Here is a 62597-nt window from a genome sequence, read left to right as displayed (position 1 = left end):
AATGGGAGAGGGAAGTGATCTTTACATGTTCTGGCATTAAGTTTGTGATAGTCAATGCAAATTCTCCATTTTAATGGAATGCGAGTGGAGATGCAGTCACCATTTTCATTTTGTACAACTTGAATGCCAGACTTTTTAGGAACAACGTGGACAGGACTAACCCAATCACTATCAGAGATAGGGTATATAATACCCGCATCAAGTAAACGTAAAAATTCCTCTCTCACCACCTCTTTCATGGCGGGGTTAAGGCGACGTTGCGGTTCTCGTGATGTCTTTGAGCCGTCATCGAGATGTATACGATGCGTGCATACGCTAGGGTCTATTCCCTTGATATCATCTAAGGACCAACCGATAGCAGAGCGATGTTCACGAATGACACAAATCAAACGTGCTTCTTCGTCGGGAGTTAAGTGAGCAGAAATTATTATAGGGTGACTACCATCGGGATCGAGATACACATACTTCAAATCAGAGGGTAGAGGCTTTAAATCCGGAGTTGGAGGATTTGGGATTAAGGATTCGTGAGCGACCGTCTCTTCAATGGAAAAGATCAAGTTCGGTTCTTCTGAATCAGTTGGCACTACAGTAGTAGGATCAAATAGTGGTACTGACTCTAATAATGTGTGGACATCCTTAATGTACAAGTCATTGTCAAACTCAGGATTATCAAAAGAAAGAAATTGGTGTACCTCGTCTTTGGGAAAAGAGTTTGTGAAATAATTATGTGCCAGACTATCAACCAAGCTAATCTCACCCTCCATTATAGGATCGGAAAATTGTTTCATTAATTTGAACACGTTGAGTTTGATAGAAAGATTCCCGAAAGACAATGTCATTGAACCGTCCCGACAATTTATGAGAGCGTTTGCAGTTGCAAGAAATGGACGTCCCAAAATAATAGGAAAGGAGTCACAGGCTACTTCGGTATCTAGAATGACAAAATCAACTGGGTAGTAAAAATCTTAGACCTTGACTATGACGTTTTCTACTCTCTTTGGGTACTTGATGGAGCGATCCGCGAGTTCCAGAGTCATATTGGTAGGTTTTTAATTCATAAAGACCTAACTGCTTAAATAAGTAGTAGGGAAGTAGGTTAACACTGGCTCCTAGGTCTAAAAGTGCAGTAGTGTTATACTTGTCGCCCAACGTGCATGGTCCAGTTGGTCGACCTGGGTCTTTGTATTTAACCACACTATTGGTAGTAGTAATTAAGGGAAACTGCTCAGTGAGGAACGCTTGTTGAGGAACATTCGTACGTCGTTTGGTGGTGCACATGTCCTTCAAAAACTTGGCATGCTAAGGCAAATACTTAAGCGCATCTAGAAAAGGTAAATTTATGGTTAAATTTTTGAAGGTTTCACAGATCTCATCGAAATGTTCGTCACATTTGTTCTTTGCCAAACGAGTAGGGAACGGAGCTTTTGGGCAGAATCGCGCATAAGGATCAGTGGCGTCTTTCCTTAGGGACGTGGCTGTAGATTTGGAAGGAGCAACTTCGTCCGTTTTAGGTTGCGAGGTAGGAGTTGGAAGGACGTCAGCCGTGGCTTTCGTCGATTCTTCGTCTGGCATACGTATGTTAATGTCAATGGTTCGGCCAGAACAAAGAGTGGTGATGGCATTTACCTCACCTTAGCTTGGATTACTAGATCCTGGTGCATTGTTGAGTTCAAAGGCAGTGTTCGTAGGCTTAAGGTTTGGAACTGCTTGGCCAGGGAACACACCCTTTTGACTTATATCTTGTGCTAACAGCTGAAGAGACTGTTGGATAGATTCTAAGATTTGATTTTGTTGATTCATGTAAGTCAAAAAAGTTTCAGCTGTTTTATCGGCAGTGGATTGTACCAGTGGAGCAGTAGGAACAAGTTCACGGTTATTGTTTACGGGTTGATTTTTGTAGTCATATCCTTGATTAGCGGGAACAAGGTTGCGGTTGTTTTGGTACCCTATATTTGCATTGTTGGGAAAATTACTTTGCCCTTGCTGGAATTGTGGAAGATTTCCTTGACGGTAGGAATTGTAGTTCGCGGGTGGTCGTACAAGAGCGTTGTTGACACCCAGAGGAGCTTGTTGTTGGGCAGGGGGTGCCCAAGCCAAATTTGGATGTTGTCGCCAAGGTGTATTAGGGATGTTGAAAGCACAAGCCTCTTCAGAAGATTGGGGAGGGCACTCGTATACCAACAGACAATAAGAATCGGCGTGCTCGGGACTTAAGCAAAGAGGACATGGGGAAGCGTTGGCAGCCATGACCTGTTTGGGTTCGATCATTTACTTGAACGAAAACAAAGATCGACCTTTTGTTTAGGGACTCGATCAGAGTTTTTAATTCCGGATCGGGTTTGACCTCAAACATTGACGTAACTTTGGTAGGAGTGTCTTTAGAAGATCTGGAACAATCAGTGTTTCCCCAATGAGTGCTTCGTGAAGCCTGTTTCTCAAGGAAAGTGTATGCTTCTGTAGCGTCTTTGTCCATGAAACAACCGCCGTTCATGATATCTAATGTTTCCTTTTGATGGTCAGAGAGACCATTAAAGAATGAACGGAGTAATACAGCGGTGTCAAGTTGATGATGGGGACATTCGAGAAGCAGATCAGTAAATCTGCTCCATGCTTCCGAAAAGGATTCCTGAGGATGTTGGCAAAAGAATTGAATCCTCTGAAATATTTCTATAGTTTTCTTCTAAGTATAGAACTTTATCATGAATGCTTGTACGAGTTTGGCACATGTGTCAATAGATTGCAGCGCTTGTCCTGCAAACCAAACTGAAGTTTTATCAGCTAAGGTGAAGGGGAACAACCTAAGCAAGACTTGTTCGTTGGTAACGGTCGGATGGCGAAAAGTGGTGACTATTTGTTGCATCTGACGAAGATGATTGTACGGTTTTTCATGGTCTAAACCATGGTAAACAGGTAACAAACCGAATATGTTTGACAGAATACGAAAATCACCTATAATCGAATCGAGTTTAATGCAGGAAGCAGGTCCTTCTTGTAAGGCAGTATAGAAATCCGAAAAGGGTTTCTCAACTGGGGGATTTTCCTGGGCCATAATTAAGGGAGATAATGGCAATGGAGATGTTTGACGAGGTTGGTTTACGGAGGAGGAACTATGTCTAGGAGATAACATAAGCAGTTGTTTATTGTATTTTCGACGACGATATGTAAGTTCTAATTCCTTATGTTTACCAGACCGTAATCTCATACAAATACAAATTTTAATTCAAGGCTCATAAGGAACGAATTATGACTGGAGGTTTTAGAATTAAGGAAGGAGGGAGGTGAAGCACGTCTTCCTGAGCTGTTGCTAACTTGAGTAAGTAAGCTAGGATAACGTGTGAATATTCCAGTAGTCAGGTCACCTGAGAGAATTGAGGGAGGTTGCTCGTGCTAACACGTTCCTTAATTAGGCAACCTCAATCTTTCGAGTTTCCTAGACACTGATGGAATAGGATAATGATTTATGATGGTATATTATGCGGGGTGTTATTAAGATGATTAAGATGAAATTTTAATTACTAGATTTTTTTCTTAATTTTTAATTATTATTATTTAATTTTTTATTTTTTAGTTTACGTAATTAATGTATTATGGAGACGTGATTACGGAACATGTAATTAAAAACGATAGATGCCAAAATAGAAACTAAACATACATGCTAGTTTTACACAGGAAGTATACACATGCAATTCTATATTACTTATGCGTGAATAGTATTATGTCCTACGCATGCAATAATCCATAACTACCGATACGTGCAACTATATGTAAGCTAGGGGAATGTCGAGAACGAACTCATGCAAATGAATACCGCGTACGTGAATTGATGTAACATACACATACAAAAATATTCTAAGCAGGTGGTTTGAAACTACGCATACATCCAAATATATTCAAATCATATTAATCGTGTTAACGTGAAGATGTAATGACGAACCACATTTACATGCAAAGAGTTCTCATGCCAACACACAACATGCAAGGTAAAACAGGTTATAGCAAACAACCAAATAATATCCTCGACAAAGTTTGAGGAGTTTAAGAATTTGAAACCTGGCGTCCCGCGATTCCTCGTACAACGATCGAACTAACTCCCGAGCTCGTGAACTTACTGGATAAATAGGACTAGAGAGTCCAAAAGAGTACTGAAAAGGAAAAGTGACTTGTACCTGAAAACCGGAGTGTTGATACTCCAGGTTAGTCTCACGCGCTACTAATATAGTCTCATCCGAGACTCTTTTGTCAGTTCAATGCTTCAAGTTCCTACGGAATACTTAGACTGTGCTAATAAAAATAAATAAGATTTGGTTCACAAGTATCTGTTAGTAGAAAAAGTTGGGGCAAATAGGTACGTAATACGTAGTATTGCAAAGGAAATGGAAATCAAAAAGATGAGGGGGTAGGGGAGGTGGTTTATATTTGATGTATTCCAGTTATTACGTTAAATGTCCAGAGTCCTTCGGCATGCAGCGGCGCCATTTGATAAAACGTTAAATCACGTTTCTTTGGTTTTTATTCTTTGACTTAAGTCTGAAGTCTACAGTCCGAAGTTCGAAGATCGACCAAAGTCCAAAGTCCGTATAGTCGTTCGTTTAGTCAAGTTACCTTGCTCACGTAGGTTTGGTAGGATAGGTTGAGTAAGGGATCGTCCAAACCTTAGGGCTCAACAAGGTTCACAATTGAAATTACAACTTTTAGTAAGTAGGATTTTAAGTTTTTTAGTTTGTTTAATTAATTTAACGGAAATGTAAATAATGTAAATTACTAACGGTTAATCATACTCATACAATAATCATTTTTTAACAGTTTATATTACCACATCACTACAGCTCTAATTCGTCTCGAGTTCATAAACAAACCCGAGACGACGTCGAGTATTGATCCCTAGCTTAAACGCCAAGCACATCTCTCGAAGTCGCGATCGCGACTAACATAAGAAGTTGAACTAATATTTCATCTCTCGGAATACCATTTCAGCTCGGCTCAATTCTACATCAATTTGGACAAATTGAGAGCCGTCGACACTGCAGAAGTCGTAGCGAGACATTTTGGGTATCTCATGAGGCTGTTTCGAGCATCAAGACTCAAATTTGTGCGATCTCGATCATTTTGGGACCGAATGTCTAATCTACACCTAATTCCTAAGCAATGATTTTAGAATATTAAAGAGTCAATCCGGATTCTCACACGAGCAGCATAACCCTCCCCCTGAGGGGAGGGGGATTAGGTCATGGTCATGAAAAGGACATAATATAAGTGCTGGAATGAAAACTAACTAGTGCATAAGCTAAAGCATGAAAATGCTGAAGGAGAATATATGAAGACCCCCCCCCCCCTCATATATATAGGCTGGAGAAGGATTTAATTGTGTTTTGGTCGTTTCTCAAATTGAGACTTTCAAAACTTTGATATTCAAAGTTTTGTCTCCAAGTGAATTAAATTGGTCCTTTGCCTTTTGTACCTTATGTTTTATTATTCTGTCCTTATGTCAATTTCATTTCAATCTTTGAACAGGTACGTGTCTTCTCACATTGCAAGGTGGCACAAATTTGTGACCATCTCTTGTCACCTGCCTATGCTGACTCGTCATCCCTTTTGGGCCCCTGAGTGGGTCCACTTAGTGTGTCTAGTGGCGGCGCTGATTTTGGCGTTTTTACAACTTTCTGTCTTTGTGTAGAGTTGGTCGCCCTGGTCGCTCTGGCAGTTCGCTAGCCAACGTCAGCATCTAGATTTATCAGATGTGAGCCGGAGGAAGTTTGTCGCTTTTTATGTGGACCCGCTCTCAAGATTTGGTTTTGTTCTTTTGGAAACTTCGACTCTAGTCAGGCTTTGTTGGGCTTCACTAGGGTTGAGTGGGAAACTTCAAATATTCCAGTATTCCCTTATTTCGATGCATGTTTTATCATTATATTCATGTTAACTGCGGAAACCTGCAAAAATACGAAATTATAATTATTACATGATTATTAAACGCATAATTGATCAAAATGTTATGTCTCTCGGCGTTTAATATTACAGTTTTGGGTGCTTATCAAAAAGCTTTCGATAGAATCAAATGGGAACCTCTTCTTAACATCCTCCGCACTCTTGGCTTCGATCAAAAGTGGATTTCATACATATCTCAATGCATCTCTACTGTTAACTACTCCATCCTCCTTAATGGCTCACCCTATGGTTATTTCAAAAGTACTAGGGGTCTACGCCAAGGTGACCCCATGTCTCCAATTCTCTTCATCCTCTGTATAGAAGTTCTTATGAGACTTTTACACCTTAAGAGAGAACAAGGGAAGCTTCATGGTATTCACGTATCAAGAAACAGCCCGGAAATCTCCCATCTCCATTTTGCTGATGACAGTTTCCTTTTATGTTGAGCAAACACGGAAGAGGCTATGGAGCTAATGGACACCATCAGCCAGTTCTCCGCTATGACGAGGGAAACTATTAACTTTGAAAAATCTAGAGTCCATTTTAGTGCAAATATGACTCATTCTGATAAACAATCCCTCCGTCGCATCCTGGGCATGACCATCATTTCTTCTTCCGACAAATACCCAGGGTGCCCTCTCTTCATGGGGAAAACAAAAATGTAGATGTTTGATTCACTTATCTCTAAAGTTGAACAACGCATTACAAGTTGGAAAAGTAAGCTTCTCTCTCAAGCAGGAAGAACTGTACTCATTAAATATGTCACCACAACTATCCCTACCTACCAAATGGCTTGCTTCAGTATCCTTAAAAAGATTTTGCATAAAATGGACTCTCTTCAACGAGACTTCTGGTGGGGAAAACATAATAAAAAGGAAGAAGATAATCACTCGCATGGTCTATACTTAAAAAATTGGAAATTCATTTGCAAACCCAAATGCCAAGGAGGGCTTGGTATCCGTGACTTAGAAAACTCAAACATTACCATACTTTCAAAGTTGGCTTAGAGATTAATCACTGAACCTTCATTCCTCCCTCTGGGTCCCTCTCCTCAAAGCTAAATATCATCCCAATAGTACTACCATAAATTCCAAACCAAAGCAAGGTTCTTCTTAGATTTGGCACAACAAAGGCATCAAGCAAATCAAAGTGCATGCCATATGGGATGACCATTGGATCCCAGGCAACCCCCAAGTCAGATGTCCGCAGAGTCATTTCATGCCCCTTCTAACAAAGGTCAAAGACCTAATCCTTGCCAATCCAATCGAGTGGAACATCTCTTCTTCAAAACCTTTTTTCTTCGAACACAATCATACAAATCCACACTATCTATTTGAGCAACACTCAAGCAACACATGACCATCTAAAGTAGAACCTCACAAAAAAAGGCATTTTCACAACTCAATCCTTGTATAAAAAACTCTCTCCCTATACTAATGATCCAAACCATCTAAACAAGAGTTTCCTCAAGATCTGGCATGTCAATGCCTCCCTAAGAGCAATTAACTTCGCGTGGAAATGCTACCACGATTTCGCTCCCACACGAGAAAAAATAGGGGCTCATGTACCCATACCCACTAATCAATGCCCACTCTGCGACCACCCAAATGAAACTCTCCACCATATGCTCCTCACATGCCCTTTCACTAGGGCACGTTGGTTCACTTCTCAATGGGCTTTCACTCTCCATTCCATTGCACACCTCTCCATGTGCCATTAGATCGACATCTGGCTATCCCCACCAAAGCTTTGAAAATTCAACCATGATAAATGGAGTACCTTCTGTATCAATATTACCTGGGCAATATGGAAAGTTCGTTGCAATGCGATGTTTAAAAAATTAGTACCAAACCAATTCCAAGAAAAAATGATAACTAATAATTTAGCCCATAAAAAAGATAAAGGAAAAGGCAGGATGAACAACCCCACAGATAACTCCATCCTTCAACTCCAAACCATCTCACCCACAAACCAACCACCGCACTAGAAACCCCCAACTGACCCACCTCAAAAGTTAAATGTTGATGTAGCCTACCTTTGTGACACACAGTGTTTTGGTATTGGTTTTATACTACGGAACTCACACAGTTCCTTCTTAGCAGCAGGAACCAGGACAGGATATGCAAACTCAGCAAAGGATGCAGAATGCAGAGGTATACTCATGGCCACTCAATGGGCCATAGCAAGACAGATTTCACATCTAGAGATAGAGACGGATGCCCAGACTATAGCTACATACTGGGAGAATCATACGTCTAATCTTGCATGGCAATCCGAGCTTATTATAAAGGATATCAGATCCTTGAGCTCACATTTTGTACATTTTACTATAATTTTTTGTAACCATGTGATAAACAGGCCTGCTGACATATTATCTCATAAAGCAATACTGCTAAAGGACTCCTATCAATGGGAGGGAGATCCTCCTCTATGGTTAGTGGATGCTATTAATATAGACAAAGGCACCATCCCCACATGTACAGGCTCACATCCTAATATATAATATATCGTTAGTTACCAAAAAAATACAAAAGTAAAATCATGCTCATCTTCTTCCCAGTATTGAGTTTATTCACACTGTTTTTCCCCCCATGCCATCAAACTCAAATGAGCATTCAATATGAAATGAATTTGTTTGATGGAACTAATAGATTTTATAATTTTCACAAATATTCCTATAATCAAAGCTTTTGGAAATGCAATATATGATTTTTGCAGTTATCGCACTTTGTTCATCTAGAAATCCCATATATGAGCGGAAAAAAATATATACATTATTTAGGATTGGGGTGTTAAATGTTGAACATTAAAGACAGTAATTTTACTGGTTATCCAACATTGCAAAATTCTCACGATTGATTTATGGGTGTTAGTTTGCTTAAATTTGTAACACGCATAAAGGTTGAGAGTTTTTTATGCCAAGGGGCTGAGAGTTGAGGAGATGAAGGCGAAGAAGACGAGGGCTGAAGTGTCATTTTATTTGTAATTTTTCATGAAATTTTGTTGGTTCTCTTGTCATAGCCAGCCACGTCACCGCCAAACAAAATGATAGTTGTGTTTTCGTTTTTAGATCCTATCTAATGGTTTACAATCATGTGCGCTCCTTGGTGAGGAGAGATCGATCTCTCCTTATCAGGACTCTAAGGCTAAGTCCAATGGTGCAACAAAACACCAAATAGGCAAATATCACGTAAATTGTGATCCAATGGTGCGTGAAATTGCTAACCTGCTAACGCTATCGGTATAAGTTTCGCTATGTATACAGTCAATTTTAACAATATATCGTATGCTCTGCACGCCACCAGAACGAGTGGCGGCCCTAGAAAAAATTTGAAATAAATCTACACGCCTCTGTGGGTAGCGGTTAGAATTCGATTTAATTTCGAAATAAATCTACACGCCTATCACTGTGGTGGTTAGAAGAGGGAGAGAGATGGGAGAAAGGGTAAAATAGAGAGGGCATGAAAAAACAAAGAGCCACACGCCAGTGTGTAGTGAATGGCGGTTACAATAGAAATTTTTTCTCTCCTACACGCCAGTGTGAGTGGCGGCTAGATGGGGTGACTGTTTTTGGGCTTTTGCTACACACCTATGCCAATGGCAGGTAAAAGAAAACCCATTGGGTCGAATAACATTATCCGCTAACCACATATACAATGCTATTTTGGTTTGCTGTTTTAGCGGTCCAAACCATTGGACTCAGCCTAAGAGAAATTATTCAATGTTCCACGCTATATGAATATGTGAGGACCACCATATCTTCTATTTAGTGTTAACTTTAACCCTAGTTGGCTTTACATGTTATTATTTCAAATTGGAAGAAATATAATATCAATGGATTCAATGCCACTTAAGAAATCAATTGACGTCTGTTAAAAATATATATATTGAAAGTAGAGGTCAAATTAAATGAAAAAAAAAGTTCAATCACCAAATCGGAAAAAGTTGGATCACTAAGTTGATAGTTAGTTCTTACCTATAACTTGGATTTTATACCATTTGGCCTAATAGTATAAAAGAATCTGTGAACCAGTATATGAGTGTCGCTAGAAATGTGCAAAAAAAAAAAAAAAAGACATCAGTTAGCGTGCTTTTATCTAAAAATATAGAATGGCTGAACATGGCATAAAGTAGAACGATTGAAAAGGATTAGAGGTTAAGGGAGACAAAGCTCGGCAGAAAAGAAAAAACATCAAAGTACCTACGAATAGCACCAGAGAAAAAGTCAACATCAAAGAGGAATTTTCTGTCTCCTGGTTTGTAGAGAACCAGATGATGGCTTACTGGATCAAAAATCTATTATCTATATACTAAAGCAGAGACCTTTAAAGGAGGATTTTCTCTCTCCTATGTGGCACTCTAATATGAGAGTTAGCTTTTTCTCTATCCTATGTGGCACTTTAGTATGAAAGATAATATTTTCTAATAGCCTATAATCCCACGTATATTGAACCTCTTTAGACAGTTTGAGTGTATTTCTAATTCTTGTATTTAGAAAGTTTGAGTGTATTTCCAATTCTTATATATTTGATCAAATAAAAAAAAAATTGCTAAAAAAATAGGTGATGTGTAGAAAGTAATTTCCTATTACGAATCAAACACTTTTAGTGTTCCAATTATTATATATTTGATCAAATAAAAAAAAATGCAAAAAAATAGGTGATTTATAAAAACTAATTCCCTATTACAAATCATATAATTTTAGGGTCTATGATAAAACACCGACTTATTTCAAATATATCCTTAACATGGCTCAAAACATAGTTAAAAACAATTATACAAAAAATAACATCACAAAATATATAATAGAAAATGAAAAAAAAAATAACGGCAAAACAATAATGACAAATATTTTAAAATATATATAATATTGATTGAAACTAATGTAAAAAAAAAAAAATAATAATAATAATAATAATAATAATAATGGGGAACTGAAAACTGGATGCAAATGCATCGAACTAACCTCAACGTAACTAATATTTAACGGGAAATCGGAAACTGGATGCAAATGCAAGCATTAAACTAATCTTAAAAAGTAAATAATAACAAATCTGAATATGGATAGAACCGCATTAAACTAACCTCAAAGAATAATTAACGGAAAATTAAAACTTAGATGCAAATATATCAAACTAGCATCAAAAAATAATTGTCAGAAAATCGGAAATTGGATGCATATGCATTGAGCTAACCCTCAAAGATTAAATTAATAGAGAATCAGAAACTAGCTAAATACAGCTGCATTGAACTAAATTCAAAAAAAAATTAATTATAAATTGGAAACATAATGCAAATGCGTGGAACTAATCTTAAAAAATAATTAACGGGAAATCAAAAACCGGATGCAACTGCACTGAACTAATCTAAAAAAATAAATTGGATGCAAAACCTCCATAAATAATTAAATGAAAATCGAAAACTGAATGCAAACTCATTGAACTAACCTCAAACAATAATTAACGGGAAATCGGAAACTAGATGAAAATGCAACTTTATTAAATAATAAATGAGAAATTGAAAAATGGATGCAAATGCATTAAACTAATCTTACAAAATAATTAACGGGAAATCAGAAACTAGATGCAAATGCATTGACTTGACCTCAAATAATATAACAATTAACAACAAAAAATTGGAAATTGGATGCAAATGTATTGAACTAACCGAAAAGAATAATTAATAAGAAATCAGAAACTAGATGCAACTGTATTGAACTGATCTCAAAAAATAAATAACGGGAATTGGTAATTGGATACAACTGCATTGAACTAACCTCAAAATATAAATAACAGAAAATCAGAAACTGAATGCAAATGCATTGAACTAACCTCAAAACATAGTTGGGTTATATGTTGTGGGAATGTCTCGATAAGTATAATTTTGCATTTAAAATGGTATTTATCTTATCTCTTTCCGTATGATTGTGAACTCCTTGTTATTCAAGTAGCTTCAATATATATGAACTTCGCCTTATTAGGCAATCTCACAAAACTTCAATCAAACTTCTATTATTAAACAATTAAATAAAGTTGAAGGATTTTATCAAAGGTGAGTTTTTTTTTTTAATGGAGAGTGAGGTTTTCACGTTATAAAAAATTTGGGTGAGTAATTAATATAATATTAATATATAATAGTTATGCATATTTGCAAATATTTTTCAGAATAATTAATATAACAACACCCGTTCGTAGATAATCTTTGAAGATTCCACGTAGTGAGTCATGCATAATTTCAATAATAATTAACGAGAAATCGGGAACTGGATAATCTTCGATGATCCTATGCACATAGTAAATTAAGCATAATTTATTTTTTATGTCATGTTTGCAACGACACTACATATGGATCATTAGAAGTTGGTATTATACACCACATTAGATAATTATAAGGAAATCGGAAACTGGATTCAAATACATAACTGAGCTCAAAGAGTAATTAATGGGAAATTAGAAATTTTATGCAAATTGCATTAAACTAACGACAAAGAGTAACTAACAGGAAATTAGAAATTTGATGCAAATCCTTGAAAAATATCTAATGGAAAATCGGAAACGATATGCAAATACATCAAAGAAACCTCAAATAATAATTAATGGAAAACTGGAAACTAGATGCAAATGCATTGAATTTAACTCAAAAAATAATTAACAAAAATTCAAAAATCGAATGCAACTGCATTGAACTAACCTCATAGAATAATTGGTGGGAAATCGGAAACTAAATGCAAATGCATTGAAATAACCTCAAAGAATAATTAACGGGAAATCAGAAACCGGATATAATTGTATCGAACTAACCTAAAAGCATAAATAATCAAAAACTAAATGCAGATGTATTGAACTAACCTTAAAGAGTTATTAATGGAAAATCGAAAACTGGATCCAAATGCAATAAACTAATCTCATAGACTAATTAACGAAACATTAAAAAATGGATGAAACTGTACTGAACTAACCTAAATGAATAATTAACGGGAAATTATAAATTTGATGCAACTGCATTGAACTAATCTCAAAAAATAATTAACGGAAAATCGGAAACTTGATGCAAATGCATTGAACTAACCTCAAAGAACAATTAACATAAAATCGAAAATTGGATGCAACTGCATTGAACTAACCTCAAAGAATAATTAACGGAAAACTAAAAATTGGATGCAACTGCATTAAACTAAAATCAGAAATTAACTAACGGGAAATCCAAAATTGGATGCAAATGCATTGAAATAACCTCAAAAAATAGTTAACTAGAAATCGAAAGTCGGATATAACTGCATCGCACTGACCTCAAAGCATAAATGTTCACTTTTTTAGCCTCCTCACATGAGTAATTACGAGTAATTAGGAACCCAAAACAAGAGTGAGTTTATAAAAATAGACTTTTACATATATGCAAACTGTATAGAAATTGTAAACTATCGAACTAACCTAGAAAAACAATTAACGGGAAATCAGAAACTGGATGCAGATGTATTGAACTAACCTCAAAGAGTAATTAACGGGAGATTGGAACCTGGATGCAAATGCAATGAACTAATATCAAACACTAATTAATGAAACATCGAAAACTAGATGCAACTATACTGAATTAACCTTTTAATGAATAACTAACGGGAAATCATAAAGTGGATGCAATTGCACTGAACTAACCTCAAATGATAATTAACAGAAAATCGGAAACTTGATGAAACTGCATTGAACTAACCTCATAGAATAATTAATGAAAAATTGAAAACTGGATGCAACGTAATACATTAAACTAACCTCAAAGAATAATTAATGAAAAATCAGAAACTTGATGCAAATGCATTGAACTAATAACCCTAAAACATATTTGTATTATACATAGGGGGAATAAATGTTTTGACAAATATAGTTTTGCATTTCAAGTAGTGTTTATTATAATTCTTTTATTGTGATTGGGAATGTCTTGCTATTCAAGTAGCTTCAATATTATCTTCGCCACATTGGGCATTTTCACAAAACTTCAATCAAACTTCAATTATTAAACCTAACAATAAAAAGAAGTTGGTGAGTTTTATCAAGGTTTGATGCTTCATTTTTATAGAGAGTGGTGCAAGAAATTTAAATGAATAATTAATATAATTTTCATATCTCATAGCTATGCATAGTTGCTAATATTTTTTAGAATAATTTAATATAACAACACCCATTCGTAGGACACGTTCATGTGATAAATCTTTTTAAGTGGGAGTAGTGTATTCTTTGAGGATATGGAAACAATCAATATGTTTTAGTGATTTATACACATTAGTATGTAAGCCGAACGGTGATGATTTACCGCTAAATCACCATAAATCTAATAAAACTATTATACAAGTTAGATTGAGTTTAAGATAATTTCATTTGAAAATTACGGATTAATATTCTAAACCACAAAGTGAAGAGACTATCTCAATTTGATCATTTAGTTTCCAAGTACTTACGCATTCATAATCGCTTTCATTAGCGTATTTTTGGTTTATTTTCAATAAAAATATATTCTGATTCGAAAATTTGCTGCTAAATCACCATAAATCTAATAAAACTATTGTACAAGCTAGATCGAGTTGAAGATAATTTTATTTGAAAATTACGGCAGCAAATTTTTTAATCATAATATATTTTTATTGAAAATAAACCGAAATACGTTAATGAGAAGCGATTATGGTGCATAAACACTTGGAAAGTGAATAGGCTATCTCAATTTGATCCCTTAGTTTCCAAGTACTTATGCACCATAATCGCTAGTCATTAACGTATTTCGGTTTATTTTCAATAAAAATATATTCTTATTTGACAATTTGTGTGAGATATTTTGTAAAGCATTTTCAGCACACAAAATATTTAATAGATTCCTGGCGTATGCCCGGATCCAAAATCTAGTAATAGGTCTAAAACACCTACTTTTTAGACCTACTATTGCAACTCACTATTTGGATAATATTCGTTTGCATTGCAATATACATGAACACGTATCTCTATGTAAATATGATTATGAATAAATAAGTGGGTCGGTCTAGCATCACAGTAAAAAAGCTCCAAGAGTTAAGCATCATCCCCAACCAAGCCTTCGACTCTGCAGTCAAACCTGCTGTCCCCCTTATAAACTTTTCTACAACTGTCTCCTAAGAACGAAACCATGTCATGCGTCGACTGATGAATCCAAGTTCCGTTCTTACAATCCACCAAGAGCCAAATTTCCATCTGTGGGTCTTGAGGATTATATATACAATTAAGGCGAGAGACTTCCCAAAGTTGACTAGATAGTATTTTAGATCATCAAGACCATCTTCTGTCAAAGAACCATACATTGAATTTAATTTCTTCAAACTTCTCGGTTGAAATGTCCATAACAAGGATGTGATTGACGGATGCCGAGTCATTTTCTTTCTTAATAACCCAATGGAATGAGCCATTGTAGAAAACCGAGTTCCTTCTTCCACGCATATAGTCCACAAAGTCAAATTCACAAGGAAGATTAAGTTTTTTCCAGGAACTTTCACCAACGCTAATGATACACCCCTCCATACCATTCTCTTCGGTGCGGAAATATTACAACAGCCTTATACTTATTACTTATGACATATTGCATCGGAAAAAAAAAATTTACTTATGACATCAAACCCAAAAGAAATACTTCTTCCAGTTCAGAATTATCCCAATGGCCATATATATAAGGAAACTTTTTACGGAATGCAGGCAAGGTCTTGTTCTCTTGAGTAATTGGGTTGTATATGTTGATTGTAGGACTGTCTTTATACTGCTCATATAAGCAAAGTAATCCATTACAAGAACCAACAATAGCAATCTTACCTCTCATTTGCAAATTATCTGCAACTGGAAGCCATGTGGTCTTCCATCCCTGTGGCATTTCCCCCATGTCTTCCCTTGTGCAGTTGTGCACTAAATATAAGCTGCTTTTACCAGGATTTTCTGGAAGTATAAAGCTAGGTGGTTGACGTAAATCACTATTTAGTTGGAATTTTATGAAATGAGGATCTTGGGATAATCGATAAAAACTCTTTGAAACACACTCAAAGTGCATAACATATTGTATAGGAACTCTGGAAAGCATTTTACGGATTATACCCCAGTGGAGTTGTTGTTTTGTTCTAGCATGCCTACGACGAGGCCTAATCACATACACCAGTTCTAAGTTGAGATCATGAGACCTGAAACCAGGAACTCTGTTTCCAAAATGAGCATACCCGATTGTATATTGTGATTCCAATGGTTCCCTGAAATTGAATTAATATATGAGAAAGTTGGCTCTTCAAAGAATCTTGAAGACAATTGAAAATTTTAGAAATAGCATTGCGGAATATATCAATTAGACCCTCAAAGCATGTCTCAAAATCTATGGACAGAATTTACTTCAGTCATATAAAAAAATATCACAATAAGAATTTTCTCGGGGCTTCACCAATTGCTAGGTACAACAGGCATTCATAAACAAAATAAACCTTGATTCTGTATACTGAATATAATTTTAAAATAAGCAACAGAAGACGATGAAGATTTTGACGAAATATTCATTTGAAACAAGCAAGAGAAGACAATGACGATGTCCACGAACATAGACACAATAAATGAAGTAAGTCTAGATAGCAAATTACCATTGATCGTCAAATTCTGTTTTGTTAACCTTTGCAAGTTGCAACTTTAGTGTAGACATCTGCAAAAGTAACAATGCAGTAGCTAAAATTTCATACTAGTCACATATTCAATCTTCGCCAAAAAACAAAAATAAAAATAAAAGCATACCATACCCTCAGTTTTTCCTGTTGCTGAAGAATACGAAAGATTCTTCCCAGTTTGCACAAGGAAGATTTGTTAAATGTAATGGTGTGTGAGAGAAGTTTTGGGATTCGGTGGTGTTGGGGATGAGTGGAAATGGATTTCCCAAGGATTTTGAGAAAGAGAGAGGTTGGCTTCATTTCAAAGCAAGGGCTTATCCACTTCATGTCTACTTGATAGTAGTCATACCGTGTAAAACCCTTATTTTTTTTTGGAACTGGCAGCTTTTTGCTAAAATATATGTATCTCGACTCTTCCTATATTAGTAAAACTCTTCTTTTATAGGGGTTGCTTGACAAGATTTCAAAAACAGGCTCCTTCTATAACTTGAGATCCCCTGCATTTTCACTTGTTGGATGAGCTTTCTTCTGTACATTATGCATTCTAATTCTAATTTTTGTAAGATATGTAGGTTGTGGCTTCGTTTTCATTGTTATTTTCAGAAAGGCATTACACTTAGCCAGCTGCTTACATCCATCCACAACTACATACAGATATGCACATACTAACTAAGCTATGTGAATTATAATTAATTAACTTAAACGAATCACAATATAGTACATTAAGCACTAACAAGTCAAATTCATGCTTCGCATATCAGGGGTTCGGGCCTTCCTTGAAGACATGAGTTCTAAACTAGGCTACAGAAACGATATTCCTTATATATGCTTTGTCTCGCTCCTTATCATCTTAAGCCATCCTTCATCCTTTACAGTTTACACCACACTAGCTGCAGTTTGCAGACTTCAAGAACTCTTGCCCTGCAACATCAGTCTGAAATTCAAAGGGATACGCAGATAGTCACTAGCAAAATAAAATGATAAGAAAAAACAAAAACTGATAACAGAGAAAATGAGATCGTTTAAACTTACTTAGCTTTGTAAATTGACTTGTATACTCACTCATCTTTTAGGCCCACAATGGATGTAAAGATGTTGAAATCTCTGTTCAGTTCTAGCAAACATGAGGTTATAGGCAAGTCCAACACATGGACACCCTTACTGGTCACACTGGAGATTTTTATAAAATATGTCACAAATCGTGATGAGATCCAAATAAATTGGCTGAACAAAAACAAATCAGATTGAATTTATTCCTTAAAACTTGAAAAGGTTTAAAGGTTAGGTGAGACAAAGCTCGGCACAAAAGAAAGCACATCAAAATTTCTAGGTATATCACCAGATAAAAATTTTAAATCAAATAAGAATTTTCTGTTTGCTAGTACGATGAACTCAATTTCTTCAAACTTCTCATTGCAAATGTTATATTCCACAAAGTCAAATTGACAAGGAAGTTCAAGTTTTCTCCATGAACTTCCACCAAGAGTACGTGATGATACAACCCTCCATACCATGCTCTCAGTGCGAGGAAATATTACGGCAACCTTATACTTATTGCTTATGGCTTCGAAACCAAAATTAATACTTCCTCCGTAATAAGGGAACTCTTTTTCCAGTGCAGGCAAAGTCTTGCTCTCTTGGGTAATTGGATTATATATGATGATTTGGAGACTGTCTGCACGTATCGTTGATAATAAGCAAAGTAATCCATTACAAGAACCAACTATTTTCAGTTCCCCATGCAATTGCACTTCATCAGCAACTGGAATCCACGTAGTCTTCCACCCCTTGTGGCCTTTCCACTATGATGTTTTCCCTTGTGTACTAAATATAAGCTTCCTGTGGTCTTAGGATCATTAAATCGAGTTGTACTTGCAAGTATAAAGATAGATGATTGGCGAAGAGCACTATTAAGTTGCAAGTTGATGAACTGAGGATCTTGGGTTAACGGACAGACTCTATTCGAAACATACTCAAACTGCATAAGAGATTGTAAAGGAATTCTGGAAAACATGTTTTGGATTATGTTCCAAGGGAGTTGTTGCTTGTTTCTTTCTATGAGGCCTAAGCACGAAAACAGACTCCAATATGGGATAGTGAAGCATATAATCATTTTCCATTTCTTCTTCATATTCATAGTAAGGTGAATTGAGTTGTGCATCTTCCATACCTTCTGTTTTGCTTGTTGCTTCCATTGATTCCCTGAAGCGGAATTAGTTTAGTACATAAGAAAATGATGAATACAAACTTTGAAAAGAAAAAAGAAATAATAATAATGCCAAATATACTAGACACCTCACATAGTCCCTAATTACATGGACAAATTTTACTAGTTTAAGTTTTATTTGGTGTGATTACAAGTTAATGGCTTGTTGTTTTGGGCCTGAAAAAGCCCAAGGGGAGCACACCCTCCCCTCTGAAAAGAAGATAAATTTTTTGCGACTATCTGTCAGCTTGCAAATTTACTGGAAGTTGGGTGCGGGTTCGCGCTCAGACATGCCTGGCAAGGGCGCGGGCGCACTCTGGGCTCCACACACATGCGTCCGATTTTTCCTTTCACAGCAAACCAAGATTGAGATTTCACACTGAAATCTTGGACTAGTATAAAACATAAGTTAGGGTTTCGACCTAACCAACTTTTTCTTTGTGAGAGAGTTGAGAACAATTTCTTTGTGAGATTGTTGAGAGAACTTTTTCTAGTGTTTCTAAGAGTGAGAAAAAGAGAAAACTTGTTGAGAGCATTCTTTGTGAGTGATTGAAAGTTGATTGTTGTGTACAATCAAAACAATTCCTCTTGTAACTTTCTTCTTCATCTAGTGGAACCATCGATTTTGCAGTGTGGACGAGGCACATTGCAGAACCACGATAAATCATCGTCTTGTGTATGTTTGTTCATTACATAGTCTTGTTATGCTTGTTTATGTTGATATTGTTAATTGAATTGGGTTGTTGCTTGGAGAGTTGTTGAATACTACTTTGTTAGGGCATCTCCAATGGGGGGTGTAAAATTACACCTCCACCTAGGTGCCATTAGGATTTTACACCTCTAATTGTATAGTATTGTATAGCTTATAAATATCCACACTCTATACTCTCCAATGGAAGAGTGTAAAAAAAATAGATTTTAAACTCGGACGTCACTTGGAGTGACGTCCCTCTTTAATTTAAACTGGGACGTCACTTGGAGTGACGTCCGAGTTAAAAAATTACTTTAGAATTAGAAAGGGACGTTACTCCAAGTGACGTCCGAAAATTATTTCACTCAGACGTCAGTTCGAGTGTCGCCCGGGTTTTTTATTAACTAATAGCGAGAGGGAGAATTCCCCACCCTCTCTATTAGCTAATACACTATTACCTACGGTATAGCACCCCCATTGGAGAGAGTTTTTTTATATTTGGAGTGTAAAATTTCCACTCTATACGGTTTACACCCCCCATTGGAGATGCCCTTAGTAGTTTGTTGTGATATCTTTCGCGTTAGACGTAACATGGCTGTTCAATAGAGATGGAAGTTTGAGAATTAGTATGCAATTAAAATGAACAAAAAGTTGCTTACAAGTCACCAACTGATCGATTAGTGAAATAGGGTTCTTGCAAGAAAATGAAGGAAAAACCATGCATTGATATCTAATATAACAAGGGAGGGAAGTTTTATGACCTACGGCTGGGATTCAATATGAGCGGGTATAAATCGAGGGCCACCGTTCCGCCACGTGTTGGAGTTTGATGGCAATTAAGACTTCCCATTAATTTACCAAATCAAATAATAGTAATTAAGACTTCTATTTATTAAATCAATAAATAATGATAGTTAAAATTTGTTATTAATTAAGCAAATCAATAAATAATGGTTTAATTGGTAATTAAAACTTTTCATTAATTGATTAAATCAATAAATAATGATAGTTAAATTTTTTTTATTAATTTTGCAAATCAATAAATAATGGTTTAATTAGGTAATTAAAAAATAATTTTCCAATAATATCAAATTAATTAATGTTTTTAGCAATATTTCAAAAATTAAAATAAAGAACTCAGTTCAATCAAAATTTTCAATTTTTTTTTTTTATTATCAAAGTTGATATTTAAGGAATCAAAAATCCTACACATCGATTGTTCCCACATAGTCACCACAGTGTGAGATTTTTTGACACCGACAACAAGTTTTCAGGAGGCCACCCATCCTATGACTACTCCTACATGAGCAAACTTCAATACATAGTTTCCATGAATCCATAAATCCGGGAAAAAAAATCTCTATGTTTTTTGGCGGATGAATTACTTATGTCTCAGATCTCAAAAGTTTTATGACCTACGGCTGGGATTCAATATGAGCGGGTATAAATCGAGGGCCACCGTTCCGCCACGTGTTGGAGTTTGATGGCAATTAAGACTTCCCATTAATTTACCAAATCAAATAATAGTAATTAAGACTTCTATTTATTAAATCAATAAATAATGATAGTTAAAATTTGTTATTAATTAAGCAAATCAATAAATAATGGTTTAATTGGTAATTAAAACTTTTCATTAATTGATTAAATCAATAAATAATGATAGTTAAATTTTTTTTTATTAATTTTGCAAATCAATAAATAATGGTTTAATTAGGTAATTAAAAAATAATTTTCCAATAATATCAAATTAATTAATGCTTTTAGCAATATTTCAAAAATTAAAATAAAGAACTCAGTTCAATCAAAATTTTCAATTTTTTTTTTTATTTTTTATTATCAAAGTTGATATTTAAGGAATCAAAAATCCTACACATCGATTGTTCCCACATAGTCACCACAGTGTGAGGTTTTTTGACACCGACAACAAGTTTTCAGGAGGCCACCCATCCTATGACTCCTACATGAGCAAACTTCACTACATAGTTTCCATGAATCCATAAATCCGGGAAAAAAAATCTCTATGTTTTTTGGCGGATGAATTACTTATGTCTCAGATCTCAAACAACTTCATAGATGCTAGAATTCATACATGAGGCGACCCTTGCCCCACGGGCTAGACACCTTTCCAAGTACCTGTTTCAACCTCGCTTCACGGGCTAGGCGATGCAGTATATTCCCACACGGGCCGGGGTATTACACTATATGCCAAAGATTTAGACTATCTAAAATACTAAAATAAAATTAGCAAATTATTTAAGGTTTCTACTATTTTTCCAAAAGCAATTTATTAAAAGACAAGTCTACGAAAAAATCAAAATAAAAAATAACAAGTTTATTGAGAAGTTCTTATAGAGATGATCAACAGTTCAATGAGGCTTTTTCATGGATATTTTAATTTCTTAATTGATAGCTTACAAGAATTTAAAACGGATCGGAAAGTTATGACAAGTATGAATTGGATATTACTACTGAGAGTTAAGCTCAGTTAAAATATAGGATGAGACATACTCTAAAATAGTTGGATTTCAATCTCATCCAATAACATGCGAGGCGTTAAAATATGAGGGCGACAAAACCATTATGCAACACTTTAAAATGGATAGTTGGTTTACATCGTCTTGATGAACAGTTGGAATTATAGAAAAACTATGAGTTAACGAAAATGAAATAAACAAAAAACAATTCAAAACCATAAAATGAAATCAAATTATGAAATTTAGGAAAAGTACGTACCTCCAGTGCATGTAGTCACCGTTTTTCTATTAAGTTTCTTTTGAACTACAAAATTTCATGTTCAGTCCGTTGAAGTATGTTCAAAATAATTTTTGTAGAGTGAATTTGACACAAATCTTTTTCTATTTTTTATTTCATGTCTTATACTTTATCGGTTCTGTTGAAGTAAGAGATGAGTCAGTGTGCCATGAGTCGAACAAGAGCAAATTAACATTTGTTGATATACCTTACAATGTGCAAAAGATTGCTCAAAGTGTAGTTAACTGTTGCAGTGAATATTCTCAATTGTATAGTATGGTTCAATTACCTGCCCGGTAACTTTGGTATATTTGCAATTTGCATAGGTTTTTTGTTTACATTTTCAATGTCAACAGTGGTTGTGTTGCTTCAATATCCCAAAGTAACAAACACAAAGAAGGTTTTGCCAAAATTCTTTGCGACATGGTGTTCATAGACGTGTAGAGATAGCACCAAAGATAAAAGACGACAACATAATTTGTGCCTTCATGGCTAGCTGGAGCGTATATCATATTCATATTTTGTAATCATATATATATATATATATATATATATATATATATATATATATATATATATATATATATATATATATTTTTTTGTAGTTTATTTTAAATTATTTTATTTTTTAATATCGGAAACTAAATCATTAGGAGGGTGTATATACATGCTAGGGATACATATTGCCAAAACATGTGTAATGTATAAAGTTGGTGGACAAGCACGTTTAATGTATCATATTAGTCAAAATTGTTTCGGTTGGATGAATTTTTCACAAGTACTTTTTGTTTTTGTTTTATTTCTTGAAATTGTGAAAAATACATGAATTAAAATATATATGTTCAAGACAAAAAACTGTACCAAAATCATAAAATAATGAATCAATAACTATTATTTAAATAAGAGACAAACATAGAGATGATGTTTGTTAAAACTGTGGCTAGGAGAAAATATTAGTGAATCTAAACAAGAAAAAATAATAATAAATAAATAAATAATATTAAAAAAATCAATCCAAATCAAAAAATTCAAAAACAATCCGTGCCAAAGGCACAGGCATTACCTAGTCTAATATAACAAGGGAGGAAAGTTTTATGACCAACTGCTAGGATTCATTTTAAGAGGGTATAAATTAAGGGTCGAGATGAGTGTCAAGATTACGGCCCATATTAGATGAGTTGGATTATAAATTAATTAGATTCTAAATTGTGAGATTAAACAAACAAATTCGTTTCTTTTTCTTTGCGACTATTTAATAGTGAAAACCCTTCGTATCTACTTTCGTTCTCTCTCCCATAAGTGCCAGCAAAGTGTGTGAGTAGGATTAGGAATTAATTTGGGATATTAATTATGAAAATTGGAGAAAACCCTTCACTTTCTCTCCCCCACCATTCTGTTCTCCCACAATTAGAAAAAAAAAAAAAAAAAAAAAAACCTTTGCCACTTCACATTCTCCAAACTACCTCTCACTGTGAATTCTTTGTCACCCCTCCACGATTCTATTAAAAGGACCAAGCTGTTGTCTCTGTGGATTGTTTGTTTCTGATCAACACTGTTTTGCTCTTTCTGATCCGTTTGTTTCATAAACTCGAAACTCAAAAAACTGTTGTGGTAGGTAAATAAAAACTTATGCAGTTCTTATGTTTTGATGGGTTACTGAATTTGCTTGGATTCCTTCTTATTGCAGATTTGAAGTGTCGTTGAATTCCAGATATGAACTTACTGAAGATCCTCTAATAATCTCCGTTCATTTCTATTTTAAGTTGACCTTACTGAATTTTCGTTCTTGAGGACTGCAATCCATTACCTATGTGAATTGTTTTATGGTTTGAATTTGTGTAAATCCAAATCATGCTTATTAATTTGCCTTATAGGTGTCTGAATAAATGTCTAGAAAAAGAAAAAAGAAAAGGCAATCACTCCCTAAGATGATTATGTGATTTGGAAGATGCTCAAGTACGTGAGTAAGTCATTCTTCGGTGTAGTTGCATCTATTCATCCATTTATTTGTATGTTTGGTTGTTTTGCTAACTTCTGGCAATCTGGCTAGGGACGTGGGATGTAGCCTATGCTGCAACTCCTGGAAAACTAAAGTACTTTTGCTCAACTAACACGGCTCACTTTGCAAATATGCAACAATTTTAAGCATAACTTCCAAATCTATGCATTAGGTATTTTCTTATTGGAATGAATTGCTTGGTTTTGAACATCAATGTTTACAATATTTAGTATCATTTTCCATCTCATCTCTTTCTTATACATGGTTTTGTATGAAGGCCGGTATTATCTTAATATACTTTGTATGAAGCATTTTTTTGGCATTGATATGTAGTGATGATCTTATATTCTTATGGCAACATCTCTGTTCATTTGTGTAGTCAAGTTATCATTTATGTAGGAAAATTTGCACACTAATTGTTTATGACCACCAAGTAAGCTAGAATGATAAAATTGTAAACTGAATCTCTGTAGTCAATTTTATGCAGATCGTCACGAATACTGCAGTTTTTTATTGTGTTTTGGCCTTTGGGTTCCAAGGTATAACAAACTCTGAAAGCGATTCAGCAGCCAATCTCTGAGGAGTTCTTCTAAAATAACAGTTTTCATAAGGTTTGCAATTCTATTGTACTATGTAGTAGTTGCATTTTATCTAATTTCTCTTCACTATAGCAATGAACATTCAACATTTTTTTTTTAATCTTAAGTTAATTATTTGATTTGGCTTGATATAAAAAACACATGGATAAAAACACACTTATGGGGATTTCAAAATATCATAAAGTTTAATTTTGAGATTGAGCTTAAACTACCCACACATGACAATTGGCTTTTGCAGTTTCATGTTTTCTATTGGTTATTTGGAAGCAAATTGAATTTGATCTTTCAGAGACGTAAAAGAGTAGGTATGCCATTGATTCCTTGCGTCTTATCGACCAATTCAAGCTGGCTGGTGGGGACATCTTTATTGGTGGCTGGCGGGAACATCTCTCTCACTTTCAAGCTTGAATTGTATAACAAAATTATAAATGACCTTTTCCGGTAAGCTTTTCAAAGGTTGTTTTGATCCAACTTTAGCATTCACTCGCTAATATTCAACATGTATCTATTTTTTGCCAGACTAATTTATACTTCTTTATAATAATGCTACCACCTAATCGTCGTCCTAAAATCTGTCCCGAAAAATGAGAGTTTGATTGGACTACCAGTATTCAATTGGACTATAGTTTGATTGGACTTTGTTGTGTGTAGAGATGATAATTGATTCTTATCAGTGGCTAATAGAAAAACATTATTACTATTTGTTTATTATTAACTGTTTTACATTCTTTTTTTGTTAATTCGTAATTGACATTTGTTATCTCAACTTTTTGTCGGGTACGTACTAAGTATGGTTTGAAGCTCAAGTTCAGAAGTTCCACTATTTGATCCTTATATGTATATTTTTTTCTAATAGAATTCTTAGACTGATATTCTTTTGTTTCCATTTGGAACTTTTCTTATTTATGTATTATTCATCCCCAGAAAGGAAAGCACCAAAGCTTGATAATCTCTTAAAGCGCTTTCTCTCTCAGGTACGTCTTTGCACATGATTTTATGCTCCTTTTTTTATGTTTCTATTTTATTGAACTAATATAGTAGTGGTGAAAAAAAAATGGATTTTGTATGCGAGGATGCTAGATTACTTATTTAAATATATTAAGCTTTATATTTTCATTGTTATGTTTATGTCATGGGAGTGGAGTACACTATTGGCAAAGATTGTTACAAGCAATTGACTGAACCAGACTTAGAAACTGCACAACCTGCGTTTAATAATCACCAATATTAGTTGTCAAATATGACACTGAGATCTAAGTTGGCCCAAGGCACCTTGACGCTAAGAGGGTTTGTTTTGTTTTCTTTTTTTTTTACCCTGACTAAGGTTGCCTCAGCTAAGGGTAAAGTTTTGTCAAGACTACTTATTGGCTTTATTATGGTTTAACACACTTTATTAATTTTAATCCCTCCCCTTTTTTTTATTTTCCTTGATGCATGACGTTTTTGGAAATTTTATTGCAGTTGTCGTTCTTCATAGTGGGAGAAGTTACACCTGATTAATGTATCTATCTACTTCCCTTGGAAAAGGTATTCGACCATACCCCAAACTATTTTTTCTCTTTGGAAATATTTTGTTGATTATTTATCTACAATCCTTTTTAGTTTTGCATTATGTATATGTAGATTAGTTAACTAAATAATTTTAAGTGGGGTTGAAATGCTAAATCAGTATAGATTATGTGTATCTTAGTGATATTTGACTCCGTATAGTTTAGCTGTTAGGCTAGAATCGACATCGGCGTTTCATTGTTAGATGATTAGATGTTTTTGAACTATTTGTTACTAAAATATGATGTGCATTTGCTTCGAGAAATTTGAAGAGTCAACTTTAGCTTAGGTTAATTTTAATTATCTATACCTCATTTCAACTTTTTTGCATATAGATATGGTTGTTTAAACTTTGTTGTCATCAACATTTACAGACCAAATATTTGTTAGAATGTTACCTATTTCATTTTAAAGAGTTGGTATACTGTCATTTAAAAACGGTTTGTTCATATTATTGAATTTTAAACTCTGCCATTATTTGTCTTTGGCTTTGAAGCACTCTTTATGGTGCTATGAAGTGAGAAAGTAATCATTGATAAACAAGAAAATCAAGAAATAAAAATGAGAGATAATGCGGTGGTTAGGTGGAAATGGTATATTCTCATATCCTAATTATTTGTTTTGGTCATTGTTTCAGGTTTGAATATTTTGGTCTTCACAGGCAAGTTGTTGTCAAAGGTAGTTGACTTCAAGCTTAAGGGCGGCAAGAACAGGCTTTGCTAGATAAAGCCGCACAAGAGAAGATACTTGAAGCATTGGATGAAAATGCAAACTGTGGGAGGCTTTATGGTTAGCCTTTGGTATGCAAAGAACTACTATTTCAAATTCAAGTTCAAGGTAGGAGCATAGGCGCAAGTAATTTGCTAACTTCAAATTTCATAGAATATTATAATATGAGATTTGTCTGGAAAAATATTTAACTTGCAATAAAATATATATGTATGTCCAATTCTAATTGCAACAGACATCGACTAGATTATATAGTTCAAGTGTGTGAACACAAAATCACAAAGCAAAGCTAAAGCATTTCATAGGAATCCATTCACTATTTTGAAACAAGTTCATGACAAAACAACTGGCAATAATAATTAAGGGAGGGTTAAGAGGAATATTAAAATCAAAGATCGAATGGGTGCGATCAAAATTAAAGTCAGTTTGGACTTGGAGCCTCCGTGCCAAAGGCACGGGCATTAGCTAGTTTTTATAATAGAAGACGTATGACAAGACCACAATATATATATGGCATGGGCATTAGCTAGTTTTTATATTGTGGTCTTGTCGTACGTCTTCTATTATAAAAACTAGCTAATGCCCGTGCCATATATATATATATATACCACACACATCTCGTATCTCGGCGCACACACACACATCTCGGAGCACACACAGATATCGAGGCACACACACACATCTCAGATTTGGATCAACGGCGAGATAAACAGAAATGATCTCTGTACCGGTTGTAGAGATCTCGAATCCTTTTAACATTTGCAACACTAGTGTCAGAATCTGCAAACGTACAATGGCATTAGCTAAAATCTTATACAAGTCTCGATCATTTTTCGCAAAAAGAAAATAAAAAAAATAACAAAATGAAGCATATCATACCATAACCAAAGTGATGGAAGGGTTATTGATGAGAAGAACTCAACCGAATCGAACCTCCCAACTTTGGTTCTACGGTTCGATGGCAATATTAAGTTCCGCAAAACACCTGATGAATGAAGTACAAACCATTAATTTCTTCCTGTTAGTTGCTATTCCAATAGAAGAAAACGCACGAAATCCTCCTTTGTGTTTGGCCAAGGTGGAGGAATAGTTCTTAAAGAAAATGGTACGTGGGAAAAACGTTAAGACCCGGTGGTGTTGTGAATGAGTGGAAATGGATTGCCGAAGAAGTTTCATCGAGGGAGAGTTTGGCATCATTTTAAATCCGCTCCTTTGCATGTTTACTCGTTTGTCATGTAATGTAAACCATGAAATTTTCAGAGTTTATATACAGTATTTTTCGTGGAGGCCCATAATTTAACTCAACGGGCTTCATAGTTTAGCTAAGGTCATGCTATGATTGGTATAACTGTATAAGTGACAAGTGTATAGTAGAGAAGATAAATTGTCTATAGGCAAATGCATCGTGCCCCAATAGTCCAATATACTTTTGATGTGTACTAAACTTGATTGTAATTTTTCCCAACATATCATGTCAATACAATTTCCTCAATTAGACCAACAAAAAAACAAAAAATAAGCTATCCCACTGCCTCAAAACTTTTGTAAAGAAAACCTCAAAGTCAAAAGTGTTGACTGGGTCGGCATATTTAGGTAGCCAATATCCACCTTCGATTCTCGAATAAAAACCAAGACAATCTCAGAAGCAGAGTGCATATGAAGCTACCACGTGATGACTTTCCCAGGTTCCTCTCTTTTTCTTCCTTTGGCGGGTACAAACAAAAATAAAAATAAAAAAATAATAATAATAAAAAAGACAAAGTAAATATAAACATAGTACCCTCCAAAAAACAAGCCCCCATATAAAAAAACTCCCCAAAAAAATAGACAAAAACCAAAACCCCAAAAACAAGAACACAACCGCTTCACACTCCAAACTCCTCCCCCCCCTCCCCTCTCTCTGTGGATCGGACTTTCTAGTACCATCTAGAAAGTTCTAGAACATTTATCTACTATTGTACATTCTGTTTAACTAGTTTTATTACACACGTACTCACACTCAACTCACACTTTTCTTTAATTTGTTTTTTTTTTTAACCGTAAAAAAAAAAATGGAAACGTACACTAAAACACAATCAGATCCACCACACTACTCACAAACGGGTCTAGAAGGTGAATTTCATTTACATTTTACTTTCATTCACTTGAATTTCATATCTAACTTCTTGATCTAGTGTAAGAAATTAGGGTTTTAATGTTTTTTTTTGACACAAATGTAGAGTCGATGAGGAAATTGGGATTGGATGAGAAAGAATTGTACCCGGAAAGGCTTAGTGAACCGAATTGTGTGTATTATATGCGTACTGGTTCTTGTGGATATGGTGATCGGTGTCGGTTTAACCACCCTCGAAATCGGGCTTTGGTAATTATTATTATTACTTTATTTTCTTGTTGTTGGAATTTAGGGTTTAAGAGAAGGGGTTTAATGTAATTTTTACTGTTTAGGTCGTTGGAACTGTAACAGAAGGAGTGGAGTACCCGGAACGGGATGGCCAACCTGTGTGCAAGGTGGAATAATGTAAATATATTAAGTGATTTATGTGAACTTTTGGGTGTTGATTATGTTAGTCTTGTTTGATGCAGTTTTATTTAAAGACCGGAACGTGTAAATTTGGTGCATATTGTAAATTTCACCACCCAAAAAATGTTGGTGGAATAATTGGCTCTGTATCATTAAACGCTAATGGATACCCTCTTCGGCCGGTATGATATTGTTACTATTTCGATTTAGTTATACCTAGTAGTGAAATGGAATTGGGTTAGCTCAGAATGAGATTATGAGTTGTTTATGTTGCTTTGGTTTACTACAGGGTGAGAACGAATGTTCGTATTATGTGAAAACGGGACAGTGCAAGTTTGGTATAGCCTGTAAATTCCACCACCCACAACCAGCTGGCACATCAGTGTCGGCGCCTGCACCTGCATTTTATCAGACGGTGCAGTCTTCTTTGGTTCCTTCTAGTCAACATTATGAAGTGGCTCCCAACTGGCAAGTTACGAGGCCTCCATTGATAAGTGGTTCATATTTACAAGGGGCTTATGGTCATCATGTATTGCTTCCATCAGGGATGGTTCCTATGCCATGGAATACTTATCCTGTAGGTGCACAAGTGTTCTCTTGTAACTGTTTATGGATTCTTCAAAATTCATTTACTTTTGTAAGTAACAAAATATATTTGTTAATATCTGATTATGTTGTTATTCTACTTAATGCAGGCACCTGTAAGTCCAGTAGCATCTCCAAGCACTCATTCCATCATTGGACCAGGCTCATTTTATGGGGTGACACAGGTATCTTCTTCAGCGCCTTCATATACTGGACCTTATCCGTCTTTGCCATCGTCTGCTAGCATTTCTAGTGGATTCCAGAATGAAAGTACATTCCCTGAAAGACCAGGTCAACCAGAATGCATATACTACGTGAGAAATGGTCATTGCAAATACGGATCCTCTTGCAGATACCATCATCCCCCAGAGCGGTTAATGCCCAGTACAAGTTTTGTCCTAAGCCACATGGGTCTTCCATTGCGTCCGGTACGCCTCTCGTTTTCTCTTTTGCTTTATCAACTTTCTAAACTCAAGTTTAGTTGATAATCTATTTGGAACTGAAAGAAAAACTGTCTAAAATTGGTTTCTGCTAACTTTTCCGTACTTGGGGTAAATAATGGTAAATCTCTAGTTTGATTAAGGGCCTGCCAGTGGAAAGGGATCAATTTGTCATATATATTTTTAGTATAAGATGGTCTGACCAACACTGTATTTTCCATGTGTAAAGATATAAAAAGTGTTGCAAGTCTTACCTGGATGATCTAAAGTACTTTGCATCCTTGTGGGCAAGTAAATTTGGATAATCATTCTAGATCTAGGCTACATGGACACGCCATATTTTGAAAAAAATCCTGGTCGGATATGTGTCTGTGTCCAACAATTTGTATCTGTGTCCGATACGGACACACCTTCCCGTGTCAATGCAACCTAGTTCTATATGTAGTTTCTGTAATGTCTCAACCTCTTTTAGATCATGATTTTGTCATGTTGTTGTGATTGGTATCAATGGTTTAGTGTGATTTTGGTCAGCATGGATGTAGGTGAATATCACAGTTTCGCATGGATCTTAGATAATTGAAGCTTGTAGATCTTCCTCCAACTCCTAGCTTACTGTACGGAGAGAAGTACAAAGATGTGAAACATGAAAAGCTAATCCTATGAGTGTGAGTCTTTTGGTGTGATTGATAAACACAAATCTGACAAGTTTTGGGGCGAGGATCCTCCCCCCTCCCCTATTTTTTTTTATTATTTTTTTTCTTATCCTTCCTTTTATTAAGAGAATTGCTCTAAACATGAGTTAATCTGTTAAAGACGTGGGCGAAAAGTGGGAGCTTCAAATATTGTCGATGTTGAAAGAAACTTCATGGAGTTTAAAGTTTAAAATCCTTTAGAGGAAGAAAGTGCACTCAAGCTTGGTTTTGTTTTTGGAAGGCCCCTGAAGAGCGGAAGACGTGAAGTTAATTAAGCAGAGCATATATTATCAGTCAGATTTGAGCTGCATTTTCGGATCACATGTTGGAGATTTTTATCCTACTGGTCAAGACTTGGGTTGTTGGGCTCAAGATTGGGTTTGATCCCACCTTCCCCACAGAAAAACAGAATTTGAGGGATTCAGGGATGAAGTTATAACTAACTAAAACAAACGGACTAATTGGGTGAATTGCTTTCATGGATGTGGTAGACTTCAATTGTGTTGATTAGGACCTAATCACATTCTGGACGATAGTCGGACAACTATGGTTCAGATAGGGTTGTAGTGGTACAAAAATTGTAAGGGTGGTTTTAGATTTGGTTTCTTGGAAGTTGTCAAAGAATTTTAGGGGAATTGGAGTACTGATCGAGAAATAATGCCCTGTTTCTTAGTTTGATCCCAGGAATAAAGTGAGTAGGACCAGTCGTTAGTATTCATGGACATCTGGGAGACAATTTCAGACTAGGTTTTTTAATTTGATTAGTTGAATCTGGAATGCTTGTCATGATTGATATTGCAAAAGCCGAATAGCTTGTCAAGAAGTGGGGTGTTTTGGTCCACAAAACGTTTCCCATGAGTGAGTGTTGTGAGATTATGAGATGAATAGGGCATGTGCGTCCCTTTCTCTTTATGTCCCACGGTGAGTGGCTCTGTGATGGGTTCTTAGAAGTTGCATGGTCTTTAGAATCAACCAGTTGGACATGCTATTCAACGTAGGATCACTTTGTAGTGGTTTGTTCAACTTAGGATCGTTTTGTGCACAAACTTATTGGTTCAAATAAAAAAACGGACCTAAGCAATCTTGACTGGGTCAAGACGAAAGCAACTTCAAATTTGAATCAATAGTTGATTGATTGAACCAACCAATTGTACAGACTCAATCTTGACTGGGTTAAGAGGAAAGCGAGTTCAAATTCAATCAAATTTTACTGTGTAAAATTCATTAGATCAATCAACCAACCAATTGTACTTTAAAGCATTGAAACTCAGCTGATTGATCTAAACACTGCAAATCAGATTTGATGTCCCGTTTCTCGTTTTATTTAGGCTATTTTCTCTTGTATCGGTTTAGTTGACTCATGAGATCCTTGAAATTTTCAGTAATTGGATTTAGTTAGAAATTGCTTTCTTCTTGGATTCAGTGGTGTTTTTAGGACTAACGAGAGGAAAACTATTTGTACTTGATAGATAGATAGATATCAATTGTGGATGAGTTATTTTCATGGATTCGATTGAGTGACTGATCAGAAAGATATGTATTCAAGAAGTGAACACATTTTCCTTTTTCTGGAAGTATTGTGTATCAGAAACTTGGAATAAGAATTGTTTTTCTGAGGGTAGGAACAGGTTCCCCATATTGATCTGGTTAGTCGAATCCGACCGAGTCAAGTATAAAGCTTGTCTTAGCATTGAAATCAGTTTCTTACAGGATGAATCTGTGCGTTTTCTTTAAACTGGCGGTTTATGAAGATCATGTCCAGCTTATTCGGTTCCAGAAACTTGACTGTGAGAACCGTGCATGGGGTGATCCTTTTATTATTGTCTCAGAGTCTTGATGCCAAGTGCTGAATAAATCGTGTTTTCGGATGCTTTGAGAGAACTAGATTTCCATCAAATACATCTTTTAGTTTTGATCTTTGCTGCCCTTCATCAATTTTATTGCAAAAGGGCAGAATTTTAGTTTTGAACTAGTTTGGCTATTGATGTTGGTAATGCCAGAATTAGGAGAAATCAGGCAGTAACATGGGTACGCAGGGACTGCCAGGCTCCTAATTAGATGCACTTTTTATACGAGTCCAATGATTCATACAAGAGTAACTGTAGGGTGATGCCAACATAATAAAAAACCTGGGTAGCATTTTTTTGTTGTAATATGTATAACAAAAGATGTTATCGACTAAGAAAAGAGTATTAAGCTGAAATTCCTATGAGAGAAACCTTGCACATGTCACCTTAGATGCCATAACCCACTACAATAAGGCAACTCTATGGTATGCCTTATTGTAGGCCAAAGGCTAGGCTATCCTCATGAGCAGTGAAACTCAAGAAGGTAAGAATAAGTCTATTTTGTAATTTTCGAAAGGATAATTAAAATCATTTTATTGCACCTTGGAAGGAATCTTTCCAGATGGATGTTAGGGAAAGATATAGGAAAATTACGAAGTGGGTTGGTTCTGTGGTTGGAAGATTGCATTAATTGTTAGTACTAATGAGCATGTCTGCTATATTTTCCTTGCTCTCTATTCCTAATAATGTGGCTAATTAGTTTGAAAATCCATTTGTACTTCCTTTTAGGGTACTAAATGTAACTTTTTGAACTGTTTAACTGTAATAGAGTTTCCTTTATAGACACTTTTATTTTACGTGAAGAAGGCTTCTCCTGGATATACTAATCGAAGAGATTCTGATTTGAAAATTGATTTATGTTTTTTTTTTCATTAGAGTTTATTCTGTATTTTCATGCTCTTATGTTTCCTTTTCAAGTGGCTTTAGCCTGCATACCAGGGATGTTATATCAAATGGAATTTAATTGTTTTGAAACTTTTTGACCACAGAGATTTTCTCGGTTCATCTTGATGAAGGTTGATTTTTGCTTTGGGTAGGATTTTGGGCTGGCGATAGATAAAAAGACTGATAAAAGTTGGTTTCCTGCCCATCTATTTTTAGATATTCAAGACACTTCGTCTCCCAGTCCGAATCAAGTGATGAAATTGTGATAAATGGTCAACCGTTTTTAGCAAATTTTTTGTTATCTAAGTTACATTGACACGGACACACATATCCGAAGTGTCTGACACGACGACAAAATATAAAAAACTGAGGTATATCACAAACAATGTGTCCGGACATGAGGATACATATCCGACACGGTTCTTTTTAAAAATATGGGGTGTGCATGTAAGACAGATTGTTATCTAACCAATTTATACAAGTTGAATCTCATTGTTGATGCAATAACACTAAAAGTTGTGTAATTACTGTCTTTCACTGTTTACCTGCTTATTCAAACACTTCTCGTCTCCTAAAAATCTATGTTTTGTTCAGTGTATCGATCTATGATGCACGGATACTCCTAAAATGCCATTGCACCCGTATCGGCCGGGTACGATACCGATACGGGTACTGGATACTTCTACCGATACTTCTAAGGTACTGGAATCCCCGAAATAGACCTGATCCGATAATTCTACTCAGTTGAAATGTAAATTGTTCTTGAGGCTTCAAGCTGTATTGACTTCGACATGTGCTATAATAGTTTTTCACATGTTCTTGACTAACTTTACTCAAAGAACTACTAGCATAATTTTTAGAATACACATATATTTTAAAATATTCATATTCATTAGCCGTACCCATATCCTAATATTTCAAAAAAGCCGTATCGTTCCCCATACCCGTGTTGCCGTATCGGTATCCGTACCCGTATCCGTGCATCATAGGTATCGATTCAAATGTCTTTTTTGACTTCTTAGGGTGTGTTTGTTATGATGGAAAGGAAAGGAAATACTATGGAAAGGAAAGGAAAATAAGAGTGGTCCACCTTTTCCATAGTTTTTAAGGCGTTTGTTTACCCATGGAAAGGAAATGGGCTTTTCCATATGGAAACAAATGGAAAAGGTTTTGTGTCTTTAGCTAACCCCTGAAATTTTTGTGGAAAGGAAAGGAAAGGAAATAGATAAATAGGAACTTACTACTAATACACTCCACTCAACAATACAATTATTCCTTTCCATAGCTTTTGCAAACAAACATGATTATTCATTTCCCTAGTTTTTACTTTCCTTTCCCCAGTTTACCAAACACATACCATTTAAAATTATTTCCTTTCCATTCCATTCCATTCCATTCCATAGTGGACCACCTATTTTATTTCATTTCCTTTCCATGAGTTAAAATTTAACAAACACACACTTATTCTTTTTGGTGGGGGCATAAGGGTATTTTTTTTTTTTTTTTTTTTTAAACATTAAAAAAAATATAAAATAGAACTAATTTAATGTAATAAAAATAGAACTGATTTTATTTTTTGTTTTAATACAATTTAATATATGGCCAGTTTTTGTTTAATTTCCACTTTACTTTTTGTGAAGTGATCTTTGTATTGAATATTTGAATCCATGTTTTGCTATTACGGTTAATGTCGGAATTTATATTTTGATCTTGTGTAGTTCATTTCTTATTCTGTGAACTGAGATTTTATTTTGAATAATTAGCAAGTGATACTGTTACCAGGATTGGTTGAGGATGGATCATTAGAATTAAGAATTTTTCATGAGTTCCAAATTAATTTGCTGAAGGAGTAGACTTTGCTATATTTTTAAATTTGTTAAATTGCACTTCTGAAAAGAGAATAGACAATTATCATGTTTGCTTTTACTGCAGACTGGTTGGCGTGACTCCAAATAAAATCTGTGGTATGACTCCATAATTGTAGCTTAGGTAAGATGAGTTGTGAGACTTCGCTCAAGTTTTGCTTACCTATCATTTATGTTTTCATATGTTCCTAGACCCTAGTTTGACTAGGACTAAGTTTTTGTGAAATGGATGTGTACATTTCTTTTTATTGTTTTGGAAGTATGTGGATTCCATAATATTACGATTAATTGGTGTAAAGGCTCAAATCACATTATAGAATTTCTCTCAAATGCTCAACACTAGAACACCCTGTACCACTTTGTAACATAATGAAGATGAAAGTTAGAATTTTCCTTTCATGAAGCCAGCTGAGAAAGTTTTAAATTTGATAACGAACCCGGATATCTAGCATCTCGGTTGATGATCTGCTCGAGTGTTCACCTCTGTTTGGTCCTTGGTAGCAGTTGTGAGTTGTAAACTTATTTGGTATGTGTTTGTTGTGCTTAATCTGTATGGTCTATGCCATCTATCCTCTTAAAATTCTGCCCTTTCGCCAATGTGTTGATGCCCGAGTTTTCTGAAACCCTATGCGTTTTTTGTACTGTGTCAAACGTTGTGGAACTCTAAGAAATTGTTTTTAAGGTGCAGGCAGTGATAGATAAAAGCCTATAGGGCCTGTAGGCAGTGATATATGTTTTGATTAACTTTAATGAGCGATAAAGATTAAAGATTATTATTACCTAGTTTGATACTTAACAATGCAAATGAATGTTCATTGATATGCGTTTTTGTTACATAAACAGAAACCTTAATTTTCTCAGTGTTGAGGCTTCTCAGCAAAAGCCCTCTTGAAAAGAAAGGCTTCTAACCTATTTGTGGCCTTCAAATGAGGACCGTTGCATTTGGATTTAAAAATATCGTGTATTTTCTCGTTGATTCTATCTTATTTCAAAAAATACTTCAAATTTGGTTAATTAGATGTCAGAATATGTTCACAGGTGGAACCACTCAATCAGTGTTCATTTTTTTAGTTATTTTTGTGCAAAATAGGAGAGGGGTCCCTATGCGTGTCACTTTCTTTTGTCTGATTTACTGGGCTGACTATGGGTTTGGACTTTGGACTACCATCTTAATGATTATCATAGACTTTATGTACTGACTTGGTAGCTAAGTATTCAAATGGGAGCTGATTTTGCATCTCATGTTCAAATTGATTAACAGGGGGCTCCACCTTGCTCTTTATATGTGCAATACGGAGTATGCGAATTTGGTCCGACGTGCAAATATGATCATCCAATGGGGACACTGAGTTATAGTCCATCTTCTTCTTCTCTTGCTGATATGCCAGTTGCTCCATATCCTGTTGGTTCCTTACTGGCTACCCTGGCCCCTTCCTCCTCGACGTCGGACTTGCAGATTGATGTGATCACAGGTTTCAAGAACTCTATCTCACCAAGGGTACCATCCTCAGAGAACATGTCCAGTGGATCAGTTGGTTCTATCTTGTCAAGGAGTGGACCCATTCTTGTCAATTTATCTGGTCCGAGTTCTTCTCCTTAAAAGCGGTTCATGGTGGTGAAGTATGTAGTTTAAGCAAAGATCAAACAGCTTCTCTTAAACTAGTTGTATTATTCATGCATTGCCATTCCAAGAGCTGTCTATCTCAGGCGTTTACATTTCATCATCCCTCCCTTGTCTAGCTCACATTAGATCCTTAAAAACTTGCTGGGTCATCTGAATAATAAGCTATAACTGTCCTTGAAAGCTATAGCGAAACTTTTATCAGACTCATCACCTCAACTATAGTTCTCTTACATCAGGTAAAGCTGCCTCCCATGTCCCTCTTTGGAGCCTTCTTTTGTCTATTTGTAGTGTAGATCATCTCGGTCTTTGGATTCTGTTGTATTTAGTCATGCTTTAAGCTCATTGGAATGAGAAAGATCACGTGGTTCAGCGGCCTTCTGAATATGGGATGAAGCTTCCCATACCTAACATGAAGGTGTTTATGTTACCCCTTATCCCACGTTTTTTTACACTTGGGGGTTTATTGTAATAAGCGACGATACTTTGTTATATTGAGACTAATTTGCTGTATAATTCCCTTCATATATATGTTACAAACGTATGTGAGTTACTCTGAACGATTATTTCTTGTTTATGTGCTGTCGTTAATCCATGAGAAACTTTCGTTTGTGTGGGCTGTATGGTGATTTAGAATTAGTATGGAATCTAATTATAGCTTTGATAAATGCTTGAGGCCATTGGGTGGATGGGATTCTGCTTCTGGTTGACAAGGATGTGGGTTTATTCCTTTGATGCATCACAAGGTCTGATGGGGCGGTTCAACTGCAAGCCAGATGGTAGAATCTCCACTACCGGTCGGATATTGGCAAAGGTTATAGCTTACGCAGTTACATGGTCCATATAGTTGGAACACAATTGTCGAAACTTTCGATGATGATGAGTCTAGGGATGTCTAACAGTTTATTGTCAAATGTAAAACTCTTATGTGGGCATGGGTGTTTTTCTTATCTAGTGTTAGAGGTTTCTAATTGGAAGACCTCATTTTTAGATGGGAGTCTGTGATTGAGGGATAGCATTTATATGTACTTTTAGTAGTGTGAATCTCTCACACTATATCTTTATTATTATTAATATAAAATATTGTTTTGTTGATAAAAAAAAAAAAAAAAAAAAGGAGATGCTACAGGTTGTTATTTTTATGGGGGAAGAGATAAATCCTGTGGTGAGTTCGATATTTTTTTTTGTTATTTTCAAAGAATTCCTTCTCTTCGGTGCTTTTGCAGGTACTTGGTGTAACCATCATCTTTGTTTTGTTAGTAGTACTACTCCTAGTTCGATCTTAATGTTCTTGTACCAAAACCAAATAAGATAATTCTTCTAAAATAAGATTTATCAAGTCGAATGGAGAGTTCTGCTTGTCTAATGGAAATATCACACGCTTTACATTTGCTTATTTCTAGTTTACTCAATTTTGATTAGAGCTAGTTCATATATATTCGTAAGCAAAGTGTTCGTAAGCAATATAGTTTTGCTTCGGTACAGAAATTTTGTTCTTGTATATCTTTATGGTTATTTAAATTGCTTGAGAGTTCTTAAAATTCAGACAGTGGTACTTGATCGTTTTTGTTATTTGAATAACAATGCTTAATGCATTTAGTTTTCTGTTTTCCTTTCAAAGAAACCAGTCCGCTTCAAGCTTTTAACACAATGAAGTATACATTATCCGGATCCACCAGTATACTTTGGTCACAACACCTTAATTTGCCACTCGCAGTAATTGAATCTGCATTGTGCCCCAGTATTACAGAAGATCCTCCTACTTCAGTTATAACAGCTTAGGATGCATGATAAAAAACATAGGCTGCGTTCCCTGAATCCCACTTTGAAATTAGATTAAGTTGGTGCTAATATTGAAAAATATCAACACACTATGAATGAGATTTTTGTTAAGAAAGAGTTGTGTAACAATTCAAGTCTTCATTCATACGGATGACAGAGTAAGGTCTAAGCGTAAGTACAGCTCACACTGTACAACTGTAGGCTTTTAACTTTAAGCCTAGGGTCCTGCAGAGCTCTGGGCTGGTGACAAAGCTCTGGCAGAGCGATTCCCCTTAATCTATCAAGCATCAACACACAAAAGGGGTTTTGTTCATGAGTATGCACACACGGACAACAATCAAGTGGCTTGGAACTTGTTTCTTAGGAGACGTTGTAATGATTGGGAGTTGCAGCAATATGCAAACTTGACTGCAATGTTGGATGCAATGGTAATAACTGAACAGGATGATAGGTGTTGGTGGAGGTCGACTAAGAGCAGAATATTCTCGGTAAACTCTTTTTATGATGTTATAATCGCTGAAGGCAGAAATCAGGATTACTAACCTACTCCCTTGTTTCCCCATAAATTGGTATGGCAGATTCCTATTTATTTGAAGGTGAGAGTTTTCTTTTGGAAAGTTATCTTGGGAAGCATTCTCACTACTGATGTACTCACACATAGGGGTACAAATGTGCGTCGACTTTGCTCTATGTGCAATATGTTTGATGAGAGCATCGTCATCTTTTCTTGCATTGCTCTTTTCGCTCTTGAGGCATGGGCACAAGCGCTTCTGACCAATGGTCATAGCCTTTCCACTACTAGCACAAGTTGATTCAAGATTACAAGAATTCTTAACCTTATGGCCAAAGAGAAGATCGGGGAGCCGGGGAACAAGATATGGCGTCTCTTACCATATGCAACCATGTGGGTGTTGTGGAAGGCGAGAAATAACCGTATTTTCGGGGGTAAAAAGCATCATCGGTTAAGTAATCGCGTGTTAGAGATCAAAGGGTTGTTATGGCATTGGTTGTCTACTACTCAACAAAGAAGGAACTACAGGTTTAAAGATCTGATCTTAGAATGGAGTCTTGTGATATCTGGAGATTGACGAAGTGTTATCGGTGATTACTTTGCATGAAGATAGTTGGTGTTCTTTCTTTTTCATTTTGTATCTCTGTAACTAGGTGAAGTTCTCACTCACTTTTTCTTCTATGTAATGTACTGTATCTTGTGCTTTGCACTTTTCTCTCAATAAAGTCTACTTATCAAAAAAAAAGCCTAGGGTCCCTGCTTTTGAAATTTCTGCCTAAGAGAATTTTTTGGAGAGCTACCAAAAAAACACAAAAATTTTGAATTAAAAAAACACCAAGCAACTTTAGGAGCAATATCAAATTTTCGACATCAAACTACGCAGTTTTGGATAAACTACGCCACTAAAGCCCAACTGACAGGCCCAAGTCCACGCGGTTTTGAGAAAACTGCGCCATGTATCGCACATAAACTTTTTTTTTTTTTTTTTTTTTCTTTCCCAATCTCTGACGCGGTTTTGTGAAAACCGCGCCATATAAGCCCAATTAGAAGCCCAAACCCACGCGATATTGCCAAAACCGCGCGGTTTTGCCAAAACCGCATGAGTGATTTGATACAGCACCAAACCTGGAACCAAATATTAGCCGATTTGGTATTTGGCTTGGTGTTTTCATCAACATGTGACTCTCCTGAAGTTGAAAAAACACAAAATTATTGAAATTTTGGTGTTTGATGCTAGGTTGACATCACTCCTAAAGATGCTCTAACAGATCTTTCGTAATATATAACTATACTTCTATAAGGTCATTTGAAATTATATATTTTGAAAGGCCGGTAACTTATGGTAAGTTCAATGAATTGTCAAAGTTAAAGGTTTTGGATCATTGGGCACTTGTATAAAAAGTTTTGGGGTTTCAGGGGAAAACGTAGTTAAGTCCCAACTGTAAGCCATCAACTAAGTCTAAGCCATAGCATATGATAAATTTGATAATGCTTGTGTATGAAATGGTAAAAGTTTTGTATGAAGTGTTCGTTCTGCTGCAATCTTTGGTTTGAGCTGATCGATATTGTTCGTGAGAGCACTGTTGATCTTGACGTAGGAGGCCTATTTGAGCTTGATCTGATTAGCTAATTGACTCATGTAATCCATCACATGTATGTACTGTAACTGTCTGTAGGGATGGATATCTTAACTATTTTAAAAATCCTGGCTCCCACGTACAGTAGTACAATAGTACTAGAATAGTTTTTGATGTGTGGCTCTTGGACCACTTTTTGTAACGAGTTTGCCCCTAATTTGTTTCTATTTAATGACTATTTTGTCCTTATTTTTTTTATGACTGTTTTGCCTTTCTATTCATCATTAAATTTCAGTGATTTAAAATGGCGTGTGTTTAAGCCAAGATGCGTAGCACCTGCATCAGACTAGTGCAGTATAATGTATGCGTGAGACTGAGACTGAGAGACTGAGAGACTGAGAGACAGACTGAAAGTTGTTATGATGAGACCTTTTTCTGAGACAACAAAGAGAAAGGGCTGATTCCTTTAAAATCTTTAAGTGAACAAAAATTGAATTAAGATGAGACCTAAGTTGATATCACGAGTGATGATCATGAAACTTACCAAATGGAGCCGTCTTTCAAAAGTAGCTTTATTGCATCTGAAAGACTGAACTAAGAACCAAAATTAGAAAACATTCCATTCACTCTCTTCCCTTCTCTCTCTGAAGTATGTGACATACTGCAGTGTACTTACAGTTTTGATATAACTTGCCAGAAACACTTTAAAACTAGGGTTATTAAGAAAGCGATTCTAGTAATTTAGTTACTTCAAGAACTTCAATCACTCTTTCAAACTAGCAATAACTGTCTGCAACATTACTTAAAGGAACAATGGAGAGTAAGTATCTGAAGTTGTCTGAGATATGAAGCCATAACTATTAATCGGGTCCTCAATAAAAGGATATAAAGCTCCCATGCATCCATCTTCCACCATTAAAGGATTGTTATCAATCGCCGCAGCAATTCCATAAGAGGTGAGATCCCAAGTATGCTCATTTGCCCATAAACCGTAGTTAAGAGGGATGTTATCCGAGTTTGAAGCCTTTGAAGAGTCACTCAACGCGTTTTTAGGAGCTTCATTGTTTGTATAGTGGAGCTGTATCTCTGGAGGAGAAGGAACAAATACTCGGTTAGCTGAGCATAAATCTTGAACAAGAGACCCGCTAGCAGTACTATTTTCTACGGCTAATTTCGTCGAGCTTGAAGTCGGATTCAGGTAACTATCAGGAATAATGCTCTCCAAGTACCCAGATCCAGAGTTATGAGAGAAAAAACAGTTGTTCATGTTAGTTTCGTTGGTGGCATTGTTCTCATTTGAAACTTGAGTACGCATGTTAGGTTCTTGTGGAATAGCTGGTAAACACAAGTTGTTTTGATTTATAGGTTGTTTTGGTTGAGGACTGGTGAGGAGTTGTGACGAAGGTAGGAAGTTTTGGACATCAAAAGGTGTAAGGAAAGAGTGCAATGTGGTATTATCAGTGTAAATGAAGTTGGTCCTTGCCTGGGTACCCTTCATGGAAAGTGCAGCTCTATCATAAGCAAGAGCTGCTTCATGTGCAGTGTCAAAAGTTCCAAGCCAATGCCTCTCCTTAGTTGTAGGATCTCTTATTTCAGCTGCATATCGTCCCCAGGGACGACGCCTTACGCCGAGAAATCTTCCTGGTTCAGTTTGCTTTCTCCTTCCTCTTCTCTCAGTAGCTTGTGATGAAGATGTGTTAGATTGGAGTAAAGTAAAAGTAGGTTGAGCCAACTTAGTATCATTGGCTCTCAAGTGTTTATTATCTGTGGTTTTGGAAGTGGACATGATGGAAATAAGGATACTGATGGGCAAGAATGAGTAGGGAAGTGATACTGTGACAGTGAAGAGGGAAAAGGGAATGTTGGGTGGTTCAGAGACAATCTATGGAAGATGGAGGAAGAATTTGGTTTGAGTGAATGTGGGGAGGTGTTTGGGAGGACTTTTAAAGCCTCTGAGTGAGTCAGGATGGAAGGCAAAGGACACTGTGCTAGTGTAGCATGTAGGTTAGGTGTCACTATCTGAGAGCGCAAACTCCCCCCCCCCCCTACACAATTTTTTTTCCGTCTATTTTTAGTTTTCTCAGTAATTTAATCCTTAAAATCAAAAAAAAAATTCGGTACAGACGTACAGTAGCTATATATGGACGAAACTAAAATTACTTTTTCCCTTTTCTAGTTTAGGATTTCATTTAGGCATTTATTCAAAAGTACGATTTAAAACGAACTTTCACATTAAGGATATTTGTGTAGTAGTTCTAATCTTTCCATGTTGGTGTATACATCTTCGACCGTGGGATTCCTTTTGCGATTATCTTGTGTCAATCTCGAAGCAAATATTTGACTTGGACATGAAGGCCTAATGCCCTATAGATGGTCCGTGTTAACTGCTAAGAGTTAAAAACCTTTTAAGCATGTTTGACATCCAATTTTTTACAAAATTAGTTTACCTACTTCACTAGACATTGCATTAACACCAAAACATTGAGTATGTGGCAATGTGGGAATCTGAAGTATGTGGACCCGTCGCCAATGAGTGTGCGCCTTGTGTCAGTTGTGTGCTTAAAAGTTAAAACTACCTAGCTTTCACATTTGCTCTTGTATTTCAAATATACACGTATTAGTATCATAGTATGCTATAAGTAAAAGTGACTGATTAATTAAGTAGTAAATTCTTGAACAAATATATAATCACCTCCTCTCTAATGCTATCTACAAATCACACATCAAATAAAGGAAGTTCAATGTTTATAATTCTTCTTTATGTCGCACGTGTTTCCGCATCATCTGCAATATAATTCTTCCGTAGTTCTTGTCTGTTTCAAGATATTCAAGGGGAGTTGTTAGGGTGTTATAATATTGAAGCAACCCCAAACCCCACATCATAGTACTTGTATATGGTCTTATACGTCAAAATAGAAGAATTTTGTGTTTGTCTGCTTTGTAGCTTTTTAGAGTAAATACTAGTCCACAATCCACTGGGATTTGGTTTTAACTAACGCATCCTCACATGCCACATTGTAGTAATTTACCTGGTTCAGTTCTATGGACTCCGGTTATTTCATCATATTCAAGCAGTGTCAAATACAATGAAACATATAAGATCTAAGCAGTGAAGCATCGGGCCTATGCTCTCGAAAAGGAAGTATAAAAGGCTGTCAAGATTAGAGGGTCAAAAGGACTACAAAAGTTTAAAGAACACTAAGAAATTAGGAATTAGATGGACCAAAGAACAACATAAATTAGTGGAGAGATAATATTTTTGATTAGATTGTCCAAGTGCAAAAATGTAGTTGATCACCCTTTGTTGAACCCCACTTGTGTATGGCATTGGAAACTACATAAACTAACCAAATCAAATGAGTCAACTTCCTTTCTTGTTTTCTGCACTTCTAAGTCCACAATGCCCTACCACTTGTCACTGCAATGGTCCGAATCTATTTTTAAAAGAGTGCTTAAGCAAAACAAGTCATGATCAATTAGAACATTTGTACTTAGAATCTATGACTCTTGACTGCACTCAAGAATTTCATAAGCAAATTAACAAATATATTGATAATGATTAGATTTATGTAACTTCATTTTCTTCGAGTTAAAAACAGAGGAAAGAATGAAGTATGTTAGAGATTAAATAATCACAAATTTGTTGTTGGGATTTATACCGATACCAATCGATCCTCACTATACAGATAATTTGTATTTGAACTCACTTCAACTCCAGATAAATTCTAAAATATCAACTACAACTATCATAACATGCCAAACTCTATAAACAACTATTAACAATAGATAATAATGTAAATAAGTAAAATGCATACCACAACACAAAGATGTTACGTGGTTCGGCCAATGGTACCTACTTCCACAAGAGCTAATCCTTTATAAAGTGGGAAGGACGATTACAATCACTCATTTCAGTCTCTCACCTTACTAGATCACTTATCTATCTTTACAGGCTTGTTTCTCTGTAAATGTTATATCTTAATCTTGATTGGTTTCAAGATTGGGTTTTCTCTCTGTGTTCTGTGTATTTTTGTGTTTCAGCATGTGTTAGGTTTTGCCAAAAACCCAAACCTTATATTGCAAACTCGCGGTTTCGCAAAAATAGAAATCCTGACGAAAATAGGCATGAAGCCAGCGTGATGCTCTAAAACACTTGGAAGTCGTCCACGACATGGCGGCGTCTTGGCGCTGCTTGCCGAACAATTTGGTGGCCTGCGTGCTCAGCCTTCTTCATGCAAACTGAACTTCTTTTCCTCCTCATGTGAGGGATAACTCTAACAATCTCCCCCTCCCGAACAGCGAGGGGGGATACCTTCATACAATTTCCAAATCAACAGGAGGAGTGTGCTACCATTCCGGCGGTAGCACAACAAACATCAAACTTACCTTTCGGTAAGACCTTGGTCATCATATCCGACTTGTTCTTGTCGGTATGGATCTTCTCGATACACAAATGCTTGTCTTCGAGTACTTCTCTAATCCAATGATAACGCACATGTATGTGCTTGGATCTAGAATGAAAACTCGGATTCTTGCTCAAATGGATGGCGCTCTGATTGTCACATAGAACTACAAATTGTTTCTGCTTAAGCCCTAGTTCGTTGAATAACCTCTTCATCCATAGCATCTCTTTGCGACACTCAGTGGCTGCAATATACTTGGCTTCTGTAGTGGAGAGGGCAACACACTTTTGCAACTTAGATTGCCAAGAAACTGCTCCCCGTGCAAAAGTAACCAGATAACCGAAAGTGGACTTCATCGAGTCAACATCACCTGCCATGTCTGCATCAGTGTAGCCTTCAAGTAAGGGCTTACTTCCACCAAAACATAAACACGATTTGGAAGTGCCCTTGAGATATCTCAATATCCACTTAACACCTTCCCAATGCTCCTTACCCGGATTTGACAGAAATTGGTTTACAACACCAACGGCGAAAGCAATATCCGGTCATGTACACACCATTGCATACATTAAGAGTTTGCTGCTCACTGCAGATGTATAAGGAATCTTTTCCATCTGACTCTGCTCATGCTCACCCTTTGGACACATCTTTTTGGTCATGTGGAACTGGCCACCAAGCGGACAACTGACTGGCTTCGCTTGATCTATGCTGAATCTCTTCAAAACCTTCTCAATGTAGCATTCTTGAGAAAACCACAACTTTCCACTCTTTCTGTCACGAGTGATCCGCATTTCAAGTATCTGCTTTGCTTGGCCCAAATCCTTCATCTCAAAGGACTTACTCAAGTCTTTCTTCAGCTTGGATATCTTGTTGATGTTTGGGCCAAATATCAACATATCATCCACATACAACAAGAGCACTATGAAATCTTCGTCTGAAAATTTCTGAACAAACACACAATGATCGAAAGCAGACTTCTTGTATCCTTGCTTCACCATAAAGGAATCAAATTTTATGTACCACTGTTTTGGTGCCTGCTTCAACCATACAAGCTTTTTATCAGCTTGCATACTAGGTGTTCTTTGTCTTTGACCTCAAACCCCTCTGGCTAGTCCATGTAGACATCTTCTTCAAGGTCTCCATGAAGAAAAGCTGTCTTAACATCTAGCTGCTCAACCTCCAGGTTCATACTTGCGGTCATACCCAATACCACCTGGATAGAAGTCATCTTCACTACAGGAGAGAAAATCTCATCAAAGTTAATACTTTTTCTTTGACCGAATCCTTTCACTACAAGGCGAGCTTTGTGCCTTGGGTATGGATTGTTCTCCTCATGCTTGACTTTGTAGATCTACCTATTCTTGAGAATTTTTCTTCCTTTCAGTTTCTCAACTAACTCATACGTGTGATTCTTATGCAAAGAATCCATCTCATCATGCATAGCCTTCAACCACTTCTCTTTGTCTGTACCTTCAAGTGCCTCTTGATAGTACATAGGTTCTCCACCATCAAATAATAAAATATACGTATGTGGTGGATACCTAGTTGAAGCTTGTCTTTCTTTGTCTGACCTCCTTACCCCATCTGCTGGTGCCTCAGGAGGATGCACTTCTGCTTGCTCAGGTAGTGGTTCATGCACTTCATCTACATCTTCTATACCAATAGGTTCTATCCCATCATGAGCAATATGATTCTCATCATGAGCTTCAAGCTCGTGGTTCTCTGCATTCTCAATGCCTTCTGCATGTTCCACAGTAGGAATTTATGGTTCTGAATCAACAAGATAATTAGTGAAAGCCTGTAGCTTCTCACTTTCCTCAAAGTCTGCTATGGTTTGGTCTTCCAAGAGCACAATATCTCAACTTCGGATTACCTTCTTGTTAATCGGATCATAGAGTTTGTAGCCAAACTTCTCATCCCCATAACCCAGAAAAATGCACTGCTTGGCTTTGTCATCAAGCTTGGATCTCCCATCCTTCGGAATATGCACAGATGCCCTGCACCTAAATACCATCAAGTATCCATAATCAACATCTCTGCCTGACCATACTCTCTCTGGATAATCACTATTTAGAGGCTTTGACAGTGATAAGTTGATCACATGCACGGCTGTACGCATTGCTTCTACCCAGTAGCTTCTAAGAGTGAGACATCATGCATCACATCCTCTCTACAATGGTACAATTCATCCTCTTTGCTATTCCATTATGTTGCGGTATCTTGGGAACGGTTTGCTCATGACAAATCCCATAACTCTTGCAATACGCTTCAAACGACCCTATGTATTCACCTCCATTATCTGAGCGAATACACTTCAACGGCTCCCATGTCTCTCTTTCCACCATGCTATGGAAAGTCTTGAACACGCCAAATACTTCATCTTTGGTCTTCAGACTATATGCCCATACCTTTCTCGATGCATCATCAATGAAGGTCACGAAGTATAAAGCTCCCCCATGGGACTTTACTTTTATAGGACCACATAAATCTATGTGCACTAGCTTAAGGATATTGTCCTTTTTGTGAGACGGAAATCTTTGGAAAGACACCCCTGTGTTGCTTTCCTACCAAACAGTGAGTACATCTATTTAAATGTGTACCTTTGATGTTTGGCAAGACCATTTGCTTGGCAAGAACTTCCATGCCTTTTTCTCCCATATGACACAGTCTCTTGTGCCATAGTTCGGAGGAAGCTTCTTCTTCTGCCGCATTCACTTCTGCTTTACACAAACTAGCCTGTGTTTTGTAAAGAGAGCAAGTTTTCTTTTCTCTAGCTACTACAATGGAACCTCTGCTCAGTTTTCATACCCTGTTATCAAACGAGTTTACAAAGCCATCATCATCTAACTTCCCATCTGAAATTAGGTTTAGCCGAATGTCAGGGACATGTCTTACATCCTTGAGTGTCAAGGTGTAGCCGACATTGGTTTCTAAATGGACATCACCAATGCTTATAATCTTTGAGACTCAACTATTTCCCATCTTCACCTCACCAAAATCGCCAGATTTGTAGGTAGTGAAGAAACTTTTATGTGGTGTGACGTGGTAAGAAGCACCTGTATCTACCACCCACTCTGTACCTTGGCCTGAAGTGCTCAAGCATAACTCGTCACCATCTGACACAATTCCTACTTCACCTTCTGAAGCGATATTTGTGGCGTCTCTACTGGTGGTGCTTTCTTTCAACTCTAACTTGTCTTCATGTACGGTACTATTCTTCTCATCCCTCTTCAATTCTATGCATTCATACTTGAAGTGGCCATGGATACCGTAATGATTGCACGACAAGTCTTTCTTAGGAGGTCTGCTTGCGCTCCTAGATTTTCTTTTGTCATCACCTCTAGAATGAAACGGTTTTCTGCTTTTGCCTCTCTCTTGCTTTTCTGTAACACGGATCTCTGAGTGACAGGAGCTATTCTGTGTGTCATTTCTTGTCTTCTCGTAGAGGTCTTCTAAAGTCTTCCACAGGCTGAAAGCTGTGGTCTCTTGGGATACAAGGTGGATTACATTGTTGTCAATCCGTTATCTAATGCACCCAATCGCTTTTTCATCAAGCGTCTTCCAATCAGCATCGGATACTGTATCCGGTTTTATTCCCTCATTCTCAATGGGTTGTGTCAGGCCCTTGCAATAGAGCAAGTCTTCCATCCTGGCTTTCTACATAGTGTAGTTACTTCTATTCAGATTTGTCATGCGAGTGTTCATAGAATGATTCATCTCTACAAGTTATTTAAACTCAAATTTTCTATCAGGAATTTCGTCAAACACCTTCCGAGCAAAATTTGGATAACACCCTAGGTTAATCTAATCAAGGCTCTGATACCATTTGTAGGGGTTTATACCGGTACCAATCGATCCCCACTACACAGATAACTTGTATTTAAACTCACTTCAACTTTAGACAAATTCTAAAATATCAACTACAACTATCCTAACATGCCTAACTCTCTAAACAACTATTAACAACAGATAATAATGTAAAGAAATAAAACACATACCACAACACAGATGTAACGTGGTTCAGCCAATGCTGCCTACTTCCACAAGAGCTAATCCTTTATAAAGTGGGAAGGACGATTACAATCATTCCTTTCAGTCTCTCGCCTTACTAGATCACTCATCTCTCTTTACAGGCTTGTTTCTTTGTAAATGTTATCTCTCAATCTTGATTGCTTTTAAGATTGGGTTTTCTCTCTGTGTTATGTGTATTTTTGTGTCTCAGCATGTGTTAGATTTTGCCAAAAACCCAAACCTTATATTGCAAACTCGCGGTTTCACAAAAATAGAAATCCTGACGAAAATAGGCATGGGCACGGGCGCGCCTTGGGCAAGGCCAAAGTCGAGCGCGCGCGCCTTAAAAACACTGGAAGTCGTCCATGGCATGGGCGCTAGTATGCGTTTTTGAGCAAGACCAGTGGCCGAGCGTCGCTCGGCCTTCTTCTGGTGAACTTCTTTTCCTCCTCATGTGAGGGATAACTCCAACACTTGTATGTTGATAATTAACTTTTGCACAAATGAGTATTGATTTGTATTTCTGTTGATCCTACTATTATAACTCGATTATCAATCAAAACCACAGTAAAATTTCATCAATCAAAGTAAATATTACTAAAGGATTAAGGACACACACACACACGGCCAAAAAACACATTTGAGCAGCCTTTTTGTAAGGACTTGGTACAATGACTTGTCAAACAAGTATAATTAGTAAGTCTTGTGAAGTTTACGATTCTTCCCTTCTATGGGTTGATAAGATGATATTGTGTTTGCTGTATATATGATTGCACTACTATTTGGGGTAGTCTGTACTCTGTAGGAAGGTCAAGTTCATCTAAAAAGGTGTGAGCAACTTGTTGCCTGTGAGAGTCCTTAAGACATGCACTTTATAAAAGTAAAGTGATTAGGTTCGTGTTCTCCATGTTTTTGAAAAAATGTCGCACTTCTTGCACTTCTTCAATTAAGTTGAAAGAAGCCAAACTGAGTTGCTATCAGCTACATATGTGAAACATATCACAATATTTCCGAAACAGATGATCACGTCCTCCCTCGCTCAAGCCACAGCGCGCCTCTGCCTCGCCCACGGAGTCCTTACCTAAGAGTACGCTCTAAGACTAGCATTAAGCAATCGGAATCAAACTTGGAAAACTCCAATCCAGTACATTTATAATACATGCTAAACAGCCCAGTACAAACCAATGAAACAACACTACTAGTTTGTCTATTACAAGTTTCATTGCATATTACGGATATATTTAGCAAGTGGTCATGGTAGATTATGTACAGTTTCTGGAACAGGAGATGATGGTCAAGCAATATGTTTGGTAGAAGATAGGAAAATAACAGGTGGGGCTTCACTATAGTATACTTTTGAAGCATTCCAAACTTGGAGAGGGTTTTTTTGTGCACATTCTCCAATATTCACTCACACATGCTTTTGTCTACAGCTAAAGGTCGCCCGGAATTCGTGGAAACGATCTTGTACGACTTGACCAAAATGATAGAAATTTTATGACCAAAATGTAACCAAAACCTTAAAACAGGGTTTACTGAAGAATGCCAACTTTATGTTTTCTAATATTATGTCTTCACCTTTCTAAATTGCACCAAGGATTTTTTTTTTTATGAAATTGCACGAGGGAATTGAATTTGAGATTTGTGAAAACAGGTAGATTAAGTTCCTCAAAGATCTTTTTATTTATTGATTTAGAGGTATTTAAATAGGAGATTACAATTGAGTTGAGAGATTCTCTCTACCTATCTAACTAAATGAAAGAGTATATAGTTAAACAGAAAGAATAGAGTCCAATTCTTATCAAGTAGTTTCCTGATTTGTTGGAGTGAGATGAACTGGTTAATCACGTGCATAGATATGTTAATAGTCCCCCTCAAGGTGGAGCGTTCAAGGACTGAACATACAGCTTGCCAATCAAATTGTCAAATTGATCTCTGCCCAATGGTTTGGTAAAAACGTCTGCGAGCTGAGCATTGGAAGATATAAATTGAGGAGCTAAAAGCTTGGACTGAATCTTCTCTCTAATGAAGTGACAATCAAGTTCTATGTGTTTAATGTGCTCGTGAAAAACAGGGTTGTTGGCGATATGCAGCGCAGCTTTGTTATCACAGAACATACTGATGGGAGATGGTGTAAAAACACGCAACACGTTATTATTTATGTCGTTGTTTGTGTTACGTATCTTTTGCAAATCTTACTTAGCATATTAAATATTGATTAGTATAGTGGCTAGCAAGGTATCAATCCTACTCTAAATAACTAGTTGATTATAATAGAAATTTCTAATCTAAATTACTCTAATGGATGCAAGTAAAAGATGTGATGTGGCTAAGTAATAATTAATATATGGTTGATTTGATTTGAGATTTAAACTATGCATAAAATAAACTAATTTAAATATATGAATATGAATCAAGAGAGAGAATATCTTGGGAGAGATGAATCCACCAAAATCATAGAATTAGTCTAATAGATCTACCTATCATGCTTAATATAAATCACCAATAGAAACTCACCATACCTACAAATCTTATGCTCATAACCATGATGATAATATGTGGCTTTCAACGTGCTTTCTATCTTTCCATCAAATACTTCTTCAATCTCCAATGATATCTTCTATCTAACCAAATTGTGCTTTAAGTGGCATTCAATATACAACTTTAGGTGCCATGGAAAATCCACATGTGGCATTAACCATACACCTAATTGAGGTGCCATAAAGAATCCAATCATCACACTATAACACTAAAAACTAGAAGAAAAGAATCTAGGGTTTGTGGTATTTGGCTCTACACAATCTTGAATTACCCTATTACCTCCTAACCTCCACAGGAGCGTTAGATCAATGGACGAATAAGAAGAAACTCAATGAGGGATTTAAACTAAAACATGATAGAAGAAGAACTAAACTAAAACATACGAAAAAGGCTTCATCTCCCCTCCCAAGAGAAGGGAGATTAGCCCCTCATACTATGCTATGAACACAATATGAAAAGGAATAATCTTTATACCTATTAATTGTGAAAATGTCTGAACTTTCTTCTCTCTTAATTCTAGATCTAAGATGCAAACACTAAATTTCCTATATGATGTAAACTGAGGTTTTTGTACCTTATATATTGGCTTACATGCTCGTCTGGATAGAGATCCGAATCCTATGTTTATTTGGTCTCAAACTCTCTGTAATCTTTCTAGAAGCATTTCTGGAAAAGTTAAATTCGGTTGGACCAAAGTTGGACGTGGCCCACTTTGCCCTGTAAACTATTTCCCAAGCTGCAACTTCTGATAGCTTTCAGTTTCCTAATTCTTGTGAAACTCTGACTTCTTTTCCATGTTGATCTCATCTTCCTATGAAATCGAAATTAAGGCTTTGAGATCATATTGAAGACTCTTCTAACTCAATTATTATCCTCTTTTAGGCTTGGCACTTATGGAGACAAATATGACATTTTTGCCCTAGGCCTTTAGCTGTAATTCCCAGTGACTCCTTTTTGACTTGTTTGACTTCTTTTCCCTCCATATTTCATATTTAGGTTCTTTGACCTACAAAAACTCAAATTGCATCATATTAGAATATTTAAATATAAAATTGAGACTAACATATACATTATTGGGGTTATAAATCATTACTTTTGAGCACTTATCATAACCCCCAACTAGCATTTTGCTAGTCTCTTAGCAAATATGTGGTATACTAGAGAAGTGTTCAAAGCTAACAATACTAATTAAATAATAAACTAACTCACTTTCGCAGGCATCGCGGTTGCATTTACCATAACAACAAGGACCACTGATCATAAAGTGGCCGTAGATTTTCTTAAAGCATATATTTTACCTAGGTTCGGAACTCCTAGAGCTATAATTAGTGATAATGGCTCACATTTTTGCAATCGGGTATTTGGAAATCTAATGTCCAAGTACGGAATAACACATAAAGTTGCTCTTCCATACCATCCACAAACAAATGGGCAAGCCGAAGTTTCGAATAGGGAGATAAAAAATATTCTAGAGAAAACAATTATCCCTTCAAAGAAAGATTGGTATTTTAGACTTAATGATGCTTTATGGGCTTATCGTACTGCGTTCAAAACTCCTATAGCTATGTCCCCTTATCGTATTGTCTATGGCAAGACTTGTCACCTACCTGTCGAACTAGAACACCGAGCCTATTGGGCTACATTAGAGCCATGAACTTCGAATTAGATAATTTGGAGAACAAAGAAAGCTACAACTAAACGAGTTAGAAGAAATATGGAGTGATGCCTATGAAAGTTCAAAGAACTATAAGAAAAGAACAAAGCTAGCCCATGATAAACAAATTTTAAGGAAAGATTTCTACTCAGGTCAAAAAGTTTTACTCTATGACTCTAGATTAGAATTATTTCCGGAAAATTCTTGGTCTAGATCAGGTCCTTACTTTGTAAGAAACGTTACACACCATGGTGCAATTGAGTTAGAGGATCCAAAACGAGGTAGTAGTTTTAAAGTAAATGCACACCGTTTAAAACAATTTTTAGAGCTACCTACACGAGATATAGAGGAAACTTTACTTATAGAACCAATATACAAAGACATACCTGATCCGGAAAACAATTTATGGGATAAACAACCCACGGTGTTGCAAGATTATATCCTTGTACTAGCAGAACCAGTTACAATAAGCTCCATTCATTTCTTAGTTTCTGCCGCTAGAAAACGAAGGATAGAGCAAATCAGACCATATTAGAAGATGAGCCTTATTCGTCCATTGATCTAACGCTCCTGTGGAGGTTAGGAGATCTTAGGGTAATTCTAGATCTAAGATCCAAAACACTAAATTTCCTAGATGATGTAAACTGAGGTTTTTGTGCCTTATATATTGGCTTACATGCTCGTCTGGATAGAGATCCGAATCCTATGTTTATTTGGTGTCAAACTCTCTGTAACCTTTCTAGAAGCAATCCTTACAGAGTTGAATTCAGTTGGACCAAAGTTGGACGTGGCCCACTTTGTTCTGTAGGTGATTTCCCAAGCTGCAGCTTCTGACAGCTTTCAGTTTCCTAATTCTTGTGAAACTCCGACTTCTTTTCCATGTTGATCTTCTCTTCCTCTGAAGTCGAAATTAAGGCTTTGAGATCAGATTGAAGACTCTTCTAAATCAATTATTATCCTCTTTTAGAGTCCCATTAGGCTTGACACTTATGGAGACAAATATGACATTTTTGCCCTAGGCCTTTAGCTGTAATTCCCAGTGACTCCTTTTTGACTTGTTTGACTTCTTTTCCCTCCATATTTCATATTTAGGTTCTTTGACCTGCAAAAACTCAAATTGCATCATATTAGAATATTTAAATATAAAATAGAGACTAACATACACATAATTGGGGTTATAAATCATTATTTTTGAGCACTTATCACAACCCCCAACTAGCATTTTGCTAGTCTCTTAGCAAATATATGTTATACTAGAGAAGTGTTCAAAGCTAACAATACTAATTAAATAATAAACTAACTCACTTTCGCAGGCATCGCGGTTGCATTTACCATATACAACAAGGCCTTAAACCTTTAAGTTACCCTTAAAGGACGAGTTATAGCCTCCTGAGGGTTTTCAGTTGATATACCCACAAAATCAATTTTACATATGAACTATGGTGAAATCTAGAGAAAACAACTTTTTCAGTTAAAATGTCTAAATCAAAAAGTTATTACTTATCATACCCATGATCATAAAACATTAGGCTAATGTTCTATTCATAAAGATAGAGAAGACTGACTAATCATCCTAACTCGAGCTTATTCATTTTTAACCATTTTGATTTCTTTCTCTTTTCCAAGCAACGAAATTTCTACCTCACCTCTGGATTAGTATTTCGACTTCAAACCTCACCATTTCATACACTCACAAGGAAATCTCTCTCAGATAAGTTTTCTATTTTACCTCTATATGCAGGGAAATGAGTAAAAAGTAGAGCATCCCACATATTTAGTCAGAAAGACGGAAATTTGCAAATATATAAATAAAGTCTCATGGAAAGAATGTCAATCACATTTGAAGTGTCGGGTCCTTCACTTTAGCATCCTCTCACCTATTGTACACTTCATATCATACTTTAGTGATAAGTCTGGGTATTAAAACAGGGCTTAGGACAGGTTAACAAGAAAAGGGTAAAAAGGATTCAAAAATTTCTGAGAGTATACTAAAGACTTTGTGCTTTTGACCTTCTTGGAAATTTTCTTCAGTTGTAGACTACAACACTTGAACCCTATCACTACTTTTGCTCAATTATTTATATTTCTTTTTTCTTTTTCTTTTTTTTTTGAGCAAAAGGAATGATTTTCTTCATTTGACTTTGGTAAAATTTCCTTCAAAATCTTCTTCATTCTAGCTTTCTCTTTAGTTCTTTAGAAATCCTCAGAAATATGGATAAGGCTAATAATATGGGATATACTCCTTATCTGGAGTTGGGTTTAAGATGATTGGTTTAAGAATAAGGCTCAAAAGTGGTTAATATGATAATCCTACTAGGTGGGATATAGGCTGATTGGTTCACTACTTGACTTATCAGTATGATATTCTGCTTTGAATAGACTACAAGACCTAATGGCTATCTCCCCACTTGATGCCACCTCGTGATTGACCAAATCAAGAATAAATGAGACTACACAACGAATTTAAGCACTGAAAAATGGTTGAGTCAACTTGGACTCAGATTTACGTAAAGACTCTCCAAGATATTAAAATTGAAATGCTCAAGTCTCACAGGTCAAGTCTCTATACTAATCATCTAGTTTGGTAGAAGTTTAAGTTGCTTTTTCATTTGAAATTCCTCTAGTGGTGTATTATATGAACTTATTCTAGACTAAAACTTTTATCAGTGAGATCTATTTCTAGTAATAGAAACTTAGTCTAAAAGTCTTACTAATCCTGGTCATGACTTATAATTTCCTGTTTCATTAGCTAGTTTAAACGATAAAAATATACTTTTCACCTAGAATCACCATAATTCACATATAAACTTTCCAAATATTGTAATTAAAATATTGCAAAATTTTAATTCTCACCCCCCTAACTAAATTAGGCATTGTCCTCAATGACTAAATAAAATAACTGAAAGCTTACCATAATTGAAATAATAAGAGAAAAGGAGGGATATTACCTTAAATACGTGCAAAATTACATCAGCTCAAATTTGTAGAATTTATATCCTTAACAAAAGAAATAGGAGTAATGATTCGTGAGGAATAAAATTACTACAACGACTAAATATTTGTCATGTGCATGTCCATAGAGTTATATGTCTCCAAAAAGGTGGAGGTAGAATGTAAGAGTTACATGTACAAATGACATGACTGAAAATTTTAAACAATGAATAATAATAATAATACTAATAATAATAACTTAAATTAATAGTTTCATTGTTGCAAGATTTGTCTCTGCCTACAAATAAGAGTGATAAAACCATAATAGACAATCAAGTACATGAGTGATCATATTAAGAAGTACTGGAATACATAATCCTAGATAAAGGACTCTATTTCAATTTTGGACGACCTCTCTTTTGAACGGATGTTTCAGCTTTGTTGTTCTGGAGCGTAAGAATATGTTCCATCAACTCCCTATGTCACTGAATATTCATCTCCTCCTTGTCTTTCTGATAATTATACAATTTGTGCATACCCCTAAATAGTGTTAAACCCATGTCTCGCACATTCAGATCCATCTGAGCATCAAAGACACTAGTGTTTTCAAAATAAGGAGGTGGGGAATCAGGGTCGTGATGAGCTGGTGTCATACTGATAAGAGCCCAAAACTGTAGTTTTAACCCTTTAACAGTCATGCTTTTAGACCAATTATGTGAGTAATAATTAAGAGTTAACACTGATTACGTGATTTTATGCATTTCAGGCTTCAAAGTCCATTATGTGCAGAAATGTGCCACTTTAGTGAGACAAAGGTCAGTTACTAAGGATTTCCGTGATTAAAGGCCAAGATTCAAGAAGACAAAGCCTTTTTAAAGCCCAGTCAAAAGCTGAAAAGTCGACGTGGGCAGAAATAGCACACAAAGTCAGCAGAACTTCCGAAGGCCGCATCTTTGGACTCAGACCTCGGAATGGGGCCTACCTTATGTCAAAACGACCGGCTCGGAAAGAGCTTTCCAATGGTCTAAGCCAGATCCAATCAGAGGAGCAGAAGTGGACGAAAAGTCTGTTAAAGCCAACTGCAGCTGAAGAGGCCTTTTTGGACTGAAAGAATTGGGTTTTGGGCTTGATTCTCTGGCCCAAAACATGGCTCCAAGCCCATACACGATTTTTGGATCTAAAAGTATAAAAACCAAAGCTTAGCTCTTTGTTAATAGTAGATAGTTAGACCTAGAAATAGATTAGATTAGTAGCCTCCATTAATAAATTCTAGATCTAGTTTTTCATGTAAATTAATTAAGTTTAGTTCCATTTCAATTATTGTATTAGATTAAACCTTTGAATCTTGTTCTTCATTTTGATTAGATCAATAAAGTAGTATTTTTATCAATTTCTATTTTTGTCATTTCCATTTTTAGATCTAATTTCAATTCTTGTCCTTATTTCATTTGAGTCATTAAATTAGATTTCATTATTGTTTAATTAAGTAAATTTCAATTCTTTATATCATGTTTAGTTTAAATGTAATCGGAAATGATTGCGTAATGATTCTCGGCTAAACCTCCATTAGAGGGGGTTGAGAAGCCTTGATGAAAGCTTGATTCCGAATATCGTAGAATTGTCGTAATTTCCTTTCCACTCTAGAAACGATTAGTTCACCATGAGAATGGGTTTAATCGTTCACATGCTAGTTATGAATTGGTAGGAATGCCATGTGTAATTAGGGATTAGGAAGAACCAATTGTTCTGCGAAGCAGTTCAATTCGGATTATGACGATTCGTCGTTAATAGGATTAAGTCGAGTTAAGGTGGAATCAATCCCCCTCTAACTCCTTATCATAGAATCAACGTAGCATTCCCTTAGTTGCTCTAATAGTCGACTAGTGCATCTTGTGGGTAGTTGCATCGTAGTCTAGTTGCCTTTTCATAAATCTCTCATTAGACTTTAGAGTTAAGCGTACTTATACGTAGAGAACAATAACATGCGGAAGGACTAGGAGTAGAATGAATCACTCTACTCCACTATATCTCATAGGATTGAGAGTAGAAATCTTTGATAAATTAGGCACGTAAACTATCGTTTAGTTTTACTTACGTTTAGAGTTTCATCGCTTTATTCATTAGTAAAAGTAATCTTTTTACGTTTTATCAAATGGCGCCGCTGCCATCTTAGTTGCACTTTAGCATTGTTTTCGTAGTAGAATTAGTCATTTTTAAGTCCCATTAAACCCACCCACCCTTGTTTGATTCACACTGTAATTTGAAAATTACCCGGAGCGCGACCGCGCCCTATCCGAGCGCACCCGCGCCCTTTGTTAATTTTTCCGGATTTCGACAGTTTTGATTCGAACTTTGATTTTTTATATTTTTCAGTGTTCTAACCTGTTATATACACTGAACACGCGTAAACAAGACGCTATTCATAAGCGAAGCAAGGATGCAATAAGGTATTCCTTTTTTCCACACCTCGCATCTCCTGTTAGAGGTTTATACTAGTATATCAGAATTGTTTGGAGTGTTGACGTGTTTAGCTAAGTTTGGTCTTAGCCTTGTATGAGGTTAAGGTCTGGCTGAACAAAAACACCGAACGTAAATACACAACAACATCAACAATCAAGTCTATCTAGTATACCAACCACTACACCTCTAGCTACTATTTCACACACATCACGACACAATGCCCGGCCCGAAGAAGAGACTCCTCTCTCGACTTCTACAAAGCCTTGGCGATAGCCCCAAATCTTGCATCGTTCTCTAGGACCGATTGGGGATTTCGAATCCCCAAATATTTTTAATTTGTTACCCGCTTTTCATGGATTAGACCATGAAAAACCTTATCGGCATTATCGTAGGATTGAACAAGTCCTAACAACATTCCACCATCCTACGGTTGGTACGAAACAAATTAAATTAAGGGTATTCCCTTTCACCTTGGCCGATAAGGCGGCGTCTTGGTTAACTGCCCAAGCGCCTAATTCTGTGGACTCGTGGGCTAAACTTGTTCAGCTGTTTATAGAACATTTTTACCCACCCCTAAAGACGGATGAGATGCTTTCCAAGATTCATTTCTTTCGACAAAATCCTCATGAATCATTTTCAGAGGCTTGGAATCGTTTCACCGATCTCCTTATAGAGTGTCCACATCATAATTTAGCGAAAGACACGTTAGTTCGTGCCTTTTTCAAAGGACTTCTACACCACCATAAAGAAGTCCTAGACATAATGAATGGGGGTAGTTTCTTAAGTAAAGGAGCCTCGAGGAGGCATATAAATTTTTGGAAGATCGGACTAAAGCGTAATAATAATAATGGGGGTAGTGACGATTACTCCCGGCCTACGCTAGTTCTTCTTCAACAGTTAAGGCTACCGGTATGTTTGAGGTTAAATCAGATCCCGAGCTTAAAACTCTAATTGAATCCCTCACAAAAAGGTAGAGGCCATTTCATACAACAAAAGCCAATCCCGTCATGAATGTAAATTCAAATCCATGTAGTTTGTTAGAGCCCGAGCATCCCGACTCACACCGTCCTATTGCCTATGAACAGGCTTGTTCCATTAATAGTGAACCTACGCCCCTTGGAGACAAAATCCCAACTTCGGTTGGAGAAATAACCAAAACGTCACACCCGCGGGGTACAATAATCAATATGTTAGGCCTACGCGGCTTTAACCAAGCCCCACTATGACAAGGACGTGGTCGGGGGTAATTTTAATAATTATAACAACAAAGCTTAACCTCGACAAGGTCAAGCACAAAGTCAAGGTAGTTATAATAATTATAATGCTAATAGAGGTATCGTTCCGGTAAATAATAACTATCAAAATCCACCCATAAATAATTCACGTGAAATAGTTCAAGCACACCACCCGTGACTACTACACTCACACAACCGGATCGTCTTGACACCTTCATACAAGTGAGCCAAAAACTTTTCCAAACCATGGCTCAATCTAACCAACAGCTTCTACAATCCGTTAATAATTTAACCAAACAGTTGGCTCAAGATAAAGCCCAACCCAAAGGTGTGTTGCCAGGTCACGAAATACCTAATCCTAAAACAACAAATACAGCCTTTGAGGTAACCGATAATACTAGTAATGAATATGAAAATGTAGGTGAGCTAAAGGCCATCACCACTCTCCGTTCTGACAAAGTGGTTAATAACAAAGTAACTATGCCTATAGTTACCCCACCAAAGAGTCCCTACACCGCTATTTTACTAGATAATGAAATAGAAACTGAAGAGCCTACCACTGTAGAGGTACCAGTTACAACACAACCTAAGAAACAGGAAGCCATGGTTAAACATCCAGGTGATACCATTGCTAAATATAAATAGAAACCGCCGTTTCCACAAAAATTAGCCATGTTAACTAGGGATACAAATTATGAGGAAATTAGGGACGTTTTCAAGAATCTAACTATAAACCTTCCCTTCCTCGAAGCTATTAAAAAGCTACCACACCATGCTAAGTTTCTTAAGGAATTGTGTACTACTAGGCGTAAGACCAATATACCAAAAGACGCTTTTTAACGAACAATTCCCAACTCTATCGAACATAATGGAATTGTTAAGTACAAGGACCCTAGTCGCCCCTCTTGCACAATGCACCTTAGGAGATTCTTATACGACGACCGCGTTATTAGACACGGGGGCTAGTGTTAACTTACTCCCCTGTTTTACTTGTATAGACAAATAGGTCTAGACGAGATGCAACCCACTAAAATGGCGTTGCAATTAGCCGATCGGGTCTATTAAGTATCCTAATGGTGTCGCCGAAAATGTTCGGTAAAAATTCAGATTTTTACTATCCGCTGATTTTGTCATCCTCGATACGAGAAGTCGTTAACGACTGTGTCCGATAATCTTAGGGCGCCCTTTTTCGCAACCGCCAACGCGCTCATTAATTGCCGCGATGGTTCAATGTCCATGTCTTTTGACCATCTTGCTGTTGAAGTTAATGTTTTTAAAACAAAGACACGATTTACCGATTCGATCTATGGATGGAGAGGTTAGCATGATCGAGCTTTGTTCGAGATTATTTCAACAACACGCGTTCCACGATAATCATATGCCCAAATTTCTTTCCTTTGGAAGATCAGACTCCAACATTTCCATTCCTACACTAGTCGATACACATATTACGGATGAGGAGGAGATAGATGATTTTCTCAAAGATATAGAGGACTATCATAGTAACGTGGATATGACTAATCTAGATGAACAATTCGATGAGTTTCTTAGAGCAGGTGATGATTCACCCTATCAAGAACTACTTTGCACAACATCCACCTCGACTCCCCTCCTTCCGCCCTTTCAAAGGAATCTCAAGTTTGCACTCGATCCTGTTGTTTCTTCGGTGCTTCATAATTTTTTAAATTCACCTAGTAAACAAATACTTCAGAAGACAAAAGCGTGTGACACCTTCATTTTCAGACTTGAGACAGTCCCTACCTACACTATGAATGAGTTTTGTACTAAACCCACATCCTCATTTTTTCCATGCTTTCCCTCTACAACTTACCCATATCCACCATATTCTCCACAACCATTCACTCTTCCACACTTATTCACTAGGACACCCTCTCGTTCAAAAATGAAAAAAAAGGTGCATGCTAGGTTAAGTAATAGGGTTATCCGAC

At 36.3% G+C, this 62597-nt stretch overlaps 3 protein-coding genes and 1 long non-coding RNA gene across 6 annotated transcripts; 2 read left to right on the top strand and 2 right to left on the bottom strand.

Moving 5' to 3' along the window:
- Positions 1-14740: 14740 nt before the first annotated feature.
- Positions 14741-17109, bottom strand: LOC147517337 (uncharacterized). Its single transcript, XM_086594674.1, has 3 exons — positions 16697-17109; positions 16544-16602; positions 14741-16165 (listed from the first exon to the last, which is right to left on the bottom strand). The coding sequence occupies exons 1-3, from the start codon at positions 16889-16891 to the stop codon at positions 15538-15540; spliced, it is 882 nt and encodes a 293-aa protein (XP_086450800.1). The 5' UTR covers positions 16892-17109; the 3' UTR covers positions 14741-15537.
- Positions 17110-23623: 6514 nt separating this feature from the next.
- On the top strand, positions 23624-27307 carry LOC147517336 (uncharacterized). Of its 2 annotated transcripts, none has more exons than XR_015211417.1 (9): positions 23624-23823; positions 23900-23974; positions 24087-24168; positions 24263-24383; positions 24699-24822; positions 25049-25251; positions 25735-25784; positions 26272-26337; positions 26996-27307. It is a non-coding gene; the product is annotated as an uncharacterized LOC147517336 (long non-coding RNA). The 2 variants fall into 2 exon arrangements; XR_015211416.1 differs by having other exon boundaries at positions 24087-24176.
- Positions 27308-28831: 1524 nt separating this feature from the next.
- Positions 28832-38103, top strand: LOC147517335 (zinc finger CCCH domain-containing protein 32-like). Of its 2 annotated transcripts, XM_086589592.1 has the most exons (8): positions 28888-29199; positions 29307-29449; positions 29533-29595; positions 29671-29790; positions 29898-30185; positions 30304-30621; positions 35990-36046; positions 37184-38103. In XM_086589592.1, the coding sequence occupies exons 1-7, from the start codon at positions 29139-29141 to the stop codon at positions 36011-36013; spliced, it is 1017 nt and encodes a 338-aa protein (XP_086445718.1). In that variant the 5' UTR covers positions 28888-29138; the 3' UTR covers positions 36014-36046; positions 37184-38103. The 2 variants fall into 2 exon arrangements, with proteins under 2 accessions (XP_086445717.1, XP_086445718.1); XM_086589591.1 differs by lacking the exon at positions 35990-36046 and having other exon boundaries at positions 28832-29199.
- Positions 38104-42111: 4008 nt separating this feature from the next.
- LOC147517334 (uncharacterized) lies at positions 42112-43286 on the bottom strand. The gene has a single exon (XM_086594673.1). It carries the CDS (start codon positions 43197-43199, stop codon positions 42216-42218), a length of 984 nt encoding a protein of 327 aa, XP_086450799.1. The 5' UTR covers positions 43200-43286; the 3' UTR covers positions 42112-42215.
- Between the last annotated feature and the right edge of the window lie 19311 nt (positions 43287-62597).

Source organism: Coptis chinensis, chromosome 2 (genome assembly GCF_015680905.1).
Source record: "Coptis chinensis isolate HL-2020 chromosome 2, ASM1568090v1, whole genome shotgun sequence".
NCBI lineage: Eukaryota > Viridiplantae > Streptophyta > Magnoliopsida > Ranunculales > Ranunculaceae > Coptis > Coptis chinensis.
This window is presented reverse-complemented; position numbering and strand designations above follow the sequence as displayed.

Excerpts from the sequence above, each read along its gene's own strand:
- LOC147517335 (XM_086589591.1), top strand. The coding sequence starts at position 29,139 with ATGGAAACGTACACTAAAACACAATCAGATCCACCACACTACTCACAA. Across the intron at positions 29,791-29,897 it reads ATGGATACCCTCTTCGGCCG|GGTGAGAACGAATGTTCGTA; the intron begins GTATGATATTGT and ends GGTTTACTACAG. Across the intron at positions 30,622-37,183 it reads TGGGTCTTCCATTGCGTCCG|GGGGCTCCACCTTGCTCTTT; the intron begins GTACGCCTCTCG and ends ATTGATTAACAG.
- LOC147517334 (XM_086594673.1), bottom strand. The coding sequence starts at position 43,199 with ATGTCCACTTCCAAAACCACAGATAATAAACACTTGAGAGCCAATGAT.
- LOC147517337 (XM_086594674.1), bottom strand. The coding sequence starts at position 16,891 with ATGAAGTGGATAAGCCCTTGCTTTGAAATGAAGCCAACCTCTCTCTTT. Across the intron at positions 16,603-16,696 it reads AGCAACAGGAAAAACTGAGG|ATGTCTACACTAAAGTTGCA; the intron begins GTATGGTATGCT and ends TTACTTTTGCAG. Across the intron at positions 16,166-16,543 it reads ACAGAATTTGACGATCAATG|GGAACCATTGGAATCACAAT; the intron begins GTAATTTGCTAT and ends ATTCAATTTCAG.